General features: G+C 39.2%; 2 protein-coding genes across 3 annotated transcripts; both read right to left on the bottom strand.

The window, feature by feature from the left end:
• Window positions 1-7,784: 7,784 nt before the first annotated feature.
• Window positions 7,785-13,459, bottom strand: LOC145136769 (aconitate hydratase, cytoplasmic-like). The gene is made up of 19 exons (XM_079070883.1): window positions 13,070-13,459; window positions 12,308-12,412; window positions 11,968-12,128; window positions 11,790-11,882; window positions 11,518-11,703; window positions 11,272-11,433; window positions 11,042-11,186; window positions 10,813-10,955; window positions 10,686-10,742; window positions 10,517-10,596; window positions 10,356-10,431; window positions 10,087-10,272; window positions 9,928-9,995; window positions 9,727-9,845; window positions 9,353-9,474; window positions 9,180-9,278; window positions 8,614-9,093; window positions 8,117-8,458; window positions 7,785-8,029 (listed from the first exon to the last, which is right to left on the bottom strand). Exons 1-19 carry the CDS (start codon window positions 13,341-13,343, stop codon window positions 7,961-7,963), a joined length of 2,967 nt encoding a protein of 988 aa, XP_078927009.1. The 5' UTR covers window positions 13,344-13,459; the 3' UTR covers window positions 7,785-7,960.
• A 3,255-nt stretch (window positions 13,460-16,714) lies between these two features.
• On the bottom strand, window positions 16,715-19,153 carry LOC145136771 (NADH:ubiquinone oxidoreductase, 17.2kDa subunit). 2 transcript variants are annotated; one of them, XM_079070884.1, is made up of 8 exons: window positions 18,866-19,153; window positions 18,484-18,546; window positions 18,317-18,369; window positions 18,140-18,191; window positions 17,944-18,009; window positions 17,773-17,832; window positions 17,312-17,387; window positions 16,715-17,010 (listed from the first exon to the last, which is right to left on the bottom strand). In XM_079070884.1, the coding sequence occupies exons 1-8, from the start codon at window positions 18,975-18,977 to the stop codon at window positions 16,947-16,949; spliced, it is 546 nt and encodes a 181-aa protein (XP_078927010.1). In that variant the 5' UTR covers window positions 18,978-19,153; the 3' UTR covers window positions 16,715-16,946. The 2 variants fall into 2 exon arrangements, with proteins under 2 accessions (XP_078927010.1, XP_078927011.1); XM_079070885.1 differs by having other exon boundaries at window positions 18,862-18,986.
• Between the last annotated feature and the right edge of the window lie 52,936 nt (window positions 19,154-72,089).

The raw sequence follows: 72,089 nt of genomic DNA on the forward strand, positions 1-72,089 counted from the left end.
ATTTCAGCGCTACATTGAAGAAAATGGGTTATATTTTCAATATTCCCCCCCCCCCTGACTTTCAGCACTTCACAGATTTTACCCCATATCCGAAATTCTTTTCAAATTTCTCGGATTTTTACCATTTTTATCCATTCTTTCCAAAATATTTTAGTTTCTAATCTTTTCTTTGGTCTTATTCTTTTTAAACCCTTCTAAATAATTGCTTCTTATTCTATTCTTTTGTCTAAATTTAAAAATCGAAAAATACAAAATTATTTTTTGTTATTTTTCCGGTTTTAATTTTTGAAGATTGGGTTTATTCTAAAGGGATTTATTTCATCAAATCTGACGGGTTTTGATGATTGTTGGTGATTCTTCTTAACTTTCCGGATTCTCTCTATGGTATTTGTTGATTATTCAAGGGGGAGTTCGTATTTGGAAGATTATTTTTATTTCTCTCGCTTTGAAGACCTCATGTACTGATGAGTCTCACAATTTAGGGGGAGAAATGCCAAGAAGATCGGAAATCGTGATCTTCTTCAGTTTCAACATCTAGGGGAGATTGTTGAGTATTTGAGATATTGAAACTGATATGGCATATTTGGTTATTTAGGGAAGCCTTTTTAGGGTTAATCATTTTATGATTCCCTACGATGCCTTTACAGTAGAAGTTCTTAATCGAGCTCTTCTAAGGCATTGGTTTTATATTAGGCATAGATTTTATATTTATGGCATATACTTATTGTTCCCTATAAATAATCATTAGGTTTACTTTTGGTGTAAGCTTTTTACCAGATTAGGGTTTTCTCTGTACGTTCATCTCATAATCAATATACATGAAAAACCTTTATCAGATTACTTGCATATTATGGTGATTGATTCTGACTGTTCTTGATATTCCGCATTTGTCATCTCGGATTTATTCCCAACACCAGGCATGCCTACGACGGGTCCAGTCATCCTTAGGATGGAATACCCTTGGATCATGCACATGTTTGGCCCAATCAACCCTTGGGTTGGAATACCAAACACGTCAGGTCCAATCGATCATAGGGTTCGGTCATCCTCGGGATGGAATACCCTAGATTGGAATACCACTGTATACATAACCCGGGCCTAAACTCATAACTCGAGATCCAAGGACCTACCCTTGTATTTCGCCTAAAATCTTCTCATTCATCGAAACCGATTACGACTCGCTCGAACCCCAACAATGCATCCATTTCAAAAGTGCTCCAAACAGGAGAAATGAACCATTAAGATCACTAGGCCCATATCCTATGACTGGAATACCCTTACATGGTCCTCACCATAGGTTTGGATTGCCTCTGAGCCCACAACATGAGTCTGGTATGCCCTCCCTGGCCCTCAGCTCATGACTGGAATGCTCCCGATAACCAATCGACATTGTCGTCGTCACATCAGTTGCCCAACACTCCGGGCTTGAAGGTACTCACCTTCCTACATTGCCCAAAAAGGGCCTAATCAACGTCCCACATAACACCAACAAGCACCACAATGCTGAAACCCTACCACGCATGATTCACTTATAGAACAAGTTGTTACCCAAACAAAATCTTACGAAACCATGGTTGCACACGACCCGAGAATAGGATGACGGTCGAACTCTTGATCCAATTCGCAGACTATAACCCCGACCTAACCATGCACGTAAGTCGAACCAAACCCCAATGCTACCTTGAACACCCACAAATACACACGAAAAATTACCACCATGCACGTACTTAAGGAGCCCCTAACCTCATGTTTGATCGCCACGAAACCCCATACTTGATCGGGAATGAATAGATTCTACTAACACCAAAACTAGTTTGAGAAGACTTCGAAGGCTATCCGAAGGTTGCCAAAACCCGAGTCTGATACGAATCAGAATCCCACTCCACCATCGAGGGTAAACATACCTCAAGGAATGAGGAAACATAACACACTGCATAGGGGGATTGGCGACGCATTCCTAGCTTCTCAATTGTCGCCTCTTGTACCCTTCGGAGAATTCCCGCTGAAGGAGAATCAACGACCAATGGTCTAGGACACCCTGACACCTAAACTAGGGAACCACAAGTCCACCTGGAGTTGAACATTCCCGCTTCTGGAGAGTTTCACCGATCAACGCCTGCCTAACCACTCTGGAAACCGTAAACCGAACAGCAACAGACAAAACCTTCAATGGTTGACGCGCAATCTGAGAATTCCTAATTCTCCCCCACTTAGAACACTAACCACTACCCATTGGTGGCGAAACCAAAACATAACTTAACCGTCCCAACCAGGTATTACCATACTTAACCATGGAATGAACAACCTACGCAAAATAATCCTCCAGATACGGAGCAACCGAACTTCAAGAGGAATCTGAATCCCAGCTGAAGACTTCTGAATTTCCAAATTATAACTACTTACCCTGGACTGGCGATTCTTTACTCTAAGCTCTCATCCTCAAATGAATCTCTGAATTCTAACCATCTACAATCCCTTGATAATAAATTTCCCGAGCACCTCCTATGTCCTAACGACTCATGCGGAAGGCATATAAAAGCTCACAATACAATCACAAACAATAAGATAAGAGATAAATACATACCAGCTACAACATCCAGTGTTGTCCTGGCCTCCTCGGCTGTAAGCTGGAAGGCACGACCTTGAGCCCTCGGGGGCTCCGCCCTGCCCCGACTCCTGTCAGTATTCCTCAATGTAGTCGGCGCTGGATCCTGCGCCAGCCTGGAAGCGAGCAATGGACAGTTGGCCTTCACGTGGCCAACCTGATCGTAGTGGTAGCAAATCCTCATACTCTGAACCGGGGCTAACTGGCAGCAATCCCTCGCAAAGTGCCCCTCCTTGCCACATTTATGACACACACCACCAGATCGACAAGCTCCGGCATGAACCTTCCCGCACTTCCCACAAGTGAGGCCATGCTGACCTCCAGACCTAGAATCTGCGGCCTTGAACCGCTTCGGCGCCGGATGCGTCTGTGTCGGGGCCTGCCTCTGCTCCCTCAACTGAAGCTCTATCTCAAGCTCACGCCGCCTGGCGGCCTCCTATAACTCCAACAAAGTGTCACACCTCTGAGTAGAGACGAACTGTCTGATGTCCATCTTGAGCATGCTCAGATAACGGGTCATCTGAGCCTGCTCTGAAGCAAACTCAGGGCAAAACATCACCCTCTCGGTAAACATCCAGGTGATCTCCGTCACCGACTCCAATCCCTGTCTCAAATCCAAAAACTCCTAAGCCAATCTCTCTTGCTCAACCCGTGGAATGTAGCGAGTGCGAAACATCTCCCTGTAATAAGTCTCCACCAATCCTTGGCTCCGGACCTTAGTAGGTTTAGAGCACACATGACCTTCTTGTCAGCAGGGCATAAACAAGTAAAGGAGCATCCCTCCACATCAGATAGCCACCTCATGGCCACAATCGGATCCTGAACTCCATCAAAATTCGGGGGCTTCGTATTATCGAAGTCCCGATACTGAAAGGCCCGACTTGTCCCTGCACCTGCAGCCGCCACAGCTGCAGAGGCTGCAGCAGCAGCAGTCTCAGCAATGGTTGCGTATCTGACATCAAAATACTCCATCATCGCGGTCTTGATAGACCCAAAAATCTCCGGAATCTGACCCCAGACAATCTCAACCACCTCCTCACGGATGATCTCCCTGACGCGATCCTCTGTCAATGCTGGCCTATCCTGACTGCCAGCTCCTAATCCCGACCTGAATCCGGTCTCAAATCGTCTCGTAACCACCATAATGAAAATATACCAGGAAGATATCAGACATTCCACATCTCATAACGGGGAACCAACTCCCAACGAAGCCCTAGGGGTTTTGACTTCCTCGATACGCGTATGGGTCATGTGCTTTCAGTAGTACGGGCCCATACTACCTTCCACACCTACCCATATTTGTCTCAAGGTTCATCACAACGCCCTAACAATGCTCACAATCAAAACTGTACACTCAATCTCCACTTCCTAGATAAAGGCTAAATATCTCCCAACTGGTCGGCTGACCCCACACGACTCATCCTACCACTAACTGCCACACGACCCTCCATTGGTGCCAGATAACTATTGCATGAATACAATCACATGCCGCACAGCTTAAACAGTCTTAGACTAAAAGACTTAATCCCACAACGGTTAGACTCAGACGAGAGTTGCACAGCAGGACCAAATCCCTTATTCTAAGATCACTTAACCCATGTAGCATATGACTTAGCGTATTCACTCAATACTCAATTTACACATGAAAGAGTCATACAACAATCAATTAGGCGCTCTACAAGTGATAAGGCATCATATAATCAGCAAATTCTATCATGCAATTCATGAAGGTCTCTAGCCTATCACCAGCATATTGTTCTAACATATCACAATATCAAATATTAGTATGGTATTTTGGGGTCTACTTACTGGCTCCGGCTGATCGTACACATCGCATCCTCCTTTAGTATTTTGAAAACCTTTTGAAAATATTTTTCCCTTAGTTTGAGACTGGATTCACACGAGTGTTCCTCCAATTCACTCAAACCAAGGCTCTGATACCAACTTGTAACATCTACGAAATTTCAGAAAAATTTTAAACTTTTCAAACATTCCAAAACCATCCATTGTTTACAAATTGTTTTCAAAATAATTCAATATCAGAGTTTTCCCAGAAATCACAACATGAAAAACAAGGAGGTGCACGATCAAGCCTTCGCCTTCCCACGATCATCCGAAGTACCTGAAACAAAATCCAAAACTGTAAGCCCGAAGCTTAGTGAGTTCCCCCAAAATACCAACGCCATACAATAGAACAATATCATAAACAAACAATATGCATACAGAGTCTTCAGTATGACTAGACCGCCTCACCGGGCCTACAGCTATCTGGCCAACTCTCAAAACCTTCAGCATGTTTGGACCGCCTCACCGGGCCTTCAGCCTGTCTGGACCGTTCTTCGGGCCTTCGGCCTGACTGGTACGTCCCTTTTGGCCTTCAGTCTATCCGGGCCGCCCTGGGTCTGTTGGCCTTGAGCACAAAGCAGGACCGACTCAACCCACCCGCAATCACACAATCAACATGTAAATATCAAACGCTAGCTAGCATGTGCAGACATTCATACAGATCTAACATATCACTAATTTATAGCATCATCCTATCTACCAGGATACATATCTAAATGATCACTAGACACAGCACCATCCTATTTACCAGGATACAGATCTAACAGGTCACTAAGCATATTATCATACGGTAAGCCAGGATACAATCCAAAAAGGGCTGTCCTTGGTGCCTTCGACCCTGTCAGTATAGTGAGGAGAACTCACATCTCAAGTAGTGTTGAACCGGTAACAATCAAATCCCAGCCCACAGCTCCGAACTCAACTGCATACAACCACCATGTGACTAACTCCATGACAATCCCAAAATACCCTTAAGGTCAAGCTTGGTCAACCATGGTCAAAGTCAACAGTCCATGTTGACCCAACTCGTCGAGTGCAGCTATCAACTCGTCGAGTTCCTTCAGTGTTCAGAAAACCGGGAAAGTCCGAGCCAACTCGCCGAGTCAGCAGAACAACTCGTCGAGTTCCTACAGCATCCAGAAAGCGGGAAAACCCGATCCAACTCGTCGAGTTTTCCCAGTCTTAACATATTCAGCCCCTTCTAAGCGAATCTGAAGCCCCAAACTATAGATCTGGGCCCCAAGAATTGAAATACCACGTAAAGTTGCTAACTTTACGTCCATGCATGGTATCAAGAGGCTAAAACACTAAAACAAAGCGTGTTAAGGGACTTAGAGCATGAAGGAGGGCCAAGACTTGATAAAGTTGGCAACTTAAAGTCCACAAAGGCCATAAGATGTTCAGATCTGAAGTCATAGCTTCATAACATGCTCAAATCCAGGAATGGTCCCAAAATAAGCTAATAATGGCCATAAACTCTCAAGGGAAGAGATCTAGCAAAAGAATGGTCAATGTATCGACTTTATACCTTAATATAGCTGCCACAACAGAGAATTCCCTAGATCTAAAGCTTCTCCCTTCAATTATGCACCACTAACTTCAACTCCTTCTTCAAGAAAGCACCAAAGAACACAATCTTTTAACTCACACACAATCAAATATGGGATATGAGACACGATTTAGGGTTTCTCTGGTCAAGGAGGCGATAAGGGAGGCTAACAATGAGAGTTAAGGCCTTTAAATAGGGTGCAAACCCTAAAAATTATGGTTTTCATGTTCAGCCTTCAACTCGTCGAGTTGGGGCCTTCCAACTCGTCGAGTAGACCTTAAAAGTTACGCGGCCATTAAAAACTCTACACGACGAGTTGGCACCTTCCAACTCGTCGAGTTGTCCTGAAAATATACATATATAAGTCTTTATATTCTTGCCTGGAGTTTGGGATGTTACAGCATGTACACATACGGATTAATTTGTTTATTTCGTTGCGTTAATATAGTGTGAGATTTATAAAAACCCAACATGTACACATAGTGCTATTTTGATGTTTTCACTGCCTAACTAATGTGTATAGATTATGATGGTGTTTTTAGTTTAACGAAGATAATCGTGATAATTAGATACTTGGTATTGTAGAAGCACATGTTTGGAGATGTGGTGGTTAAATAAAAGGCTTCGACAATATAAAGTTTTTTTTGGCGGATATCATATATCAAAGTAATAGAGATAAAACATAATGAATAATATGGCCATATTTTATTGAATAATCTATTATTAAACTATTAGTCATTAACTTATTATTTATTTAATCTTTCTTAGCAATTTACTAAATTAGTGTACAAAATTAATAGAAAAATTAAATATTATACCATAGAGTTTAGGCTCCTAAGCCTAAATTAGCTTACTCACATAAGCTTAAGATCGAGCACATTTAATAAACGGACACCAAATGTAGCTCAAGCTCGGGTCGGGATTGTTTTGTTAGAAAAATGATACTTATTCATGTAAACCAAACTATGCAACCCAAAAACATGAAAATAATAATCGAACGATATGACACAAATCTGAATCACATGTTAACATGAACATGTAACACATGCACTTAAAACAGATTTCACCCACACTAGTAGAGGTTGGTCTCCCATTATACAACCATCAAAACTGCTCTTCTAAACCGTCAAGCATTATTAGACGTGTACTTTACCTCGGTGTAAAACCTTATCTCGTTTTCTTTAAGTTTGAGACTTTGCAGTATGCAACAACGGTATGGAGCATGGTGAACAAAATTAAATTTGGTTGTTTTTCTTTATATGTCCTTTGCGGCTATATTTATGTAGCAAAACCGTAACGGTTACTAGTGATAGATTAACTTGGTTTTTACATAGCTCACAAACCTTGTATACCCATCAAACTTAAGCGTAAAATGGTAAAAACAGTAAGAACTAAAAATGGTAAAATTTAAGCATAAATTGAATTTGTCAAACTATAAAACAAACCCACAAATTGGGATTTGCCAGTTGAGTCGGAATCTATCTTGACTGTCATGTACAATGCAAGGTAAAAGTTTTCGTATTATGTGCATTATATGTCAGTTAGAACTGATGGTGTGATATTTCAACAAATATATTTACAGTTATTAAATAATAGTTTAAAGTATGCTTTTAGCGATATATCAACATAATCATTACCAACAGAGAATAGAGAAGGAATTAGAACCTTTTCTTTCTGCGTACAAAGGAAAGATTCAAAAACCATAGAAATAGCGATAGGCTGAAAGCAACAACTCAACCATGACATACCGGAATCACACATGTTAACTCCAACTAAAACCCGAAATAAAAAAATAAAAATAAAAACTCATTATCGTAGGATGAAATGAAATCGCTATATTATCCACAAGAATAAGCAACCAAAAGCAAACAGAAGTTCCAACATTATTCAGAAAAGGAAAGGATGTAGAGAGAGATTATTGATGTAGGATTTCAGAAGTTTAGTTTAACAAGGCAAGCCTTTTATTCCTTAATCAAATTCCTGATGACATATTGAAGAATACCACCATGATCAAAATACGTCAATTCCACCTGCAAAGATAAACAGCCAAATAATTAAATAAAATAAACACTCAAACAATCATATGGAAACAGAAAATCAGAAAATAGAGATGATACCTGTGTATCAAATCGAGCTGTACACGTGAAAGATTTCCCATTATCAGTTGTAACAGTAACATCTTGGCCAGGCTTTATCTCACTAACTTTTGAGGGTAAGTCAATGGTGTAACGCTCGTGACCCGTCAAACCTAAAGTCTCCGCATCCTCACCTGCCTTGAAGCAGAGTGGAATAATCCCCATACCAACCAAATTACTCCTATGAATCCTCTCAAAACTTTTTGCTATCACCGCTTTCACCCCCTGTAACATTGGTCCCTTTGCAGCCCAGTCCCTTGAACTCCCACTTCCATATTCTGCGCCCGCCAAGACAATAGTATCCTGCCCCGCTTCTTTGTACCTCTGTTTGTAATAAACATTCACATCACAAATGGCTTCAAAACTTTGTCGGTTTTTAGTTATTAGAAAAACATTCTTTTTTAGGCTGTGCCTAGAAAAAGTGACAGACCAAAGGGACCATTCTTGAAATTTACGCAAATAAATAAAATGTGACATACCATTGCAACGTCAAACACGGAAAGCTTCTCTCCGCTAGGAATGTGGATAGTTTTGGGTCCCACTTCACCATTTAAAAGCTTGTTAACAATGCGAATATTTGCGAAAGTGCCCCTTGCCATAATTTCATCGTTGCCACGACGGCTGCCATAGGAGTTAAAGTCTCTACGGTCAACGCCACGGTCAAGGAGGAACTTTGCAGCAGGGCTGTCTTTATGGATGCTGCCAGCTGGCGAGATGTGATCGGTGGTGATGCTGTCGCCGAAATTTAGCAAACAGTAAGCGTCCTTGACCCCGTGAGGGCCCGGTGGATCCATGGTCATGTCTTTGAAATATGGTGGTTCGTGAATGTAGGTTGAGTTAGGGTCCCATGAATAGAGACTTGATGTTGGGACAGATAACTTGTTCCACATGGGGTTGCCCTGTGTGATTGCGTTGTATGTACTTTTAAACATATCAGGCAACACGCTTGATTGAACCACCTGCAGATTTACCATTTTGTCCCTTTGAGATTCCACTACATGTGGAAAACTAAAACAGTTTGTAAATTATAACATTATTTATCTACCTGAGCGATTTCTTCATTGCTTGGCCAAACGTCTCTAAAGTAGACATTCTTTCCGTCCTTTGTGGTCCCGATTGGCTCGTTTTCGAAGTCAATGTCCACCTAAATAACACAACATGCAAAACATAATGACTTTGTGTGTTCTTTGAGGGTTAGAAAAGTAATTTTACACATACCGTTCCGGCAAGTGCGTACGCCACGACTAAGGGAGGTGAAGCGAGGTAGTTGGCTCTTGTCAGTGGGTGAACACGCCCTTCAAAGTTTCGGTTTCCGGAAAGCACAGCTGCAGCAACAATATCTGCAACAAATATGTTCTCAAGAGTTAAATAAATTAGTTTATTACAAATATGGTCCCTGTGAATTCTGATTTTTACTTTGTTTCACTCCAAAATTGGAACTTGGAACTTTTTTTTCAATTTTGGTCCCTAGAACGTTGAAATAAGGACTAAAACTGAAAAAAGATTTTATGTTTGGACTAAACAAGGAAAAAAGCAGAAAGTACAGGGACCATTTTTGTAATTTACTATGTAGTAGTAAATTACAATTATACCATTATCAGTAATTGCTGATGCAACCGACTCATGAAGATCTCCTGAGTTTCCGATACATGTAGTGCAGCCATAGCCTACTATGCTGAATCCCTGCTGGTCCAAGTACTTTTGCAGACCACTGTATTGTATACATGAGGAAAGTTATAAAAATGGAAGGCAAAGAGATTAACAGATAATCAAGGACAAAATCGTAATTCTACCTCTGGAGCAAGTATTTTGTGACAACCCCGGAGCCAGGGGCAAGGCTGGTTTTTATCCATGGTTTGACCTAATACATGATAATAAAGACTTGTTTAACAAAAAGAATACATAGCATAATAAATATAGAATATTTTCAAATAAGTGTAAGCTAAACAAACCTCCAAACCAAGTTCACAAGCTTTTTTGGCAACAAGACCAGCTCCAAGCATGACACTAGGGTTTGATGTGTTTGTACAGCTTGTAATAGCTGCTATCACAACACTACCATGCTTCAGTTCAGCAGTTTGTCCATTAAATGGAAAGCTCACAACTTTCTCTTGTGCCTCTTTTGGAACTGCAAATCCCTGTTAATGAAAATATAAAAGTTTAAATAAAACTCTAACTAATCTTATGCTGTAATAATAATAAGTGAATAATCTTATCTCACCTTAAATCCAACTTTGTTATCAAGGCATGCATGCCAGTCAGCCTTCATGTCTTTTATGGGTACACGGTCATGTGGCCTGTTTGCAAGAAAGTAGCCATAAATTCACTATTTACATGACAGAAATTCAGAAAAAAAAAATACAAAACTGCAACATAACATACCGTTTTGGACCAGAAATACAGGGTTCAACATCATTTAGGTCCAACTGTAGATGAGCCGAGTAAACTTTCTCTTGTTGAGGCTGAGAGATATAACAACAATGTCAGATTTAAAGAAATAACAAAAAGCAGGAAACATGAAGGGGAATAACGTAACATAACATAACCTAACCTCACTATAATCAACAAACATATTGTTTGCTCGCAAGTATGCTTCAATCATAGCCACCTAAAACCAAATCAAGACAGAATTAGTTGAAGTTGAAAACTTTCTATTTTAATATTCAAAGACAACTTACAGTTTCATCACTTCTTCCTGTCAATTTAAGGTATTGAAGTGTGACACGATCTACAGGGAAAAAGCCCATGGTTGCACCATATTCGGGTGACATATTTGCAATAGTTGCTCTATCAGCCAAAGATAGCTCACTCATACCCTCACCTACACAAAGATACAAGGGAACAATGTGTCAAAAGTCAAAACCTCAAAAAGATTTAAAATATCTTATTAAATAACAGAGACATTACCAAAGAACTCAACAAATTTGCCAACAACACCATGCTTTCTCAACATTTGGGTCACAGTTAACACCAAATCAGTAGCTGTGACACCATTTTGCAACTTTCCAGACAACTTGAAGCCAACAACACCAGGCAAAACCATGCTCATGGGCTGTCATCAACAAATTAATATACTCACATAAGTTGGATGATAATTAAAATACTAAATGAGTTTGATAATTTATCAAGTGGTATACTTGTCCAAGCATAGTTGCTTCAGCTTCAATTCCACCTACTCCCCATCCAGCTACTCCCAATCCATCAATCATGGTTGTGTGGGAATCAGTTCCAACAACACTATCTGGATAGAGAACGCCATCAGTGTTGAACACAACTCTACCAAGATACTCCAAATTGACCTGAAAATATGAGAAAAACTTTTAAGAGGAGTGCTCAAATACTAATAATGAACCATGTGGTTTGAATGTGTGTATCTTTTTTACCTGGTGAACAATACCAGAACCAGGGGGGACAACAAGCATGTTGTCAAAAGCATGTGATCCCCATTTAAGGAAAGCAAATCGTTCATTGTTGCGTTGAAATTCAAGGTCCATGTTTGCTTGAACAGCATTTGCACTTCTTGCAACATCAACTTGAACTGAATGGTCAATCACAAGATCAACTGGCACCTGGGAAATATCAAGATTTGAAAGAATGAAAAAACTATTGAAGATTCAAAAAGATATCAGAAGTGAATAGTTACAATATTACTCACCAATGGGTTGATCTTCTTGGAGTCTCCACCGAGTCTGTTCATAGCATCTCGCATACAAGCAAGGTCAACTACAGCTGGAACTCCAGTAAAATCCTAATAAAATATTATGGATTATTAAAAATGAAAGAAGGGGTGCAAAGTTGTATGCTTGTATAATTGCAGATGTAAGGATATTCACCTGTAAGAGAACACGAGCAGGTTTAAATGGAATCTCCACTTGTTTTGGTGAAGTATTTTCCCAGTCGATGATCTTTTCAACATCATTCTTGGTAACTTGAAAGTCATCACAATTGCGTATGGCAGACTCTAAAAGGATTTTGATAGAATATGGGAGCTTGTCTGCATATATGTGAAGATGAGTGTGAAAAAAAAAATGAGTGTGATAACAAATGGAGGATCCTCCAATGTGAATAAGAATTAAGAAGCAGGGACCTTAAGAAAAGGTTATGTTGTATTCTAAAGGATCAGAAAGAGAAAAATGAAACTTTAAACAATTAGGAAAAGTTTCATGTCCCTACCAATCCTGGGATCATTTAGTGCAGGAAGACTGTAAAACTTTCCGAACTCTCCTCCTCCAGGCTTGGGGAGACTGGTGAATATGCCTTTGAAAGGGTTTTCAGAAGCTGCATAGTTTAGAAAAAGTTAGTGAAAGAGAAATGAAAAGGTGACAAAACAAATAGTGAAATTCCAGCACCAAGATGGAACAAATGCTTGTTCCCTTCATCTCATTAACACCCTCAACGAATCTAGACAACTAGTAGTACAAATAACTTTTTTCTGAAAGGAACAACAAAAGCAAATCTAATAAAGCTATAATCAGCAAGTCAGCACCATAAAGTCCATATTCCCCACGGATTCACAAAAGAAATATGCACACACTTTGAATCCACAAAGTAGCAAGTATAAGTAGAAAATCTAGGTGTCAAACTTGCGACAAATCTAAATCAACATTTAATTTGAATATATTACAGGTTTGATCTCAAAAATCAAAACGTAAGTTCTTGTTCTATCTGAACGAGCAAAATCAAAACTGTAAAACGAAACGACATGAAAAGTGCTATATAGGTCCAATCCAAGTAGCATAACTAGCTTTGCGTATGTTGTAGGCCATCGATTGACAATGATTAAATTAATGAAAATACAGTATTGACTGATTAAAGAAATGAAATCAAAATCCAGTGACGTAAAGTCAAAACCCCGTATACTCTTGATTTGACAAATCCTAAACAGAAAATTAATAAGAAATGGATATTCAGCAGTAGATAAACATAGATATATACCCATGGTAGCGATCTTTCGTTGGAATTGTTGAACGACAGGAGCAACTGCTCCGATCTGAGCCCTAGGAGTAACACTGGATCTCCAATCAACACCGTGACTCCACCGCGATACAGAACGGAACGCCGATGAAGTGCTGACCGATCTGAACGGCGAAGAAAGAAGTGAAGCTCTGACGAGACAAGGTTTGGGTTGAAGAGAAGTAGAGAAACGAACTTTAGAAGAAGCTCTAAGAATTACAGATGAAGATGATGAGTTGGTAATCGCTATATACATCACGATATACCAGAAGAAAAAGAAAAATTAAAAAACCCTAATAATTAAAAGTGGAGAGAGAGAGAGAGAGAGAGAGAGAGAGAGAGGTTGTTGAAGTCTTTCATGGCTGCCTAGTGCCGACTGTGAGTGGAGCGTGAGTTCTAGTGTGGGGTGGTGTAGGGTAAGGAGGATGATGATGAGCAGGTGAGGGACGATGGACGGTGAGATTTGTACGAGGACAAAGATCAACGGTATAATCGAGGCTTAAAGTATAGTTTGACCATGTGTGAAGGTCTGTAGTTGATAAGGATTTCAATTGAAGTCCGCTCGGCTCGGCTCGGCTCGGCTTGGTTTGACTTGAGTCGGCTTGAAACGGAACGAGTGTGTAATGCACACTCCAATTTACCCATTTGTTTTTTTTACTGTTGGATGCCTACATTCTATGAAACTATATTTTTTTATCATATTAAAAATAAAAAAATAAATATGGAACACTAAATTTGTTATCTAAACAATCTTTTACGCATATCAGAATTTAACCCATGAGAACGATGTTTAAATTTCTTAGCTAAACAATCAGTTAGTAAGTGATTTAAATATGAATAGATCAGATATTAAAATAAGTATTTTTTATATATTGTTAAAACTTTTGTATTTTGTTAAATATAAAAAAGATAATAATATCAAAATATATATCCATAAGAATTCTATCAACATATGGCTTTGGAAGACGTGACACAACCAAACGGATGAGGAAATGGATATTCCTTGTCCCAAGAAAAATGATGTACGCTTTGTCATTGTCAAATTGATAATAGTTGACAAAAGTAAATCAATCAAATTTGTCAAAAGACTCCAAAATATATCTAAGCTGTTGTAATATACTAATCTATAAGTTATTTTATTAAAAAAATATTAAAATAATTTACGATATAGTACTTAATTATGTAACAAAAATATAACTGTTTTACCAATTTATAAAACACACTAAACTTTTATTAATTATTAGATGTTGTATCAACATATGGTCACTTCCACCTCATCTTTGCCATTTCTTTGCCAAGCAACAAGTGTGGTGTAACCCTTGCCACTTTGTCATGAGAAAAGAAAATGAAAGAAAGTCACCGCAAGGAGAATAAAGAGAAAGGGCGAGCATTTGTCATTTTGTCTTGCCACTTTGTCATGTCATGTACTAGGCGTGATGTTTGTCATGCCAAATAGGCACTACGTATGATTCTTGTCGAGCCATAGCCACTGGCCTTAGTGATTTTCAAGTCATCAAACATTTTTGAATACTATGTGTTATAAATTATGCGCAACTATGGGTGAGTGAGGAGGTGTTGAATGCATTCTCATATACATGAGTTGACATTACAAATGGTGGGGCACCGCAAACCCCTTAAATTGCATCGGAGAACTAGGGGCGTGTGCCCAAAAGTTCGATTCAATCTAATCCCCCAAAAAAAAAACCCCTTCATCTGAATCGGATATGGGAAAATATAATATTCATATTAGTGTGTCTGGGTTTATTTGGTTTTGGTCTTAAAATAATGATTTCAATGTAAATTGGATTAGTATTGTATATGATTCAGATTTTCTAATGATCCGGTTTTTTTATATAATTTAAGAAAAATTAACTTCAACCAATTTTATATACTCGGTATAGAAATATTGGAAGAGTTCACATTTGTCAAATAAGATAAAGCCAATTGGGATTTTATAATACCCGATATTTGAAAATTTAGATTGGATAATTTTCAGATTTTTGAAAAATCCGATATGATTTATGCAGCTCTATCGAGGACTGCAAAGTGTGGGGCTTAGAGGAAGACACTGTATGAGTTGAAAGTCGAGTTTGAACATAAAAATATTGGTAAAGGTGGAAAAGAAGTAATTATTGATACATTGACACTTGTTACTATGGGTTTATGATTCAGTAGTTAACGTTGCACTACCACTACTACGTCTTTGATACTAAAATGATGAGATGGCAGCTATCAGTCGGTTGTTATCAAATCAATGGATACATATGTTACTACCGCAACATGCAGGTCTTGAAAATAATCATCTAAACTACTTTTAACCAATCATTTAACATTCATTCGTGTTATTTATCCATACCATAGAACTATTAGGCTATATAGAGAAATACAATTTTCGAATCTCGAATAGACCTTAATAAGGGGCGGAGCTTTCTTATGGCGAGGGGTTGTGCCCCCCCCCCCCCTCCGGATTTTTTGGTTAGAAGTAGCCACTATATTTTACTTTTATAGATATCAGGCCTAAAAATATAAAATTTTTGTTGTTGCCCCCCCTGCTCACCGATTTTTATACATATTATATTTTCGGCCCCCTAAATAAAATGTTGAAGCTCCGCCCCTGAACTTAATACGAATTTAGTCATAAGACATCTAGTTTTTGCCTAAGCTATCATTTATATGTTTGTGATGCTAAGTAATACTATGTCGAAATATTGCCTAAAGGGTGACTTATAATATTATATTGCTTAAAAAGGTAAATTATTATCACATTTAGAATTCAAAATGGCGAAATGCACCACCAACGCAAAAATTGATAAATTAATAATAATATAATAAATAATAATACATGACAATATAAATTGATAGAAGAAAATTCTGACTTGTTGTCAAAGAAAACCAAATCCATCTCACATGTTTAAAAAATTACTTATTTTGATCGATTACCTAATGTATTTAGCCTAAATATGGTCTCGTGTCTTTAGAAAATTTCCCCATTTGGGCTATTACCTAATCCTTTTCGACCAATCAGAGTATCAGTTTTTACAGCCTCTGTTATGTTTTGCTTGCAGTTTACCTATCTTTTTAAAAGGAATTAGAAAAGCTAAAAATGTGGCGATCATCCAATCCAACCACCAAAAAAGATTAAAGTTTATAAATTAATACCCATCTTAAATCTTTATGTGTCAGAAAATAATAATATTTTAATATATTTATTAAATATTTAATGAAAATAATAATATTTTAATACATTTATTTGACTTACCATTTAAAATGAATAGAAGGATATGTAAGAAGAAATATAGGAGGATATTAAATTTTTCATAAATTAATTATAACTACAAAGAATAGAATTTATACATTAATCTAAATAACATTATTACACGAGATATTACGAAAAACGTTAGAATTAGTTCAATATAACATATTGTATGCAAACTTTTAATTTGAAATTCTAATTCGTCGTTTTTTAATGTAACTTAAAATAATAACAAATTATATATCATAACCATTATGTTTCAGTAAAACAATATAACTATAAACTATTGAACATATATTTTCTAATATGATATGGTTTAAATAAAAATAAAAGTAGAAGCTACATAATCACCATCTTGGTGCCATTTAAACGTGTTAAAAGCAAATAACACCCAAATATTCATAAAATAATAAATCATATACCTCATAATACATATTCCATTAGCAAGTTATTGGGAAACGTGACCTACCCCACACTACTCATGGGTCATAATGGTAAATCAAAATTTACATGTCTACAAAACATGATCACGATCCAAGAGTTGACTAGCACATCAATCTCATCATAACTCATAAAATGTCCCAATTTTGAAACAAGTAACCATAATCATGTAGGAGGTTGCCACGTGCCTGGTCTAAAAGACGCACCTGACCCTGTTGGCTCCGCTGACCTGGAAAGTACATTAACAAACACAATATACTGTCAGTGTCAAGGGTTCAAGTCGCCAGTGTAAGAGTTTTGATTCCAATACAGATTAGGCTTCTTGTAGGGAAGACAATATAAGCGGGTCACTTTGTACTTGATTTTTAAATTCCAATGTATATTGGGGCTCCTTGTGACGGCCCTCCCTAGGTTTTTACGTCAGCTAACTAGTGAGCCACTGTGTACTTGATTTACATCTGACAGTAATGCTCTTGGGCAGGACAGTGTGGGCCAAAAATAAATAAATAAATAAAGAGTGGTGGACATACTCTCGTTCTTGTTTTGCTTGATCATGGATTTCCTTCTTTTGTTTCTTGGTACTCGTTTGTGTGGAAGATTTATCATCTTCAAGAGAAACATTCATAACGTACTTTTATTGATTTATTTATTACAACATTCAATTATATCAATGTCAAATCCAAATGCAAAAGCAACTTTCACTGCTATAATTAAGCAGATGTTTCAAACTTTTATTGTCCTTAAAAGAAAAAGGTAAAATGGTATAATAATAATAAAAAAAGAAAATACGTTGCTATTACTTGCATTAAACCCTTGTTTTTAAGTAATATAATCTCTTGGATAGATCCAACAAAATATTTGTCCCAAGTTGTGAACGACTTCTCGCTATCAACTCAAAAACTTTTTTTTTTCAAAAACTGATATAATTTAATATCAAACTTATAAATGATATACAGAAATATGAATTAAGATGTTTAGTTTAATAGTTTACCTTGTGAGTCAACTGGCAACTGCTGAATGAAACTTTTGAGGTCTGGGCCATCACCTTTACCTGTAGAAAAGTATATGATATGCATTAGAATATGTTTTGATCTATTTATTTTCCATTGAAGTAAAGTAAATATAATATTAATAAATATATATAAAAAAAGGTGTAGCTTACCCATGCTTGTTATTTTACGACCACTGCCTTCCCTAGCTTTCCTTTCTTCCTCTTCCTTCTTCAGCACTTTATCACATACAAGAAATTATTAATAGGATCAGAAAAACTTTCATTTTTATTACATATTCAAAAATCAATTTGGTAAATGCTAATTAGCATAAGAATGAAATATAAACAGAAAGCTAATGAAACTTACATGCAACATTTTCTTTAACACGTTGGCGCCTTGCCTCCAGCATAGCCATCTCCTAATAACAAAATAATGAGTTTATGTTCTTTCTTTGATGATATAATCCTTACATTACTTTTTTTAAACAGATAAAAAAGATCCATATAGTCAACCCAAATGTTTGGGTCAAAGATTGGAATTCACCTCTGGAGTTGGAGCTATCTTTCGTTGCCCATTCAGCCAACATATCCATTCAACTACAAATAAAATCATACAGCTCTTGAATACGAAAACACAAATCAAAATGAGATCATTTCAGAGAATCAGACATAACTCATGGTAAATAACTGATGTTTGTTGTATAGACTTACCTGGAATTGAAGTCGGATCATCATCCCCTTTGGCTTTGAATTCTACCCATCGTTTCTCCTTCACTGTTGCATCAAAAGGATAATTTTTGTAAGATGTATTTGTGTAAAATGTGTAAGATCTATAATCTATTTTTCTTTTTTTGAAAAGAAGGTTAGTGAGAATCAACTATACAAGGTACAATCAGCAAAAAAAACCAAGCTTGTTTTTTCGCAGAGTGTTACAGAGAATCAGAAGTACGGGTTATGTTGTGATTATCAAACTAAGCTTGAATTGATCGCAAATACAAATTGAATCGATCATGCTTCATTGAAACTAAAATAAACATGACTGATTTGAACTAAATAAAATTGATCAAGGGAGAAAGAAAGGGGACGCACTTACTGATACCGTCTATCTGTTCAGTACGAACATAGTATTGATTTCCGGCTTTATCGGCTCCTATAAACGTCCGATTTCTGACCATGGCTGTTAACTTCGACCAAATTCTCGACATTGCTCGCTGATGAGCGTCAATACTACCTTCTAATCCTTTCTATTTGTGAACAAAAGAATCAAACATGTAAGATGGGGATAAATGTAGGGGGAATCAATCAAAATAGGATCAACAACGATAGAAGGGGGGTTTTGTCGATCAAGGGTTTCGTTGCGTCAGTGCGGACTACCACAAGGTTAGCTCAAATTGTATAATGGGAAAATGACTTATATGTTATATGGGTAACTATGTTTCAAAATCGTTCAAAAAATATCATTAAGTTTGGTGTGTCCAAAAAACATTATTCAAGTAAAGCATTTGTACAAAAAAACACCAACGAAATACATTCTTTGTTCAAATTTGATCTGTGGTAACCGGCAATTACCGGTAAAAAATAAGTAAAGGAAAAAAAACAATAGGAAAATGACTCAAAGAGGTAACTATGTTTCAAAATCGTTCAAAAAACGTCATCCAAGTTTGGTATGCTCAAAAAACACCATCCAACTAAACTTTTTGTACAAAAAACACCAACAAACTATATGTTTTGTTCAAATATTACCCACCGGTAACTGGTTCTTATAGGTTAAATGATAATTTTGCTTAACTATTATGACATGGCATAATAATGATTGACAAAACAATAAATGATATATTCCTCCTTTAAAAACCGATTTAGGGTTTCTTCATGAACGAATGACTTATTCTTCTCCTATGATTGCTCGTCTTCTTCTAAAGTGATGATCTCGAACTCAAGTCCAAAACCCTAATTCTTAACTTAAGGCAAAAAGGGCTCATTTACCCCTGCCTCAATGGACCTCCCTCCCCCTAAGGCCCAAATCCATAAAAAGCCCAAAAAGGCATCCAAGCCCAACTACAAGGCATCTAAGGCCTAATATGGCCCAAGAACCCCCAACATGACCTTAGCCAAAAAATGACCTGCTACAATCAGGTGGCCCCGAGGCCTAACTTAAACAAGTCTGTGCATAGTCCCATCATATCCAGATGTCGAGCCAGTACGCCCGGCGTACTCCTAGCGTACGCCCAACGTACTCAGCTAGGGTCAAGAACCGCCAATCTTCCGAAGGCCATAACTTCTTCATTCTAAGTGTGATTTCGTCATTCTTTATATCTACGGGAGCTAATTTAGGCATCAGACAGCCATACCGAGGGTTATGGCCTTCGGAAGATTGGCGGTTCTTAAGCCTAGCCGAGTATGATGGGCGTACGTAGGAGTACGTCGGGCGTACTTGCATAAAATCTAGATCGCAGAGGCTTCAACATATGTTGGGCGTATGAATGGACTTGTTTAAGTTAGGCATCGGGCCCACCTGATTGTAGCAGGTCATTTTTTGGGCTTAAGGCCATGTTGGGGGTTCTTGGGCCATATTAGGCCTTAGATGCCTTGTAGTTGGGCTTGGATGCCTTTTTGGGCTTTTTATGGATTTGGGCCTTAGGGGGGGAGGCCCATTGAGGCAGGGGTAAAGGAGCCCTTTTTGCCTTAAGTTAAGAGTTAGGGTTTTGGACTTGAGTTCGAGATCATCACTTTAGAAGAAGAAGAGCAATCATAAGAGAAGAAGAAGTCATTTGTTCATGAAGAAACCCTAAATCGGTTTTTAAAGGAGGAATATATTATTTATTGTTTTGTCAATCATTATTATGCCATGTCATAATAGTTAGGCCAAGTTATCATTTAACCTGTAAGAACCAATTACCGGTGGGTAATATTTGAACAAAACATATAGTTTGTTGGTGTTTTTTGTACAAAAAATTTACTTGGATGGTGTTTTTTGAACATACCAAACTTGGATGGTGTTTTTTGAACGATTTTGAAACATAGTTACCTTTTTGAGTCATTTCCTATTGTTTTTTTTCCTTTACTTATTTTTTACCAGTAATTGCCGGTTACCAAAGGTCAAATTTGAACAAAGAATGTACTTCGTTGGTGTTTTTTATACAAATGTTTTACTTGGATGATGTTTTTTGAACACACCAAACTTGAATGGTATTTTTTGAACCATTTTGAAACATAGTTACCCATATAAGTCATTTTCCATTGTATAATCGACCCTTATGATTTGAGAAGCTACGTACAACCCCCAAATATTTTCAGTCAGCATGTCATCCACAACCATCAACTTCTTTTCGGGTTTTTTAAGGAAAATGTCAAAATGGGATAGCGTCAAACAAAATGTTATATGGCAGAGTTTTAGTCGATTAAAACTACAAAAAAAAAAAAAAAATCTGTGAAATCCCTAGGAAACATGCACAACAAAATGGATCTACATCTGCCAAATGGTGGGGGGCCTAACTGCCTAAGGCCTTAAGGTGCATAATTATAAGCCAACTACAAAATTACTGGGTCTACTAGTGAAATGGTTTGGCTAGCCAACTACAAAATTATGAGTCTACTACTGAATAGTGGGCTCAATGCTTAATTTATATTTGGGCCTATAAATATATAACTGATTCATTTATGACTCGAAAAAAAATTAAAACTCTCTTTAAATACCAGTGTTTTTTTTAAATACCAGTGTTTAGGGCCATTTATTTATACGGTTTCTTCATGTTTAATGTAGTTTATAATTTATTCCTCTTGAGTTGCCACCAAACTAAAAAAATGCCTCTTTTCGGTCAAGAAAAAGATCATGTGTAAGCGGCAGAGTTAAGATCAAAGGAAAAATATAGCACTTTTTTTTTATAATAATATACGATAAGAAAAATATAAAACCGCAAGCACAGGGCGGCGTCACAATCTTGTTGATCAAGGCGGCATCACAATCTTGTTGATCAGCCTTCTGTTTATATTTCATGTTTCCTTTTTTTTTATCAAATGGATACAACATTTTGACATTGGAGCTATTATATTTGGAATTTAAATATTTTTTATTTATAATATAGGGTAGCCCATATTTTTTACTGGGTAGCACCGTAGTATTAAAAAAAATTACGAAAAAATTTATGTTTCTAGACGAAATTTGAGGGGTACCACGGGCTACCCCACACATCTATATGAATCCACCCTTGATGTTTGTGTGTTGTAGGCCAATGATATGGTATGTGGTTGTGTTGCAAGCCAATGACCAGTGTAACACCCGGTTTTAGTGATGTTCTAATTTTGAGACGTCAGGCCGGAATTTGATCAAGTGATAGTATTGGGCTTCAAAAGAATAATATTTAGCCCCTTTTTGAATGTTGGCAATGTTGGATTAAGTGACTAAAGCCATTGATTTGTGCCTCGAAGCAAAGGGTAAAATTAGGAAGGTGGTATATTGGGCTTCTTGCATGAATTAATGATTTTAGTTCGATACATTTTTAGTCATAAGTAACTAGATAAGATTGTGGGGCTCGTCAACACCTTTCTGTGCATATATAAAGAACGCCGAAAATGGAGTTGAAACGAAGAAGATATGGTTGTTTGAAGTTGAATTGGAAGTTTGGGGTTTTGCCCTACACAAGACATAGCTTGCTGAATGTCGATCGCGTTTTTAATGGAAGTTTGGGGTTTTGCCCTTCAGTCAAATACCTCGGAGGGATGCTTGCATTAATTAGCTTCGATTCCACAGCCGTTGCAAAATAATTCCTAGAAAATGAGAGGAACTGGAAAGATACATTCAAATGGATGAAAATGGGATCCACTGAAGTCACAAAATTCGAACGTGTGACTTGGATTAGGATAGTTGGACTTCCTCTCCGACTATGGAATAATCCCAACTTCTCTGCTATCGTGGGAAAGATCAGGAGAATCGTGGTGCCTATAGACCATATCACAAATCGCGTTGACCTCTCTGTGGTGAAGCTAGCCATACTCACAGACAAATTAACAAAACTTAACGAGGAGATTTAGGTGGAAGCTGATGGCCGCTCTTTTCACGTTGGAATCGTTGAATACGAAAACGAACCATGGTTCCCATTCAAGTTTAACAATGAAGAACATCCATATTAAGATCAGGACCTGGATGATAAAACTGAAAATGAATCTATAGTAAGTGAGTTAGACAACTCGAACTCTACTGAAGAAGAAGAAGAAGGCGTGTCTGCAACATGGATTAATGAAATGGAGGAGGGGGAAATCGTTCAGGATGGTAACCTTAACTCTCCAATCTATCTGTTAGATGCATTTTATATGCATCTTTTAGCACAATTTCCTTGGTATTTCATTATAAAAAGCTAACTAACTCCTGATTATTCTTATGTATTTCGTGTTTCGTGATTATTTTGTAGAATGCCAGTACTGCTCACTTTTGTTATGACTTTTCAGGGCAATTTGGAGCACATGGATGATTACGCGAGTTCGGAACGCGTTAGTGGATGCTTTGGGGCGTATCTGGAGTCTAGACCAAGAAAGGATGCCGAGGAATGATCAAGAACAGCTTGGAAGGAGGAACGACGATCGAAAAGAGACAAAATTGAGGACTTGTGATCGCATACCCTATACTTGCGATCGCAGCTTTATCCATGCGATCACATGTTTGGTCACAGCTTCGCTTCGTAGTTTTTTCGTGCCAAAAATTCACCAGGATGAGAAAAAGTATCTTTATGCGATCGCAACCTATCTTTATGCGATCGCAACTTGGCTAAAATGCATCAAAATGGTAACGTACTTCATTTAAAAGGCATGGGATGCATTTTTGGTAATACATGCGATCGCAACTTGTGTACATGCGATCGCATGCACGACGTTTTTAACTCTGGACGTATAAATAGAGCCCCACACTTATCCAGTAACCCTAATTGGCGATTCCTAGCGATTTTCAGAGGGTTTCAAGTGAAGAACGCAGATCTAAAGGAGACGATTCAATTTCTTTTCATTGTTTAGTAAGATTTATCGTTTAGACTCTATTTTCTACTGTTTGTTAGCCATGTCAGGCTAAAAACTCAAATTTCAGTTTCGCAAGACATAACCTTTTCGTATGATTAATCATTAGACACTATGTTTGACTGTGAATACTGTTTAGTTTAATCAATTCTATGTTTAATTGAGTGTTTGATTTTGATTTCAATTTTTGTTGGCCACTTGAATTGTTTGTGAATCATTCTAGTTATCTAATTGTTTAGATCCGTAATTGTCTAGACTAATTGGTAAAAAGTAACATATATTAGATTAATTATGTGTTTAGGGTTAACTCTAATATGAATTGATCAAACAAGTTTTAACGCCTCCGAGCCTATGAGAGGTATTGGACTTTACTGGGAAATTACATTGTGTCTAATGCAACTTTTCTTTGTTAATCAAGAGCTTGTTTGGTTAAATTGGTAAAAAGTTAGATTTAGTTCAAAAAATAGAGGTAATTAGAGCTTGTTAATGAACTTTAGTACCAGTTTAAACAAGTGCATAGTCAAATATTGTGTTGAAGGTTAATTATATGATCAGAGGAGTCACCGCGAAACTGGAATTGCTTTCTCTTATTTGAATTTTCACAACTTTTAAATTCACTTAATCTTTTATCATTTTTTATTTTTATTAGTTTAAACTTTCAGAAATAACCCCCCCTCCCTTTATGTTTTATTCGTTTGTCAAGAATTAGTTCGTGCCTTACGCAAAGAGGCTAACACTTTAGGACGTGTCCCTGAGGATCCGACCCTGCTTACCCGTACTACCTGTTAGTGCATAAGAGCAGTCTATTTATACTTTTATTTTTTTAAATCGTGCACGACAGCGGTTTTAACAAATTGGCGTCGTTGTCGGGGACACGGTAAACACTAATAGTTTTATGCCAAGATCTTCACGTACATGTGATCTAATTTTTGATCCAGAGATTTAGAAGACTGCTAGGAAGCTAAAGATGTGAGAACAAGATCTATGCGCAGGGACAATGTTTGAAAACTCAAACCTTGAGTGAATGCTTGAGATCAATGTCTGCTTGCTAATGAACGTTCAAGTCTAAACTGGAAAGATCAGTCAAGTCTTAGATAATCAGTTCAACAAATGATCACGACATTAATTGAGAACAAGTAGTCAATGATCAAGGTAAAGTTAATAAATGAAGAACAAGAAGAGTGATTTAATATGATAAGAGTAAATGCCAAAAGTAAGTGAAAAGATCGGTAGTTGACTTGTATTGAAAACTCCTATTTATAGGAGAGAATGTTACAACGAATTAACCCAGATGTTTACATAGGACCGGACAAAAGACATAAGTCTGACATTCTGATTGTCCTAAAGCAACTTTAGACTAAGTCCTATGAAACGTTACATCACATACAAGACAAATGTAATAAATGCACAAAAGACAGAAAGACTTCATTCCGGACAAGTAATATTCCGGAGATGAAAGTTTGATCCGGATCAACATACATTCCGGACTTCAGGATTAGCTCCGGAATGTGTTCCTCTTCAAAATACTTCTCCTCTTATTTTCTCCAGCTCCGGACAGGTTCCGAATTACATTTTCTTTCGGAACCAACACACTTCGGAATATGTACTTAGGATTGCTAGAGGTTCACTTTCAGGTTCCAACAATCTCCCCTTAAGTGAACTTAGCAATCCAGCAGGCTTAGTTCATTTCTTCCTTGATGAAGGTGTATGCTCGGAACAACCATTCACGCACTGCAATGTACCAAGTCAGTTGACTTACAAACTTTGCCTTAACCTGTTCCGGAGCATCAGACTTGGACGCCTCGGATATGAACTTCTTCAGAGCTTTGGTAGGTACTAGGTGTTTGTTAAGGACTCGGAAGAAGTCCTTCTTGTTTGTTCTTCTGGTGGTGTAGACAAACCCTAGAACCGATTCTTCAATCGGACCATCTGCAAGAATTTCAGCTTCCGGAAGAACAAAGTCGATCTTTGCAACGAATTGTTCGGTTCCGTAGAGGTGAGCAAGTTCGTAATCACAGCGGCAGAACTCAGCAACATAATCTTTGAGAAAGCTGAGAATTGTGTGGTAAGCACCCATACTGATGTCATCCTTTTGATTTTCTCTGAAGTAAGCAGCTAGGGTAAGGATGTCGTTCGGATTCATTGAAGGAAAATCTGCATCAGTAACGGTCCGGGGAGTTGGCTTGTTCCGGAGGAGATGGAAACGAAAAAGAGGACAGTTCAGCTCAAATTTTACTAAAATTTTTCTTCCAAAGCCTTGAACATTGGTGATCCTCTTTCTTGTCCATACTTCCTTGAAGGGTTGGGCATTCTTTGCATAGAAGGTTTTGAGCCTTTCACGCTCTGTCCGGATGATCACTTCCGGATTATCGGTTGGGTGGAGCGGAGCAAACTTCGTGTAGAATTTGCTAACAGGAGAGAGAGGAAGATCCAGTTGATCAGTGTCATTTGTGGGAAGGTCATAGTAGAGAGTTGGGATGATTTCTTGTGCTTGAAGGATGCCTTCACGGCAAAGAGGAGAGATGTCACGCATCAGATCGGGATTGTCTTTTAAAGCTTGAATCTGGATGCTGTCCTCTAGTGCCTTATGAATTTCCTCCTCAGACCATCCATATTTTTGTTTGAGAGGAGGTCCGGAGTGGAAGGCTTGATGTTCGGAAGTCATCGGTTTCTTCCCTTTGTCTCTCTGAAGTGCATCAATGACCATCTTCATGTTCTCATCAATGATGAATTCCGGAGTGGGAGTTGGAAGCGGTTGTTCTGGAATTTCATCTGGGGTCCTGAGAGGAGAGCCTTGGTCGATTGGGGCTATTTTTGGTTCCGGAATGGGAGTGGGAGACAGCACAGAGGGAGTGGCTCGGAAGGCTTGAGCTGTAAGGAATGATTTTGCCTTAGCCATTTTGACGGCCATTTCAAAAGCGTCCGGAAGAGAGGATGGCCAAGAGACTGCAGACCAGATCCACTTTTGTTCCTCAGTTAATTCCTTCGGAGTGGTCAGCTTTGGAGCTTGAAGACCAAGAACTCCTTTCGGAGCTTCATCCGGAATATATACTTCATCACCTTCGCTTCCATCAGTGATTCCCAGGATTCCGGAGATGATTTGAACGCCTTCATCTTCAGACTCGAGGTCCTCATCCCTGAGTGTGAATTCCGAGGCTGGTTTCCATCTTCTGCTTGGGCCTTTTCCCCCTCTTGCATCGGTGAATCTTGAGACCGGTGCAAGCGTTAAGTCTTCCTTGATATCATCAAGTTTGGAGAAAACCTTCTGAAGACCGGTGGAGAGTTGAAGAGTGAGAGTGTCATAGGCTTCGGCAGTGGGAGCTTGTTCGGAGAGATGCTTGAATGTGCTGCTGAGGATGGCAATCATCTCATCAAACTTCTTGTTCGGAACATCAACAATGTTCCAAGTTGAGCGCAGGAGTTTGATGAGGACTTGTTGAATAATAAGGTTCATCTCGTCCTTCTTCCGGATCTCCTTCTCCAGTCGTTGAATTTGTTTCTCATGACGAACATGAGTCTGCTTGATTAGGTCGTTGGTGGCAGACACAAGATCGTCATGAACCTTAAGCATTGAGGAGATGGTGTTGAGATAATTTTCAACAAGAGCGTCATACTTGGAGTCAAGTTGCTCAACAGTGTGCTTCAGCCGGATGGAAATCAGCTGACCAAGGTGGGCTTCCCTTTCTGCCACTGATGGTCCGGACTGTTGGGAGAGGGACTGGAGAATGGCATCAAGTTTCGAATCAAGTCCAGAGACTTTTTGATCCAATTTGGAGTTTAGCTCTGTTACGGATGCCTCTACAGATGACACTTTATCCATAGTGTCCGAGACATTGTTGCGGATTTCCAGAAGGGCGAAAGGGTCAATGTGATCACCAGCTGAGGATTCTGTATCGGAATCAGAGTGATGCGGAGGAGGTTGGTGTGCGTTCAGATTTGAGGAGGGACCCGGTTTGGTTGCATCATCATCTTCTTGAAGGTTAGAGTTGGAACCGTCGTCCGGAGTGGTGGTGGAAGAGGATCCGAAGTCATAAGCAGACTTGGATACGGATGCTTTGGATTGGAAGTGAACGGAAGTCATGAGATGTGCATCCGGAATGGTTGTTGCCTCTTCTTCCAACATGAATTCTTCAGAGATTTCTTCTTCTGGATCAGTGGAGAAGATGCTTTGATGGGTGGTGAGTGGGGGTAGCTCCGAGGTGAGTTCATTGATGGCGTCATCGCCAGTGGGGGGAACATAGGGCAGATTGCTTTGGATGGCCCTGTTCCTCATGGAGATGAGAGTGGACTCCACTTGTGCTTGAGAGAGGTCCGGACATCGAGATGCGGCCCTGTTGACATAATCTTCCCAAAGAGGATCATTAGTGCCTGGTCGTCCTGTACGCCTTCCGGGTATCAGACCAGTTGTGGCATCGGAAGTTGGAGAGACTGCTCCTCCTTCAGGATGCTTTGGGTCCGGAACAATGGTTCCGGAGTGTGTGCGTGTGGAAGAGATAATGGGAATATCAAATTTGACGCGTGGGTATGTTCCAGGGGGCTGCAAGGAACTTTGTTCAACACCAGCATTACCCTTTTGGGAGGGTGAGGGTGGAATATGTGGAGACTCCCCGTGAGTGTGTGCTTGTGATGATGAAACATTGAGGGGTACCTCAGATGAGTGGGCAGGAGGGGTGTGCGGACAGCCAGAATCAGCCGGAATGTTATGGGTGCCCTCCTGTTGAGAGGGGGCACTGACTTTGGTTTTCTTTTTGGCCTTAGGTTTGGTAGGAGAAGCCTTTCGTTTGGCTGGTTTCTTGATTTTGGGTCCGGACATAGCAGGATCGGCCTCTTCTGGAGTAGGCTCAACAGAGACCGGGGCAGGTTTTGTTGGGTCGAATACAACCGAAGTCTCAAGATGTTGTTTTAAATAGGGAGAGTCGGAAGGAATGATGGCCAACATGTTGTTCGGAAGACGTCGGACCGGACCAAAAGAAGATTGATCCTGAATTCTATATGCCTTAACTATTTTAAAAGAGACACATACCTCCGGACGAATGGTGCTAACCGGAATTGGTACGTTGAGTTCTTTGAAGATTTGTTCAATCGTCAGAGCCCAAAATCTAGGGCTTGAAATTTCGTTCGGCTTCCTTTTGATGGCGAACTTGCAGAAGTCTTGCCACAAGACTTCAGGAAGATCTACAACATTGTTGCGTCCGGAGTAAATGCTGAAGACTACATTCAGCCAATCCTTGCTCAAGGTATCAGTACCTCCATGCTTGCGTTGGTTCAACAACTTTGAAACCAGTAGGATTTGGTGTGATACCAATCGCCTTGAGGAAGGTCGATTTGTAGACAGGAATGGTGCGATCATCAATAATAGTCGTTAACAGAACACCATCTTCGAGTTTGATGCTTTTAATGCGCGATGAAGATGAGAGAGTGGGAGTGGAGGATTAGGGGTTTTGGTAAGTGGAATGGAGAGAGGATGGTTTGCAATGAACTCAATCATTATTCTGATCGATTCATCGTAGTCTAGAGGATTTAGGGAGAACAGTTGAGTTGTATCCCTAAGAAAGGGTTCTTGATCAGCAGATGAAGATGAGCCCTTTGATCCTTTTGATGATTTCTTCCTGGCGATTGATTTCTTGGGAGTTGGTGCAGTTTGAGTTGGGTTCTTGGAAGACTCCATTGTTGAAGAATGAAGAAAGCTTGATGAACACGAAGAACAGTGAGAGATTTTTGGAGGTTTGAGAGTCGAGAGAGCGTAAAGCGGTAAGAGGGAATGTGAAAGAGTATTTATAGGTAGGGAAAGATGGGTCAGGTTAAAAAAATAATGATGAGGGTCCGATATCAATCGGGTCACATTTAATGTTTGGGAATGAGATTTGACAGGTGAGGTGAAAGGGCAAGGCAAATTGGGGCTAGAAAAGGAGAATGTAACCGTCAATTCGATTTCTAGTTTAATGGGCGTGCAATCGTGTCACGCAAATCGAGGAAGATCGGATAAGGATCTTCCTGAAAAGGAACGATTGAGAAAACCGTTTCGCCTTATTACCTTTTGGTATTCCGGAAGAGTTGTTACGGACAGTGTATGATCCGGAGGGTAAAAGTTGTGTTCCGGAACATATATGATAAAAAAGGTTTCCGGAGCAAATTTTGAGAATTCTGGAGCATTTTGATATTCCGGAGCACTTTGAAAATTCCGGAGCACTTTTTGAAAATTCCGGAGCACACTTGAAAATTCCGGAGCAAACTTGAAATTCCGGAGCAAATTTGAAAATTCCGGAGCACTTTTGAAAATTCCGAAGCAAATTTGAAAATTCCGGAGCAAATTTGAAAATTCCGGAGCACTTTTGAAAATTCCTGAGCAAATTTGAAAATTCCGGAGCACTTTTGAAAATTCCGGAGCACTTTTGAAATTCCGGAGCAAATTTGAAATTCCTGAGCAAATTTGAAAATTCCGGAGTATAGAGAAGATTGCCTTTCCGGAGTGGATTTCCAGAATTCCTTTATGGAGAGAGTTCCGAAATAAAGATCCGGATGATGGTTGATCTTGATGGTCGTGATGAATAGAATGAAGTGTACAGCTTAAAAAAAACTCAAGGGATAATCAGAAATAAAGACAAGTAAAATGATCCTATGTATTTAGAGAGAAAATAGTTCCGAAGCAAAAATAATTGAGTTCAGAGCAAATTTCTCTTTTGAATACTTCTATCAAAGAGAACATGTCTCATGAAAGAATTGAGGATCAGGCATCATCATACCCATTTTGTTCAGAAAACCATTAAATTTGGTTTCGTCTAATGCCTTAGTAAAGTCATCAGCAATCTCATCGTCAGATGGAACAAAAATAAGTTCAATGTTGCCATTTAGAACATGATCTTTAATAAAATGGTATCGGATGTCAATGTGCTTCGTCATGGAGTGCTAAATTGGATTGTGAGAGATTGCAATGGCACTTTGAGAGTCACAGTAGATAGGAATGCGTTGAAAACGGTAACCATAATCCAAGAGTTAAGATTTCATCCAAAGAACTTGAGAGGTACAACTGGCAGTAGCAATGTATTCAGCTTCGGCTGTAGAGAGAGCAATGCAGTTCTGTTTCTTGGATGACCAGCTGACTAATCGACCACCTAGGAATTGACATCCTCCTGATGTACTTTTTCTATCGAGTTGAAGACCACCATAATTTAAATCGGAGTAAGCTTGCAGAAGGAAACTTTCATTTGCTGGATACCAGATTCTGAGACTCTTTGTACCTTTGAGGTATCGGAATATTTGTTTCACAGCCAAAAGATGAGACATCTTCGGATTGACTTGAAATCTGGAACATAAACATGTTGAGAACATAATGTCCGGGCGACTTGCAGTGAGATAGAGTAAGGATCCAATCATTCCACGATACTTCTTTTCATCAACGGAAACACCCGAAGGGTCGGCAAAGATCTTGTGTCCAAAGCCCATAGGTACCTTGGCTGAGGCACATGTGTCCATTGAGTATTTCTTGAGAAGTTCAGAAATGTACTTCTCTTGGTGAATGAAAATACCTTTGTTAGTCTGTTTGACTTGAAGGCCAAGAAAGAAGCTTAATTCTCGATTCATGCTCATTTGGAATCGACTGATCATAAGTTTGGCAAAATCAGCAACCATAGATGAGTCCGTAGATCCAAAAATGATGTCGTCCACATAAATTTGTACCAGCATGAGATGTTTTCCATTTGATCTTCGGAATAGAGTGGGATCAAGTATTCCTCTTTGAAAACCTGAGCGTTTGAGAAAATCGGTGAGGGTCTCGTACCAGGCCCGAGGAGCTTGCTTGAGTCCGTAGACAGCTTTTCGGAGTTTATAACAGTAGTTTGGAAAGGAAAGATTAATAAATCCGGGGGGCTGTTGAAGGTATACTTCAGTGTTAAGTGCACCATTAAGAAAGGCACTCTTAACATCCATTTGGTAAACTTTGAAGCCTTTGTGAGCAGCATAAGCAAGAAAGATTCTAATAGCTTCAAGCCGTGCAACAGGAGCAAATGTCTCGTCGTAGTCAAGACCTTCAATTTGAGCAAAACCTTTAGTTACCAATCTTGCCTTATTTCGGATGATAACTCCTGCATCGTCTAGCTTGTTGCGAAATACCCATCTTGTACCGACAATGGGGTGATGATGAGGAGGAGGCACGAGAGTCCAGACTTCATTTCGGTCAAATTCTGCCAGTTCTTCTTGTATGGCTGTAATCCAATCAACATGCTCTAATGCTTCCTTGATGGATTTGGGTTCAACCATGGATATGAATGCTGAAAAATGAAATTCATTTTGGATGTTGGTAGCTGAGCGAGTTTGTACACCAACATTCGGATTGCCTATCACTTGGTTCGGAGGATGGTCCTTCGTCCAAACATGCAATCAAGGGAGTTCTTGTGCAGCCGAAGATCCTACATCAATAGTGGAATTGATTTGCTCCCCCTGAATGATTTGAATATTGGGATGATGCTCCCCATGAACTTCTGAACCGGAGAGGTTGACATCATCATCAGAAGGGAACTCAAAGAAAATTTCGTTTTCATCAATGTTGAGAGGATTAGAGTCATCAAAATCGGCAGCTGCATCTTGGAAGCCATCCACATTTGATTCAAGAGAGGGATTTGCATTACTTGCATTAATCTCCCCATCAACCTGAGAATGTTGAAATGGTTCGGAATCAAATGGAGGGAGGCTCGGAAGTGGACCGGAGAGGTTGTGAGAAAATGGGGCTTCCGAATGAGGAATTGGAATTAGAGATGGTCTTGATCGAGATTCGGAATCAAGAGCGGTTTCGGAAGGACCAAAGAGGGTTTCAAAGTCAACCTCAAGAATGGTTTGAGGGTTCGGACATCCTGGCGGAGGAGCATCAGACTCCATGATGTGAGTTGTGATGTGAGTGGGGCCAGAATTCCGAACGAAGTTGTCATCAAAGGTAATATCAAAACTTTCTTCCAGAACACGAGTTCTTCAGTTGAGAACTCTGTAAGCCTTTGATTTGGAAGAGTACCCAAGAAAGATGGCTTCATCAGCTTTAGGTTGGAACTTTGTAAGCCGATCACGGTTGTTTTTTATGAAGCATCTACATCCGAAGACATGCAAGAATGAGATTGTTGGCTTTCGACCATTCATTACTTCGTATGGTGTCATGTTGAGACGTCGATTGATGATACTTCGATTTTGAGTGAAGCAAGCAGTGGATACAGCTTCAGCCCAAAGATAGAGTGGTAAGTTTGCATAGTTCAACATTGATCGAGCGGCTTCAACAAGTGTTCTATTGCGTCTTTCAACTACACCGTTTTGTTGTGGAGTGTAGGGAGCTGAGAAGTTGTGATCGATTCCTTTTTCTGTAAGAAATTTCTCAATGGTGAAATTAACAAATTCCGAACCATTATCACTTCGGATTCTCTTGACTGGGAGTTTGATAAGAACTTCTATTCCTTTGATAAAATTGATGAGCTCAGATGCTGTTTCCGATTTCAGCCTTAGGAAGGAAACCCAGGTGAACCTTGTAAAGTCATCAACAATCACAAAAATGTATTTGGGGTTTTCTATAAGTACCCCCCTTCCTTTTCCAATTCCACCCCCCTTGATTTGATTTTTTGTCTTTTGTTGTTTTTTTTTTTTGTTTTTTTTCCTATTTTGTTTTTTTGTTGTTTTTAATTCTTTTTTAATTATTATTATTATTATTATTATTATTATTATTATTATTATTATTATATTTTGATTATTATTAATATTATTATTATTATTATTATTATTATTATAAATTTCGCACAAAATTTTAACATTCGGACGAGATTATAAATTCAAACGGCTATATAAAATCGGTTTTTAAATATTTTTTTATATTTTTTAATTACGGACAAAAAAATCGTTCGAATTTTATAATGTCGTGCGAATTTATAATGTTTACCGAATTTTAAAATGTCATCCGAAATTTAAAATGTTGTCCGAATTTTTTCTGATTATTGAAATTTATAATAATAATAATAATAATAATAATAATAATAATAATAATAATAATAATAATAAAATATAAAATAAAAGGAAAAAAAATCAAAAACAAAAAGGAAAAAAAAAAGAAAAAGAAAAGAAAAAGAAAAAAATAATGTCAAATCAAAAGTAAAAATTTGATTTGATTGATGTTAGGGGGGTAAAATTGGTTAAGGGGGGTACTTATAGCACAACCCATGTATTTCTTATGATGAAGACTTTCTACAGTGGATGGTCCACAAAGATCAATGTGTAGAAGTTCCAATGATTCCGAGATGGACTTTTCTATGATAACGGGATGACCCTTCTTTGACTGCTTACCACACTCACACGCAGCACATAAATGATCATTTTCGAACTTGAGAAGAGGTAAACCTCTTACCATTTCGCCTGATACAAGATCATTCATGTACCGAAAGTTCAGATGAGCGAGCCTTCGGTGCCATAACCAACTGACGTCAGGAACAGCTTTGGAGAGAAGGCAGAGTTGCGGTTTGCCAATAATCATGTTGATGCAAACGGGTACATGTTCTTGTTGCGAAGTGACTTTATCAAACATTCTTTTCGGTCTTCAGTCATCACATAGCTATACTTTTTGCAAAATTCCACACGTCGACTTGAGTCAGTGAGCTGAGCAACACTTATCAAATTATGTTTCAAATCAGCTAAATAAGCAACATGTGAAATAGAGAAGTTTCCATTGGTGAGAGTTCCATAACCACGAATTTGAGAATTGGAGTTGTTGCCATATGTCACGTAACCAACATTTGGAGAAAACTTTGAATCTCGCAGAAAATCCTTCTGCCCCGTCATGTGCATGGAGCAAGCACTATCAATATACCATATTGTTTTTTGCTCCGAAGCACAAAGTGCCTACAAAATTAGTGAGCAATGGAGTTTTTAGGCTCCGAGTTAGACTTTGGGATGTAGGCATGGGCTTTGGACTTTGATTGTGACTTGGGAACAACTTTTTGTTTCTGGGTGATATTACTGGAATTCTTTGGAAACAGACAGAATGCTAATGTCTTTTCATCTATCCACTAGTCATATTCAACTACTTGTGGGTTCGGAGCTGACTTCTTCGGACCTTTGGTATCCGAAGGATTGACAATTTTTGTTACCTCCAGGATTGTTGTTTTGTTGACAGATGTTTTGATTTTCCACACAAGATTTTTGTTTGAAGATTTTGAAACAGTGGTTTTTGTACTTGTGGATTTGTTTGATGACACATTGTTTCTTGAAATTCTCGGTTTAAAAATTGTGCCATCAAATTTTGCAATAAAGACAGATGAAACATTTCGAGGTGCCGATGAAGTATTTCAGATGGTTTTGACATTGACATTAACATGAGCTTGAGGTGAATTGGAGCTAAGGACTTCCTTATGTTCCGGACGAACAAGGGGTTCGGAAGGTCTTTTTAGGATTCTAGTAGGAGCAAAAGAATTTTGACTATGAGTGGAGACACGAGAATTCCGGGATGAATTTGGTTTAGAGTTAGCAAGGAACCTGGAATTTTGTCTAGTCTTAACTTCCTTTTTGTAAGCATTTCTAGCTTCCACCTTGGGATCTACAACATCTTTCCTATTCAACATTGGTTTTCTCTTAGGATGAGGAGAGGATCTAGAAGTTTGTCCTTTGGATGGATTTGTAAACTCAGGAGTAATGGGAACCAATTTGGTCTTTGAAAGCACTAAGAAGTCCGATTCACATGAATCAGAGGACACATGGCTTGAGACTTCAACTTTATCATCTAAAGATGCCCATACAAATTCCGAGGCATTGATTTCAGTTGTTTCCGGAATAATTTCCTCAATCACACAGTTGTTTACGTGATTACTTTTAGGAACATAGTCTACACAATTTGGAAGACTATAATGATATTCCGTGGTCCGATTCAGGTCCAGGTTTATCAGAGGCGGAAGAGGCGTGGAATTAGGACACTTGACAGCTATTGGTTGGAACTCAGGAATTAGGGACTCAAAAGGTCTTTTAGCCTCCGGAAGGGGTGACAAGGGAGAAACAGGGGTGTCTGAATGTTTGATGTTCGGAACTTCTCCCATGAATGTCAAATTTTGCAATTCCTTCAGGGGACTAACAATTGGTTTCGGAAACTCGCTTCCGAGACCAGGAGCTTTGGACCATGGATGACTAAAATTATGAGTCATCTGAATGTCAGCTTCAAGCATGTCTACAGAGTTATGCAAAGCATCTATTTTAGCATTGAGACGTTTGTTATCCGAAATCAAAATATTTCGTTCAGAATAAGTGATTTCACATTTATGTTTCAAAATGATACATTCATCTTTTGACATTACAAGTTCATGCTTTAGAGACTCGATTTTCAATTTCTTATCCTCAAAACGTAATCTAAGACGACTTAGTTCACAGTCCTTTTTCTCACTGGCTTCTATGGCAGACTCATAGGCTTTATAGATGGTGTTCATATCTGTTTGGATCTGGATCAGATAAGGTTCACATAAAGTCAAATCAAAATTATTATCAGAGATCATGGATTTTACCTGCTGAACGATGCTTCGACCTGGTGGATCGTTAGTGGCCATGTAGCAGTAGTGAGGTTCAGCAACATCATCTTCATCTTCGGACCCAGAAGACCAATAACCTTCATCACATTCAACCGTTTGTCTTGCCATCAAACACATGTTTCTTCCAGTCAACAAATCATCATCATCTCCTGATGACCAATATCCTTCGACATCTCTTGAAACCGTAGTAACAAATGCCTTCTCACTTTCAGCCATTTCTTGTGCTCTTCGGACATAATAAGCTGAGTCTTTGACTTTTGGTTTTTGTGGAGCATCAGCTAGACAATCTTTGGCAAAGTGGTTCGCATGACCACATTTATGACACAAGATCTTTGGTTTGTCTGATTTGGAATTTTGAGAAGATTCCGGAGCGGAGTTTGGTTTAGTGAGGTTAGGCTTGTATGCAGGAGGATTTTCGGAGGTTTGTTTTGGTTCTGGAGCAGAATATGGTTGAGGATGGGTTTGGTGAGGAGCACTGAATCTGTTTTAGTATGGTTTGTAAGAGGGATTGAAAGGTCGTTTGTATTTCATTGAGAGTAAAGAAAACTCTTGTTGGAAACGGAGTTCGTAATCCAAGGTTTCGAAATCATCGTCAGGATAGATGTGTGTGGGTAATGTGGTTAAGGATGACCGAGTTAATGGAGCAATGGGTTTGTAAGGTTCCGGAGTAGGTGAGTTCGGAATGGTTGATTCAAAAGAACTGACCAGAGCAAGTGGTCCTCCGGAAAATTCCCTTATGGTTTGAGCAACGTTTGATTCATGTCCTTGAAGCTCATCAAAAAGTTGATAGAGTTTCAATTTTTTTTACAGAACCATTGCTTTGAAGACAGGATATTACATTTCCCCATTCTTTACCAAGACTGTTTATGAACTTAAGATTGTACTCGAGAAGAGTTCGAACAATCCCATGAGCAATCATGTTATTGACAATGATTCGATATCGGTTGGAGGCTGAGGCTACAGATTCACCTGGAGTAGTGGTGAAGGTGTCAAAGTCATTGACAACCGAGGTGAGGCGCTTGTCCTTCATATTTTCGGAACCTTCAATCAGATCCTGAAGAGTGTCCCAAATCTCTTTGGCTGATTTGCATAGCTTGATATGCTCAAAGAGTGATGGAGGAACACCAAACACCATTTATGAGAAGGCAACTTGATCAGCATGCAGCTTTTCAATATCATCTGCAGTTAGAGGGGCTGGACGAGCTTCATCCTCTCGCATGAGCTGAGCAGCTGCATCTCTTATAACTGTTCTTACGGGAACATGAGGGCCTTCTTTGACGAAACTCCAAATTTGTTCACCCTTCTCTTTGGCAAGTAAAAACCTTTCCATTCTAACTTTCCAATGATCATATTCTTCCACAACTAGCAATGGGGCACGTGTAGGGCCACCCACGCTATTTGCGATTTGCATTGAAATCATTTGCTGAGGATTAGAAGCAGCCATTGAAGTCAAGATATCTTCAAGCTTAAGTTGTATATAGAAGAACTTTTATCCTTAACACAGAAATGGTTGAAATACCAAGGTAAATTCAATCCAACTATAATCTGATCTTATGGATTCAAAGGACAACCACTCGAGCTCTGATACCAATTGTGAGAACAAGATCTATGCGCAGGGACAAGGTTTGAAAACTCAAACCTTAAGTGAATGCTTGAGATCAATGTCTTCTTGCTAATGAACGTTCAAGTCTAAACTGGAAAGACCAGTCAAGTCTTAGATAATCAGTTCAACAAATGATCAAGACATTAATTGAGAATAAGTAGTCAATGATCAAGGTAAAGTTAATAAATGAAGAACAAGAAGAGTGATTTAATATGATAAGAGTAAATGCCAAAAGTAAGTGAAAAGATCCGTAGTTGACTTATATTGAAAGCTCCTATTTATAGGAGGGAATGTTACAACGAATTAACCCGGATGTTTACATAGGACCGGACAAAAGACATAAGTCTGACATTCTGATTGTCCTAAAGCAACTTTAGACTAAGTCCTATGAAACGTTACATCACATACAAGACAAATGTAATAAATGCACAAAAGATAGAAAGACTTCATTCCGGACAAGTAATATTTCGGAGATGAAAGTTTGATCCGGATCAACATACATTCCAGACTTCAGGATTAGCTCCAGAATGTGTTCCTCTTCAAAATACTTCTACTCTTATTTTCTCCAGCTCCGGACAGGTTCCGGATTACATTTTCCTTCGGAACCAACACACTTCGGAATATGTACTTAGGATTGCTAGAGGTTCACTTTCAGGTTCCAACAAAAGAAGGAGGCAAAACTTCGGAAACAACAAGCAGGAACCTCAGCCTCCTCCCCCCCCTTTATGTTTTATTTGTTTGTCAAGAATTAGTCTGTGCCTTACGCAAAGAGGCTAAGAGTTTAGGACGTGTCCCTGAGGATCCGACCCTGCTTACCCGTACTACCTGTTAGTGCAAAAGAACGGTTTTAACACTCTCCTATGAAAGAAACGACTAATGAAGGTGGTGATGACCCAACACCGCCATGCACGGCGGCCGGAGATGACATGTATCACCGCCAGAGAATTGAATCGTCGGTGAAGACCGACGATTCCGGTGACCCTGCGTTCATAAAACTGGAGGCCTTTAAATTTACCATGATTAATGGGTCATGGTGCACTGACCCGACGTTGATAGAACTGGAGGCCTTTAAATTTTTTGCCAATAAATTTAAAGAAAAATGGCCTTCTGGACCGAAAATAAGCAACAACTACTTTAAAAAGATTAACCCAGCCGATTTTCAGATGCTAGAAGCGCCAATCTCACTGGAGGAAATCAAGGTGGCGGTGTGGGCTTGCAGAAACGAGAGGGCCCCTAGACCCGATGGATATTCATTCAAATACATAAAAAAGTATTGGGATGTATTGCTGGGAGATATTGTTGCAGTGGTCAAACATTTCGAGCATTATGGGAAACTGGACAAATTGTGCAACTCTTCATTCATATCCCTTATTCCCAAAATCAAAGACCCCATCATGTTAAGTGATTTTAGACACATTATGTAACGCCCCGACTCTCAGGTATTAATTTTATGGATTTAATTTTCATAAATTGCAAGGTCTACTCGACGAGTTGGATGCCCTGACTCGTCGAGTAGGAGCGGGTTTGGCCACGTGTTTAAGTGACCGACTCGCCGAGTCCAAGATAGGACTCGACGAGTAGGAGCTAAAGGATGAAACCCTAATTTACGGGGTTTTGCACCCTATTTAAAGGGTCATTAGCCTCCCTTACAGCCTCTTGAGAGTCCAGCAAACCCTAATTCGTGTGTGTGCTCCATTCTTGTGTGTTTTAAGCTTTGGAAGGTGGATCTTAGTGAGAGGAGCTTGAAGATCAAGTAGCTAGCAGCAAGTAACGTGGGTGGATCTGAAGTCTACCTCAGTTTAACATCATTTAAAGGTATCAAGTCGTTACCTTGACCTTATTTCCTTCTAGATCTCATTTGGTTAAAGATTAGGGCTTTTCTAGCATGTTAGGAAGACATTCTTGGGTATGAGCTAAGATCTGAAGTTGCAACTTCAGATCTGAACTCTTATAGGTCTCTAAGTCCATAAAGTTTCTAGATTTAGCAAGTGTGAACCCTTCCTTATGTGTTAAACCCCATTTCAAGCTTGGAATTGATATTATAGGTCTTTGTAGCCTTACATGCACGTAAAGTTTGCAACTTTACATGATAAACATTCCTTGGTAAGCTTGATCTGCAATATGGAGCCTTAGAATGTCTTAAAAAGCATCTGAATAAAGAAAGGTCTGAAGGGACTCGACGAGTTGCATGGTCAACTCGGCGAGTCCGATGAAGATTGTCGTGCAAGGACTTCTGCATGGACTCGGCGAGTCAGTACGGTGACTCGGCGAGTCAACTAGGGTTTTCCCGACATTTGGACACACATGAACTCGGCGAGTTGCAGGAAAACTCGACGAGTCAATGAGGGATTTCACGACTACTCGAGTTCTGGAAGGACTCGACGAGTCAGTGAACTGTACTCGACGAGTCGGGTCAACATGGACTATTGACCTTGACCGTTGACTTTGAATTTGACCAAGGGTTGACTAGTTGACTTCTGGGCATTTTGGGAAAATTGGAAATTTATGAATATGGTTCTATGGTGAATATAGGTGGTGGATTTTGTGGCGGTGATCCGAGAGTTTGAGCCCATCATTCCATCCCTAGGATGATTGGACTTATAGTATGTGGGCATTCCAACCTGTTGGTTGTGGGCCTGAGGTATTCCATCGCGAGGATGATTGGACCCATAGTATGTTGGCATTCCAACCGGATGGTTGAGGGCCTGGGGTATTCCAACCTGATGGTTGACTGGACCCATAGTATGTTGTTTATGATTATATGTGTATTATTGTGGGTATGGGTATTTTGGGGGAACTTACTAAGCTCTCGGGCTTACAGTTTCAGTTTATTGTTTCAGGTACATCAGGGGCTCGCGGCAAGGCAAAGGCGTGATTGTACAACTCCTCACGTTTTATGACTTTATTTCTGGGATACTCTGATATGGAACTATTTTGAAAACAAATTGTAATAACTTAACGGTTTTAAATGTTTGTAAAAAAATTAAATTGGCTTAAATTTTATGGGTCTTACAAGTTGGTATCAGAGCCTTGGTTTGAGTGAATTGGAGGAACACTCGTGTGAATCCAGTCTCAAATCGAGGAAAGGATTTTCAAGATAATTTTAAAATGGTTTTCAAAATAAGTAAAAGAGGATGCAGGGTGTACGATCAGCCGGATCCAGTAAGTAAACCCCAAAATTGATGGGTCTTGAGCATTCTAACACTCCTATGGTGTACATGCAACCCTAGAAACCTTGGATCTATGTTTTCTCTATTATACATGCAAACTTTGATTTTTCCAAGGTTTCATCCTAACTAGCATATTATTGGGGTATATGTAATATAAAAACTAGTAGAATGACATACCTTTCTTGTAGCTTTGATTCCTTTAGACTTTGTGAGCCTAGCACCCCAAATGTGATGCCTCAAATGCTTCACACAACACCACCAACAACTTGGAATAACTTGAGAGAAGATTGATATGCACCAAAATCGGCTAGCCCTCACTAGTATCACATAAGTGCCGATTTTACAAGGATGAGGCTTCTTTATATAGTGTGCACATTAGGGTTACACCATGTAACTCATGCCTTTCCACATTCATCATGATCAATGGGTTTTAACCTCCATGGAGTATCCATGGGTAACCACATGGGTTTAGCCCAACATGAAGAACTATGGATCATAAGTCCACTATATAAGAATGAATGATTTACCAAATCAATCCCCATTTATTTAATTAGTCTCTTTTTATCACAAAGTTAATTCCAAACTAATTCTTGATCATACTAATTAAATAATTAATATATTAGAACTTATAATATATTAATGAGTAAATTACTGAAATCGTCCCTATGGTTTGGTCAAAATTTCACGTTTGGTCCCTAACTTTTCTTTTGCACTCGGATCGTCCCTATGGTTTGATTTTGTTGTATTTTTTGTCCCTTAAATACATAAAAAAGGGACCAAACATGCAATTTTGACCAAACCATAGGGACGAAAAACACAACGAAATCAAACCATAGGGACGATCCGAGTGCAAAAAAAAAGTTAGGGACCAAACGCGAATTTTTGACCAAACCATAGGGACGATTTCAGTAATTTACTCTATATTAATAAACCATAAATATCCTCTTCTCACTAAAGTCTATCCAAATTTTTCCGATGTCATGCAACCCAAATGGACCATGCCAAATCGGGTCAAGTATATACCAATTATAGTTATGGACTTAGACACCTTATCCAACAGTCTCCCACTTGGATAAGTCTAATAACTATAGCTACAAGTATGACTTCAGGATCCGACCAGCAATCGTAGCTCTTTCAAAGTCTCGCGGAACTAAGTTGTGCCATTTTAGATAAGTGATCATATAATCCTCTGTTCAAGATATCAGCCGGACAAATACATGGAACAACGTTGTACTTATTGTCCAGCAGTTTGTTTCCCGATTTCCAATTTGTTTGACATAGAACTTAATCGAACACATCAATTCAGTTCTGACCGGGCCCGGTACATAAGTCAAAACAAAATCATCGAGGGGCCCAAGATATCGCTTTTAATCCAACAAGGACTAAAAGGAACAGATAAACTTCGACTCATATGCTTGGACTAACTAATCATCAAATTGTACACAACAACACGTTTTATAACATCATGTTACTGATGCGTTTTCGTACTATCAATGTATAACCAACTCAAGGTCAACAACTCATATCTCTTGGTTTGAAGACTTATATGATATTACCGTCTCACGATCAGTCGAGATAAATTCCATGAAGTGATACAAGTGAGTGTGGGTTGAATCCAATACTCAGTACTTATGAGCACTCATGAATGTTGCAGCAACAATTGCTATGTCTAATACAATTCAGACAAATCTACAAACCCAATTCATGACAGTCTTATTTCAAATACCTACTTCCAAAGTATGATCGACTGTGGATAGTTTGAATATTATGATATACCATAACATAATTATTCTGGAAGTCAAAACATGCAAAATGAAACAATAGTAAATGATTGACACAAGACAGTACCATACTAGTAAATAAAAACACCTTTTATATAAACATCAAATGTCAATTACATTTCAACTATTACAAGTTTCGAAAGCTATCTAATTACTAAAACTAATATCATCCTTCAGCCCAATGCGCCTCGCATGCTGTAAATGCTTAACCCTACACAGTCCCTTCGTGAGGGGATCTGTTGGGTTCTCATCCGATGATACCCTCTTTGCCATGAGGAGTCCTTCTTCTATTCGATGTCTAATGAAGTGGTATTTTCTGTCAATGTGTCTGGATCTGCCGTGATCCCTTGGTTCCTTGGCTAAGGAAACTGCACTCTCGTTATCACAGAAAATCTCCATAGGCTCCTTTATAGCTGGTACAACTCCAAGGTCTCCAATGAAGTTCTTCAGCCATATTGCCTCCTTCGCCGCCTCGCTTGCTGCTATATACTCTGATTCGCAAGTTGAATCTGCTACTGTCTCCTGCTTGTAACTTTTCCAAGTAATTGCTCCTCCATTTAGGGTAAAGACCCAGCCCGACTGAGAGCAGAAATTATCAATGTCTGTCTGAAAGCTAGTGTTACTATACCCCACTACTCTCAAGTCATCACTCCCACCAAGGGTAAGGACCCAGTCCTTAGTCCTCCACAGGTACTTGAGAATGTTCTTCACCGCAGTCCAGAGAGCCTTGCCAGGATTCCCTTGATATCTGCTAACCATGCTCAAAGCAAAGGCCACATCAGGGCGAGTACAAGTCATAGCATACATGATCGAGCCTACAGCGGAAGCATATGGTACTCGACTCATCTCAACTATCTCAGCCTCTGTAATCGGGCTCTGAGTCTTACTCAGTTTTGCGTTACTCTGGATCGGTAAGTCACCTTTCTTGGAATCCTACATGTTGAATCTTTTCAGCACCTTATCCAAGTAGGTACTTTGACTAAGCCCAATTAGTCTCTTACTCTTGTCTCTCAATATCCTTATCCCTAGGATATAGGCAGCTTCTCCAAGGTCCTTCATAGCGAAACACTTCCCAAGCCAGGACTTAACCTCCTGCAAGGTTGAGATGTTATTTCCTATGAGTAGTATGTCATCCACATACAATACCAAAAAGCTAACTATACTCCCACTAGCCTTAACATATACACAGGACTCATCCTCGCTCCTCGAAAAGCTAAACTCTTTGACTTTCTCATCGAAATAAAGATTCCATCTACGAGATGCTTGTTTTAATCCATAAATGGATTTCTCAAGCTTACACACTCTATTAGGGTACTTTGCATCAACAAAACCCTCTGGCTGACTTATGTAAACATCCTTAGCCAACTTCCCATTGAGGAAAGCAGTTTTGACATCCATTTGCCATATTTCATAATCATGAAATGCGGCAATGGCTAGCATAACCCTAATAGACTTACTCTTCGCTACTGGTGAGAAGGTTTCATCATAATCAACTCCTGGAGTTTGAGTAAAACCCTTCGCAACCAGTCGCGCCTTATAAGTGTGTACATTCCCATCCATGTCGGTCTTCTTCTTGAAGATCTATTTGCACCCGACTGTCTTACGACCCGGTACATTGTCAACCAAGTTCCAAACTTGATTGTCATACATGAACAGAATCTCGATGTCCATAGCCTCTTTCCATTTGGCGGACTCAGGGCCTGCCATGGCTTCCTTAAAGTTGTTAGGTTCATCCAAATTTACAAGTGTACTATCACTGATTAATGCATCACCTTCTGTAGTAATATGGAAACCATAATAAAAATCAGGTGTGCTCCTAACTCTTGTGGAACGCCTCAGAGGTACCGACTCATCAATCGGCTCAACAGGAGTTTCCTCCTCAGGTTTATTGCTAGTGTTTGAGGTTCCTTCACCGCTTGACTATTGAAGTTCTTCAAGGTCAATTTGCCTCCCAATGTTTCCCTGGCTTATGAATTCTCTCTCACGAAAGACTCCTCTCCTCGCCACGAAGACAACACTGTCACTCGGTCTGTATAAGAGATAACCAAAAGATTTATGTGGGTAGCCGATGAAAATACACTGCTCACTTCGAGGTTCGAGCTTGTCGTGAGTATCGCGCCTCACGAAAGCCTCGCAACCCCAAATCTTGATGTGGTCTAAAGTGGGAACTTTCCCAGTCCACATCTCGTGAGGTGTTTTGGCAACCTTCTTGGTAGGGACTAGATTAAGGATATGGGCGGCAGACTCTAAGGCATACCCCCAGAATGAGATTGGTAACGAAGCTCGACTCATCATGGAACGAACCATGTCTAACAAGGTTCGATTGCGCCTCTCAGCCACACCATTCAGCTGTGGTGTCCTAGGAGGTGTCAATTGTGAAACAATTCCACATTCCTTAAGATAGTCAAGGAACTCGATACTAAGATACTCACCACCTTGATCAGATCGGAGCATCTTTATCTTCCTGCCCAACTGATTCTCCACTTCTTGTTTAAACTCTTTGAATTTCTCAAAGGTTTCTGACTTATGCTTGATTAAGTACACATAGCCATATCTACTGTAATCATCAGTAAAAGTCACATAGAAGCATTTAGCATCCCTTGTGGCGGTTCTGAAGGGCCCACACGCATCGGTGTGTATTAGATCCAACAAACCCTCACCCCTAGCACAAGTACCAGTGAAGGGTGACTTAGTCATTTTTCCACGTAAACAAGATTCGCAACTACCATCTGACTTTAAGTCAAATGAATCCAAGACTCCAGCCTTTTGGAGTTGGCTTATGCGCTTCTTGTTGACATGTCCAAGACAACAATTCCACAAGGATGCCTTATCCAAACTAGTGGAAGAATCAATATGCAAAACATTATTTCCTAAGTTTTCTACAACCGACACAGTTTCATATACACCATTACAAGGTAATGCTTTAAAATAAAGAACATCATTATAAAAATCATTAATAGCACCACATTCATTATCAAATGAAAAAGTAAATCCTTGTTTGTACAAACCATGAAAAGAAATAATATTTCTCACCATTTCAGACGAGTAACAACATTTATTCAAATCTAATGTTAACCCACTACTAAGCAATAAAGTATAAACTTCAATCCTGGTGACAGGTGAAACTTTCCTATTTCCCATGATCAAGTTTATCTTCCCGTGCTCCACATCCTCACTTCTTTTTAGGCCCTGGAAATCAGAACAAATGTGAATTCCACACCCTGTATCAAGGACCCAAGAATTAGTATGTGGTGAGTTATTAGACAATATAGTGTAAATACCTGCATGGGTGGGTTTTACTTTCCCATCCTTAAGATCCTGCAAGTACTTGGGGTAGCTTTGCTTCCAGTGCCCTTTTTCCTGACAGTAGAAGCATTGTGCATCCTTCGGGTTGGAAGAGGGAGTGGCAGAACCACCTTTGGTTCCACTCGAGGAGCCATCAATAGACTTTCCATTGGTACCCTTCGAAGGGGTCTTCCTCTTTTTCCCTTTACCTTGTCCGATTGCCAGAACAGGGGCGACGGTAGGAGTAGTAACAACATTCTTACCTTTGAGACTACTTTCAGTAGTCCTCAAAAGTCCTTGAAGTTTTCTAAGTGTGACCTCCTCCTTATTCATATGATAGGTTATGCGGAACTGATCATAACATGAGGGTAAGGAGTGTAGAATGATATCTATTGCTAACTCCTCATCAAAGTTCACATTTAACTTTAGCAAACGGTCCACGAATCTTTGCATTTTCTGCAGGTGGCCCGTGATAGACTTTCCATCCTTCATTTTTGTTGTTATCATGGAGGTGATGATTTCATACCTTTCCTGACGAGCACTCTGATGGTATCTTTCCATCAGGTCCTGGTGTATCTCATAAGGGTAGAAATCTTCATAGGATTTCTGGAGTTCTGCTGTCATGGTAGCCAACATGATACAAGACACCTTAGTGGCATCCTTCTCATGGTTAGTGTACTCAACAATCTACTCAGGAGTAGCAGAAGACTCATCGATGACCTTAAGCTCCTTGTCGAGGACATATTCCTTGTCCTCATAACGAGTGACCATCCTTATGTTCCTAATCCAATCATTGAAATTAGTTCCATCAAAGATGACTCTCCCACAAAGGTTCATGAGAGAGAAGGAGCCAGTAGGGTTTGAGCCAGAAGCATCATTGTTGGAAGACATCTGAAAAGGAAGAAAGACAAGTTTAGATTAGATATAGAATCCTTAATAAGACACCCAAATGAAATATTAAGGCTAGGACCCAACACAATATTTTACAACTTGGAAGAGGGATGCCGTAATCCAAGCTATAAAATATTTGAAGGTAGGTAAATGACGATTTACCAATTTCCACCATGAAAAACGAAATAGATTATTAGGTCCTAATTGGATTGAAACTCCTAGATCTTTTGAGATTCATTGAACAATTCAATGGTATGTTTAAATCTCGATTATGCCCTTCAAGTTTGTGACTGGGATACCGAGGATCACAAACAAGGTGTGAATAACCATGCAAATTAACTTGGTACTCTTAATTTTATCACCTAATCGATGTGCCGGTTAACGACACACGCTCCACCTATTTATGATAAACCTTAAGCCACCCTTTGCCACCCTTGTTAAGTCCAAGTTAGTGTGCCGATTAACCACACACGCTCCACTAACGACTTTAGCAAGGTACAAAGTGTAATTTCATGGGTTAGCATCAATTTCACATTTTCCTTAAGTAACTAAGATTGAGAATTTATAAAAGGTTTAGTTACTTTATATTTATCATTATACTTTTAATGAGAATTATAGTCTTTGTCCTACCCGTTCGGCTAACGACCCTCCACCAGTCAAGGAAGCAGTGGGTGAGAGTGGACACCCATTAAGCTGCCATTTTATAGGCAACAACCTTATACCCCCCTTATAGACCGACTTCGTGAATGAGGCCTACTAACGATAAGATTGCCTTGATCTTATACACACACACACACACACACACATATATATATATATATATATATATATATATATATATATTATTAACTTATAATATTATAAAGTATAAGGGTTGAATTTTAAACTTTTAAAATTCTAGGGTTTGGAATTAAAGTTTTCTAAAGTGACTTTACAAATTCCAAAACTTGAGGGCAAGTTTTGAAACTATTCAAAACCTTTCATTTCTATAAATTATAAGTTTTAATGATTTTAATGGAAAAAACTCTTGGAATTCCATAACTTGAGGACAAGTTATGGAGTCCATTAAAAAGCATTTAGATCAACAATTAAACTAACAACCATGTCAAATAATTTCTATGATCTAACAAAACTCATAAGCATGCATAATTCATATCAACAATTTTCAAGAATCATATGGACGTAATATAAAACTTGAAACTTTGATAATTATCTTTGAAATTGGATAAGCACAATCATTACCACATCAAAAACAGGTTTAACAATCTAAAAACAGTTTAGGGTAATGATCCTAGTCCAATTCCAGCAATAAAACTCGAAATTCTGCACTCTGGGCCTCCTACTCGTCGAGTGCAAGAACCTAATCGACGAGTAGGATGAGTTTTCACATGGACTCGTCGAGTCCCCCCATGGACTCGGCGAGTTCACTGAACAGTGAACAGAAAAATCGATTTTTTTAGCAATTTGCATCAAGTATAATTGAAAACAAGCCTAGGCTCTGATACCACTGATGGGTTTTGAACATTCTAACACTCCTATGCTGTGCATGCAACCCTAGAAACCTTGGATCTATGTTTTCTCTATTATACATGCAAACTTTGATTTTTCCAAGGTTTCATCCTAACTAGCATATTATTGGGGTATATGTAATATAAAAACTAGTAGAATGACATACCTTTCTTGTAGCTTTGATTTCTTAAGACTTTGTGAGCCTAGCACCCCAAATGTGATGCCTCAAATGCTTCACACAACACCACCAACAACTTGGAATAACTTGAGAGAAGATTGATATGCACCAAAATCGGCTAGCCCTCACTAGTATCACATAAGTGCCGATTTTACAAGGATGAGGCTTCTTTATATAGTGTGCACATTAGGGTTACACCATGTAACTCATGACTTTCCACATTCCTCATGATCCATGGGTTTTAACCTCTATGAAGTATCCATGGGTAATCACATGGGTTTAGCCCAACATGAAGAACTATGGATCATAAGCCCACTATATAATAATGAATGATTTACCAAATCAATCCCCATTTATTTAATTAGTCTCTTTTGATCACAAAATTAATTCCAAACTAATTCTTGATCAATACTAATTAAATATTGTAAAGTCCCAAATCCAGGAACCAAACCAGTGATCAAACAATGAACAATCAAACAATAACAAGAATGGAGTAGAATAAGGAATTACTCAAGCAATGCACACGTTTATAACCGCAAACGTCAGGTACACCTTGAAGAACACACACATACGTCTTAGCACAACGTCCCTGTACACTGACAGGACTGACCCTATTTATAGGACACGACCAACCGCAAACGGGTTCACGGCCGTGAACACTTGTTCAACCGTGAACACAAGACCGCAAACACCGAACACAACCAAACCCTAATCAAGACCTATACAAGATAAATGCCTAGATCAACCCACAAAATTGTGACCTAACAGTCTCCCCCTTGGTTTGAGCTAGCATGGACTCAGTTCTTCTTCGATCAGCAGCACGTCAGACTTATACAGATAGATGCCTAGCCCAAACCAACAAATTGTGACCTAACAGTCTCCCCCTTGGTTTGAGCTAGCATAGATGTAGTATTTCTCGATTACCAACACATCTGATCTCCCCATAGCACCCAGCCACATCTTCTTATCGATGATCTCCGCTATCATGCTAGTGAACTCCTTGGCAGAAACCTCCATGATCTCCTGATCGCATAAAATCTGACTGGAGGAGTGTCAACAGGCTGATCAGATTATGATGTATTGGTTGGGGTTGATTGAGAAGTCTGGGTTGCATTTGGATCTTCGACTGTGGTCTTGAATTTGTCACCAAATTCAGCAATAAGCTTATTCTTTAAGTCGAAGTATCCGGCCATCAAGGCTCCAAGGTTGACTTGAAGAGTAGAGATTTGTTTTGACTTTAATATGTTTTCTTCTTCAAGCTCGGAAACTTGAACGTCGAGTTTTCCAATCAAAATGTCCTTTTCAATGATTCTCTGGCTTAGGACTCCGATCTTCACTTTGAGCTCTGAGATGGATGGGTCTGCTCCCCCTGAACTTCCTTCACCTATTGATATTCCTTTGCCACGAGGTAAAGGATCTGAATCTTGTTGAGCAAGAAACCTGGCAAGCCTCACGGAGGCAACATCATGCACAGGTTGTGGAGGAGAAGAACCCCCAGGAGCAGAAGAACTCCCGGCTTCAAACAAAAATCTAACATTACTTGGTCCTTCTAGGGTCGGTTGAGTTGGTGTAGTAGCTGTGGAGGGTTGTTGGACTGGTGGTGCTTGTTCCTTGATAAGCACTCCCGGCCTGGGATCAGCTTTTCTCCGTTTAATTGGAGGCTGGGAGGCTTGTGTCAGATTCAGATCACTATCAAATGGAAATGAAGTTGGAATAGCAACTGGAAGGGGAGGAATCCTTGACGTTGTATCTGTTGGATAAGGTGTCTAAGTCCATAACTATTTCTGGTATGTACTTGACTCGGTTAGCATGGTCCATTTGGGTTGCATGGCATTGCAACACTTGGATTGACCAAAATGAGAGAAATGACACTTAAGGTTTATTAATATATTATAAGTTCTAATATATTAATAATATTATTTAATTGGTATTGATCAAAGAATTAATTTGGAATTAATTAAGTGATCAAAAAGAGAGTAATTAAATATATGGGGTTGATTGTGTAAATCATCTATTCTTGTATAGTGGGCTAATGATCCATGGTTTGAATGGATTGGGTTAAAACCCATAAGGTGCTCCATGGATAGTCCATGGAGGTTACAAACCTATGGATCATGGAATATGGAAAGCCATGACAATTAGGGTTTACATGGTGTAACCCTACTTGTGTCACAACTATATAAAGACCCCTAGTCTAGCAAAATCGACACTACTACTTGTACAAGATAGAGGGCAATCCGATTTTGAGGTTTAGTGAAACTTCTCTCAAGGTTATTCCAAGTGTTGTAGTGTTGTGTGAGACATTTGAGGCATCACACTTGAGGTGCTAGGCTCACAAGGTTCTCAAGGAATCCAAACTACAAAAGGTATGTTCTTATTCTAGCACTTATGTTTAAAAGTTCCCCATGCTATGCTAGATAGGTTAAGAAACTTGGAAAATCAATTTTGCATGTATCATAGTAAAACATAGATCCAAGGTTTCTAGGGTTGCATGTACACCTTAGGAGTGTTAGAATGCTCAAAACCCTTCAGTGGTATCAGAGCCTAGGCTTGTTTATTTGATACTTGATGCAAACTTGTTGAAATAACTCAGTTTTCTGCATTCTGCAGCATGAACTCGCCGAGTCCATGGGGGGAGTCGACGAGTCCATGAGTAAATTCATCCTACTCGTCGAGTAGGTTCGTGCACTCGACGAGTAGGAGCCCCTGAATGCAGATTTTCGAGTTTTGCTGCTGGAAATGGACTAGAAACATTACCCTAAACTGTTTTGGTGTTATAAAACTTGTTTTAGTTTGTGTAATGGTTATGCTAATCCATTTTCAATAGCTATTATCAAAATTTCAAGTTTTATATGGTTTATTTATGATTGTTGAAATTGTTGATATGAACATTCATGAACTTATGAGTTTAGAAGATCATAGGAATTATTTGTAACTTGCTTGTTAGTTTAATTCTTGATCATTATGTGTTTTAATGGAATCCATAATTTGTCCTCAAGTTATGGATTACCAAAAGTCACTCTTTTAAAGTCCATTATTAAACACATAGGTTACATAAAATGAAATGTCTCTCATTTTATTAATCCATTAACTCATAAGTTATGAAAGATGAAAAGTTTTGAAAGTTACAAAACTTGCCATCAAGTTTTGGAACATGTAAAGTCACTTTAAAACTTTAGTTCCAACCCCTAGAATTTTCAAAGTTAAAATTCAACCCTTATACTTTATAATATTATAAGTTAATAATATATATATATATATATATATATATATATATATATATATATATATATATATATATATATATATATGTATAAGAACAAGTCATTTTACTATTAGTAGGCCTCATTCACGAAGCCGGTCTATAAGGGGGGTATAAGGTTGTTGCCTATAAAATGGCAGCTTAATGGGTGTCCATTCTCACCCACCGCTTCCTTGACTGGTGGAGGGTCGTTAGCCAAACGGGTAGGACAAGGACTTTAATTCCTCATTAAAAGTATGATGAAAAATAAAGTAACTAAACGTTTTTATAAATTCCCAATCTTAGTTACTTTAGGAAAATGTGAATAAGGTGCTAACCCATGAAATTACACTTTGCACTTTGATTAAGTCGTTAGTGGAGCGTGTGTGGTTAACCGACACACTAACCTGGACTTAACAAGGTAGGCAAAGGGTAACTTAATGTTTATCATAGTATCGATGGAGCGTGTGTGGTTAACCGGCACATCGATTGAGGGGTAAACATTAAGGGTACCAAGTAATTTGCATGGTTACTTCACACCTTGTTTTGTGATCCTCGGCATCCCAGTCACAAAACCTGAAGGGCACACTCGAGATTGAAACATGCCATTGAAAAGTTCAATGAATCTCAAAGAATCTAGGAGTTTCAAAACCAATTAAAACCTAATAATTTATTTCATTTTTCATGGTGGAAATTGGTGAATCGTCATTCACCTACCTTCAAATATTTTATAGCTTGGATTATGGCATCCCTCTTCTAAGTTATAAAATATTGTGTTGGGTCCTAGCCTTAATATTACATTTAGGTGTTTTATTAAGGACTATCCTTATATCTAATCTAAACTTGTCTTTCTTCATTTCAGATGTCTTCCAACAATGTTGCTTCTGGCACAAACCCTATCGGCTCCTTCTCTCTCATGAACCTTTGTGGGAGAGTCATCTTTGGTGGATCCAACTTTATGGATTGGATCAGGAACATTAGGATGGTCACTCGGTATGAGGACAAGGAATATGTCCTCAACAAGGAGCTTAAGGAACTTGAGTCGTCTGCTACTCCTGAGGAGATCGCTGAATACCAGGCACATGAGAGAGATGCTACCAAAGTGGCATGTATCATGTTGGCCACAATGACAGTCGAGCTCCAAAAGTCCTATAAGGACTACTATCCTTTTGAGATGCACCAGGACTTGATGGACCGCTACCATCAGAGTGCTCGTCAAGAGAGATATGAAATCATCTCCTCTATGATAACAACCCGGATGAAGGATGGTGAACCCATCACGGGCCACATGCAGAAAATGCAAAGGTATGTGGACCGTTTGCTGAAACTGAATGTGAACTTCCCCGAGGAGTTGGCAATTGACATCATTTTTCACTCCTTACCTTCATGTTATGATCAATTCCGTATGACATACCACATGAACAAGGAGGAAGTTACACTTAGCAATCTTCAAGGACTCTTGAAGACCGCGAAAAGTGGTCTTAAGAGTAAATCGGTTGTTACCACTCCGACTCCTACCGCGGCCCCTGTCTTGGCAATCGGGCAAGGCAAAGGAAAGAAGAGGAAGAGCCCTTCGAAGGGTACCAAGGGAAAGTCTCTTGATGACTCCTCTTCAAGTGGAACCAAGAAAGGTTTCGTCACTCCTTCTGCTAACCCTAAAGAGGCTGAATGCTTCTATTGCCATGAAAAGTCGCACTGGAAGCGAAACTGCCCAAAGTACCAGCAAGATGTGAAGGATGGGAAAGTAAAACCCAACCATGCAGGTACATACACTATATTGTCTAATAATTCACCCCATTCTAATTCTTGGGTCCTTGATACAGGTTGTGGTATTCACATATGTACTGATTTGCAGGGACTAAGAAAAAGTGAGAATGTGGAGCATGGGAAGATAAACTTGATCATGGGGAATAGGAAAGCTTCACCTGTCACCAAGATTGGAGTTTATTCTTTGTTGCTAAGTAGTGGATTAGTGTTAGATTTGAATAAGTGTTGTTACTCGTCTGAAATGGCGAGAAATATTATTTCCTTTCATGGTTTGTACAAACAAGGTTTTACCTTTTCATTTGATAATGATAGTGGTGGTATTAATGCTTTCTTTAATAATGTTCTTTATTTTAAAGCATTACCTTGTGATGGTGTGTATGAAACTGTGTCGGTTGTAGATAACCTAGGAAATAATGTGTTGTGTATCGATTCTACCACTAGTTTGGATAAAGCATCATTATGACATTGTCGTCTTGGACATGTAAGCAAGAAACGCATAGGCCAACTCCAAAAGGATGGAGTCTTGGAGTCATTTGACCTAAAATCAGATGATAGTTGTGAATTTTGTTTGCTTGGGAAAATGACGAAGTCACCCTTCACTGGTACTTGTGCTAGGGGTGAGGGTTTGTTGGACCTCATACATAATGATATGTGTGGACCCTTCAGAACCGCCACAAGAGATGCTAATCGCTTCTATGTGACTTTTACTGATGATTTTAGTAGATATGGATATGTCTACTTAATCAAGCATAAGTCAGAGACCTTTGAAAGATTCAAAGAGTTCAAACAGGAAGTGGAGAATCAGTTGGGTAGGAACATTAAGATGCTTTGATCCGATCGAGGTGGTGAGTATCTTAGTACAGAGTTCCTTGACTATCTTAAGGAATGTGGGATTATCTCACAATTGACACCTCCCAGGACACCGCAGTTGAATGGTGTGGCTGAGAGGCGCAGTCGAACCTTGTTGGATATGGTTCGTTCCATGATGAGTCGAGCTTCACTAACAATCTCATTCTGGGGGTATGCCTTAGAGACTGCCGCTCATATCCTTAATCTAGTCCCTACAAAGAAGGTTGCCAAAACACCTCATGAGATGTGGACCAGAAAAGTTCCCAATCTGGACCACATCAAGATTTGGGGTTGCGAGGCTTTCGTGAGGCGCGAGTCTCACGATAAGCTCGAACCTCAAAGTGAGAGGTGTATTTTCATCGGCTACCCACAGAGATCCTTTGGTTACCTCTTCTACATACCCAGTGATAATGTGGTCTTTGTAGCAAGGAGAGGAGTCTTTCGCGAGAGAGAGTTCATGAACCAAGGAAACAGTGGGAGGCAAATTGACCTTGAAGAAATTCAAGAGTCAAGTGGTGAAGGAACCTCAAACCCTAGCAATCAACCTGAGGAGGAAACTCCTGTTGATCCGACAGAAGAGTCTGTACCTCTGAGGCGTTCCACGAGAGTTAGGAATGCACCTGAGCATTACTATGGTTTCCATATTACTGTAGAAGGTGATACACTTATCAGTGATCGCACACTGGTAAGTATGGATGAACCTAACAGCTACACGGAAGCCATGGCAGGCCCTGAGGCTGCTAAATGGAAAGAGGCTATGGACAGCGAGATACAATCCATGTATGACAATCAAGTTTGGAACTTGGTTGACAATGTACCAGGTCGCAAGGCAGTCGGGTGCAAATGGATCTTCAAGAAGAAGACTGACATGGATGGTAATGTACACACTTATAAGGCGCGACTGGTTGCAAAGGGTTTTTCTCAAACTCCGGGAGTTGATTATGATGAGACCTTTTCACCAGTAGCGAAAATTAAGTCTATTAGGGTTATGATAGCCATTGCTACATTTCATGACGATAAAATATGGCAAATGGATGTCAAAACCGCTTTCCTTAATGGAAAGTTGGCTGAGGATGTTTACATGAGTCAGCCAGAGGGTTTTGTCAGTGCAGAGTACCCTAATAGAGTGTGTAAGCTTGAGAAATCCATCTATGGATTAAAACAAGCACCTCGCAGATGGAATCTTTGTTTCGATGAGAAGGTCAAAGAGTTTGGCTTTTCGAGGAGTGAAGATGAGTCCTGTGTATATGTCAAGGCTAGTGGGAGTATAGTCAGCTTTTTGGTATTGTATGTGGATGACATACTACTTATAGGAAATGACATCCCAACTCTGATGGAAGTGAAGTCCTGGCTTGGGAAGTGTTTCGCTATGAAGGACCTTGGAGAAGCTGCCTATATCCCAGGGATAAGGATTTTGAGAGACAGGAATAAAAGACTAATTAGACTTAGTCAGAGTACCTACTTGGATAAGGTGTTGAATAGGTTCAGCATACAGAATTCCAAGAAAGGAGAGTTACCGATCCAGAGTAATGCCAGACTGAGTAAGACTCAAAGTCCGAGTACAGAGGATGAGATGGCAGAAATGAGTCGAGTACCGTATGCTTCCGCTGTAGGCTCAATCATGTATGTTATGACTTGTACTCGTCCTGATGTGGCCTTTGCATTGAGCATGGTCAGCAAATATCAGGGGAACCCTGGCAAGGCTCACTGGACTGCGGTAAAGAACCTTCTCAAGTACCTGCGGAGGACTAAGGACTGGGTCCTTACCCTCGGTGGGAGTGATGACTTGAGAGTATTAAGGTATAGTGATGCTAGCTTTCATACTGATAGGGATAATTTCCGCTCTTAGTCAGGCTGCGTCTTTACCTTAAACGGAGGAGCAATTTCTCGGAAAAGTTCCAAGCAGGAGACAGTGGCCGATTCAACTTGCGAATCAGAGTATATTGTGACATCCCGATTTTCACGGCCAGAAAAGACCGATTTTGTTTATTCTTGTTTGAAAAATCAGAGTAACATTTTAAATAAAAGTGTTGCGGAATTTGTCCCAAAACAAAATATGATAAAGATTTATCAAAAGCATTTCCAAATAAATGTATTTCATTAAAAGACTCGGGATGTCATGTTCGATACAGATCAAAAGCATAAACAGTACAACATAAGCCTTACTACATTATTTCGTATTTACAGGCCTATAATCCCTTATCTCTCATCCAAACATCTATGCTCATGCGCCACTACCTGTAATACAAGAAACTGAGTGGGTCAGGCTTGGGAGCCTGGTGAGCACATAGGGTTTTCAACCCACAATAAATAAGTTTATTAACTTTATCAAACCAAACAAACCCGATTACCCGTTCCCATTATCCTCACTACGTCCCTAAAACATCTAACACAAGGGACCTAGTCTAAGGACTTTCATCGGGGTGACAACACATGCTTCAGGGATTCCTCAACAATTCATGTCAAATAAGGCAACCATGTGGGGGATGGAGTACTGCTGGTAAACACACAGTTCAAATAAACACCTACAGGTTGCCAGCCTGCTAGAGTTCCACTTGACTGTCTAGAATAGTCTGTGGTCGTCATCTATACTCCGCTAGATGACTGGATCATCAATAACATCTATAACGAGGCCTCTCATTATTTTATTTTGTTACACAACAACTATTACATCTACCCATGTTTTACCCAACACATTTTGTAGATATAAAATACATATACAGTTTAAAACATGTATTAAATCGTTCATCCAGCATAGATAGCAAGTATACAGATAATATGCACACACAGTACGTAATTTATATAAAATACTTCATATCTATGTGTAAGCTGAAAGTAACTATGCACTCACCTGAAAGGTGGTGACTCTGCACTCGAACAACGCTTCGTTATCTCAAAATAATTTTCCCTTGACAAAACCTAGTATCAATACCACTAGGGTTTAGTCTAACGTTAATCGCGACTAATTAATAGTCTAGCTATTATTATTATTATATAAGCGTTAAGCAACACTCTATATAACTCATAATAATAGCCCAAATAATTATTTTAAGGTCCTAATAATGTTACTATAATTATTTAAAAGCTATATTAAAAATTTCATAGGCGTAGCTCACTTACAGCGGGTTTTAAAGGAAACCGGGCTTTGCTTGGAGCAGCGTTTCTAAACCGAAAGACCCTTTTTTTCTCGAGACTCCGGAAGCCTCGGGGCTTCCTTCGGGTGCTAGGGGTTCACCTAGGCTTTAGGGGGGATTAAAAACCCTAGAGAGAGAAAGTAGTGAGGGAAAGAATGAAGAAATGAGTGAGAAATATGGAACATTTCGCATGGTATTTATAGGGCTGGACTTCGGACCGTACGATGGGCGTACAACTCAACTACGTTGTGCGTAGTTTGGATAAGGGGGGCCAGCTCGCATCCAACTGTCTCGCACGTGGCTCGTATCGGAACCGGATAAGACCGGAGTACACGGGGCGTACTCGTTCTCGGACGCGGGGCGTAGCGAAGGGTGACGCGTCGTTCATCGGATGCGAGACCGTGGGGAGCAAGGGAAGGCTGGGATCATGCCACGTCATCTTATCTCGCAGATTCACATCCCGACTTCTAAAATTCATAACTTTCGCATACGAGCTCCGTTTTCGACGTTGTTTATATCCACGCGTAGGCAGGAACGTACTCTACAACTTTCGTTTAGACTCCGTCGGCTAATTTTAACTTTATTTTAAAAGTTATATTATTAACAGGCCGGGACAGGATTGGTCCGTTAAAATCTCATAACTTCTTCATCCGACGTCCGTTTTCGTCTGTCTTTTTATCGTTACGCTACTATTAACGAGATCTTCGATTCTCATTTAGGTTGTGTCGGCTAAAAACCGCTCGATCTAATATTCGAACTTCGGGCTGTACACCGCTAAGTCAAAACTTCAAAAAATCATAACTTCCTCATACGAAGTCAAATTTTGGGCGTTCTTTTTATGGACACTCTCGGTTTAACATATTCTACGACTTTCGTTTAGGTCGCTAAGGCTAAAACTTTCTCTATCGTAAATTCACTATTTACGCTTCCCGGTGTCGTGTCGATTCCGTCGCGAAACTTCGACGGGTCATAACTTCTTCGTTATAACTTGGATTTCGGCGTTCTTTATATCCCCGGAATCCTTGTTTCGACCACTACAACTTAATGTAAAGACATAGGGCTTATCTCACACTTTAATTTTGATGCTTATTTTTATCTTTTATTTATTATTCATTTATAAATAAGTAATAAGCACACAAATACACATAATTCACACAATATTCAAATATTTCATCTTTATTACTTTAATAAGAGTTACAATAGTTGACCTAGACTATTACATCATCGAAAATGCTTAGCCCTGAAACACGGGCGTTACATATATAGCGGCAAACGGGGCAGCAAAGGAGGCTATATGGCTAAAGAACTTCATTGGAGACCTTGGAGTTGTACCAGCTATAAAGGAGCCTATAGAGATTTTCTGTGATAATGAAAGTGCAGTTGCCTTAGCCAAGGAGCCAAGGGATCACGGGAGATCCAGACACATCGACAGAAAATACCATTTCATCAGACATCGAATAGAAGAAGGACTCCTCGTGGCAAAGAGGGTATCATCGGATGAGAACCCGACAGATCCCCTCACAAAGGGACTGGGCAGGGTTAAGCATCTCCAGCATGCGAGGCGTATAGGGCTGAAGGATGATATTAGTTTTAGTAGTTAGATAGCTTTGAAATGTGTAAAGTGTAATTGACATTTGATGATGAATAAAAGTTGTGTTTATTTATGAGTAAAGTGTTGTTATCTTTTGTCAATCGTTTACTATCATTTCAATTTGCATGTTTTGACTTCCAGAATAATTATGTTATGGTACATCATATTATTCAAATTCTCCACAGTCGTTCATATGTTGGAAGTAGATATGAATCAAGACTATCATGTAGTTGGTTGTAGATGTCTAAGATGTTGGACATTGCAAAGTGTTGCTAAAATACTCATGAGTGCTCATAAGTTCTGAGTATTGGATTCAACCCACGCTCACTTATATTACTTCATGGAATTTATCTCGAGTGATCATGAGACGGTAATATCATATAAGTCTTCAAACCTAGAGATATGACTTGTTGCCTATGAGTTGGTTATGCATTGATTGTACGAAAACGCATTGGTAACTCGATGTTATAAAACGTGCCTTTGTGTATAACTCAACAAGTAGTAGAACAAGCATATGAGTCAAAGTTTATCTGTTCCTTCTTGGATTAGAAGCGATATTTGGGCCCCTCGATGATTTTGTGTTGACCCATATACCGGGCCCGGTCAGAACTAAGTTGATGTGTTCAATTAAGTTCTATGTCAAACAAATCGGAAATTGGGAAACAAACTGCTGGACAATAAGTAAGACATTGTTCCATGTATTTTTCCGACTGATATCTAGAACAGAGGATTATATGATCACTTATCTTAAATGGTGTATCAGCATCATCTCAGTTCCGCGAGACCTTGAAAGGGCTACGATTGCTGATCGGTTCCTGAAGTCATACTTGCAGTTATAGTTATTAGACTGATCCAAGTGGGAGACTGTTGGATAAGGTGTCTAAGTCCATAACTATTTCTGATATGTACTTGACCCGGTTAGCATGGTCCATTTGGGTTGCATGGCATTGCAACACTTGGATTGACCAAAATGAGAGAAAGGACACTTAAGGTTTATTAATATATTATAAGTTCTAATATATTAATAATATTATTTAATTGGTATTGATCAAATAATTAATTTGGAATTAATTAAGTGATCAAAAAGAGAGTAATTAAATATATGGGGTTGATTGTGTAAATCATCTATTCTTGTATAGAGGGCTAATGATCCATGGTTTGTATGGATTGGGTTAAAACCCATAAGGTGCTCCATGGATAGTCCATGGAGGTTACAAACCCATGGATCATGGAATATGGAAAGCCATGACAATTAGGGTTTACATGGTGTAACCCTACTTGTGTCACAACTATATAAAGACCCATACTCTAGCAAAATCAGCACTACTACTTGTACAAGATAGAGGGCAATCCGATTTTGAGGTTTAGTGAAACTTCTCTCAAGGTTATTCCTGGTGTTGTAGTGTTGTGTGAGACATTTGAGGCATCACACTTGAGGTGCTAGGCTCACAAGGTTCTCAAGGAATCCAAACTACAAAAGGTATGTTCTTCTTCTAGCACTTATGTTTAAAAGTTCCCCATGCTATGCTAGATAGGTTAAGAACCTTGGAAATCAATTTTGCATGTATCATAGTAAAACATAGATCCAAGGTTTCTAGGGTTGCATGTACACCTTAGGAGTGTTAGAATGCTCAAAACCCTTCAGTATCCATATCGGTTGAAAGGTGTCGTCCATCTTATCAAAAGTTGGAGACGTCACTTTGAGAACACCACTAACTCCTTCTGTCTCCGTTTCAGGTTGCACAACATCATGGACAGTGTCAAAGAAAGCATCGAGGTCTTCACTGCTTAACCTTGTATCATTATCCTGCTCAAAACCCATGAGTTGCAAACCCAATACGTCCAAAATTTTTAAAAATAAAACTTTTTGAAGACTTAAAAAATAAAAATAAAATTAAAATAAAATCTAAAAAATTTAAACTAACATATATATATTTTTTTAATTTTTTAATTTTTAGAGAAATAAAAATAAAAATAAAAATAAAATAAAATAACACTTATTTCCTTTTTTCACCATGACTATTAATTTTGTGAGTTTGGGATCAAAGTTATTAGACAACCTTAATCCGTTTATCGGTACCTCCCCCTTCATGAATAGATCTGGTCAATCGCCGGTATTGTGGTCCACTTAAACACGAAGGATTGTGACAAATTTAGGACATACTACAAGTGACAAGACATTGTGACCCTATGTTCCTAGATAAAATTTCTAAGGACCATTCAGTTGACGACGACCAATGTTATTGTTGTCCACCTAAATTGAGCAGCGAGATCTACAGACAGCCTATTAATTGTTCAATTTTAAATGTATTAGAACATGTTTCCCGCTTCCTGATATACCCCAATAATCAGGGACTTCCAAAATACTCCTTACTTTAGGCGAGCAGACAATTATTATGGGAGAAGTCAGATTTAGAATGCATATGTTGTACACCCAGGTCAGATCTCTTCCAATCACGCAGAGGGTGAAACATATGACTGACTAGATTTGGAGGGATGGAGAAGTAGAATGGTGCATATGCTGTATACCAGGTCAGATAAGTTAATCACGCAAAGGAGACAGCATATGGTTAACAGACAGAAATAATTGCATAGAGAGGAGATGCAGAGAGATAGAATTGCATATGTTGCAGTCCAGGTCGGATCTTTCGATCACACAGAGGAGGCAACATATGACTGACAGAAAGAAAACAATAAAATAACCTTTTACATACCTAATTTATCGGAATTCCCTAGTCGCCCCATCAATACCGGAATTAAGAACAGAGTCCGCACATCGAGGAAAAGTTAAACCACGGTTCTAGATACAGATTATTTAGTGTAATCCACAGATTCCCATGTATATCTCCCTGCTCAACCTACCCGAGCGTCGTATTTTTAGGCTAAATGGATCTACCTAGATCAAGATTTGTCAAGTCATTTGATTCCTTAAGTTCTTATATGCCTAGTCAAGTCCATCTTAAATCTTTCGTGCCTACCAGCGCATTGAACACAGAGCCTAGACAATTCAACTTTGGTCCCTTACACAGATGAAAATTGCCTGTTATCACATGTTGATATCACTTCCCATCACATCACCTACAGACCAGTTATTTTTAGATTTTCTAATTTATCTGATTTTTATATTTTTGAATTTTCTGATTTTTGTTTTGTTTTTATTTCTCCCCCTAAACTTGTGAATAGGAGAGAATGGAAATTAAATGCGCAAATTGAAACTATCCTAAAACAAAAATCAGTCTTCAAAACGGATCATTTTCAAAAATCTCACAAGCACATCGAATCGAGCTTTGTTGAACGGTTTTGTGAACAAATCCGCCACATTGTTATTAGTGTGGATCTGTTCCAACCGAATGAGCGAACGCTCAAAACAATCTCTGATAAAATGCACTTTGATGTCGATGTGCTTGGTTTTGGAGTGTTGGACAGGATTTTTAACGATTTGAATTGCAACATCGTTATCACAGAAGATAGGAGTTTCAAGAAAATTCAACCGTAATCCATAAGAGGATCTGTGAGAGACTCAACAAGCTATACTTTAACTCGGGAGCGTAGATGACGTTCTCAAAACTTAGCACTCCATTTGTGACAGTTCTTCTATGTGTGATCTTCCCTCCATCTCCTCCTGCGAAGGAAACATAGCCCCCATTAAAATTCTGAATGTCGTGCAGGTGGGAGATGTCTCCGGTCGTGTGCCTGGAACAACCGCTGCCGACGTACCAAGGTCTGACGACATTCCCCCGCAGCCGCTCCTGTACAATACGCAAGATCAATTAGATTTAGGAACCCCGGTTATAACAACACTGGGTTTTCCTTTGATAGCAGTGGATTTTCCTTTTTCAATTTTTGATTTTAATTCACTATCATATGCACTTCCAGAAGACGAAGGTGATTGGACAATTAAAGATTTGGGCACCCATTGGTATTTAGGTTTTGAAATATTTACAGGTGATTTTGAAATATTTTTCTTTTGTTTTGAGCGTTTAAATTTTCGGCTAGGATTAGTCGAAGATCCGGACGTTGCCTTTGACGAAATCGATCGTGGCTTAGCCGCATTCGATCTTGTCAAAACACCTGTGGCTTTTTAATCAAAAACCTGTTTATTCTTTTTAAAATCAGCCCTTTTCTTGTCCTTATGAACATTCCAATCACCATTACGAAGACGAGATCTCGAGGACTTTCTCGTGAGAGACCTTCCTCGTGATTCATTTTCTCTTCTTGGTGCAGAAAAATAAACAAAATGCCCGATTAGAACAATTGCGAGCAATGTGGTCGGCAGTTCCACAGTTAAAACATATTTGCTTTTTATCATGAAAACCGGTACCGCCTTTTTCTGTTTTCGTGCTCTTATTGACTCTTCTAACTTTCCCACACGTGCAAGTGCATGATTCAGGTTGTGTGACAGGTGTAGATGGAGTGGATGTGCTAGTGTCAGATTCAGTAGTTTTAACAAAGGCAACATCACATTTATCAGAAACATTAGACTTAGACACCAAATCATCACAAATCAAAATATCAGTTTTAATGACAGACACAGAATCAACATTGTTCAAAATAGGAACACCAAATTTTGACACAGATTTATTTTCAGACTCAATCTTTCCATCCTCTTGATTTCCCTGACTTACTGACAAATCTGCAAAGGAAGTAGAAACGTTAGTATCTATTTCCCTAGCACTACTTTCAATCACGGGTACAGCAGGTTTGCCATACACCATAAATGGTTCTCGGTCAATCTCCTCCCGAGTCAAAGGTTTAGCAATATAGTTGTGATTGAATGGGGGAGGGACACTCTCATACCTATACCAACTTGTTTCTGGTCCTTCGACTTTATTTGCTTTTCAATTATTGTTGCCACTTTCTCACTTGACACATCGAATTTTTTAAAGTTAAAATCAACATTTTCAAAACGTGTCTTCAATGTGTCAAGTTCTTCAGTGACAGCAGCAAGTTGTTTCTTTATGTAATTATAATTCTCACACTTGTTGCTGTAATCTTCCTGCAACTTCCTAAAATCCCTAGTATTGGCCTCTAATTTCTCTTTTAATGGTCTCTGGTCTTTCTTAAGAGTATACTTCTCATATTTTAGGTCCTCATTCTCTCTCTTTATCAACTCGATTTGATCACGCAAAAATTTGACAGTTTTAATACAAGATTGAGAACAAGAGTTTTGTGAATCCATTTTGTTTTTGGTTTTTTGAATTGATTAAACAAACAAACTAACAAGGAAAGAGTTCAATGACCAAATGAGTTCACGGCCGTACACTTGATCACGGCCGTACACACAAGTTAATTCATGGTCCAAGAATTGAACACGATTAATGAATGGTTCACGGCCGAACACAATGGTCAATGAGTGGATCACGGTCACGTGATGAACACGGTCAAATGGGATGAATGGTTCACGGCCGTACTCCTAGTTCACCGCCGTAAAAGCTTGAACAGGATGAACCGTAAACACCAAAAACAACAGTTTTTCGAGCAAATTTTGATCCCTTAAGCCTTGAATTTACTCACAATCAGCAAAACCCCGCAACAAACACTTGAAAATCTCGAAAAGTGAGGATAAACACCCAGCCGTAAACACCAAAAACGAGTTTGACAGCGGATTGGCTCTGATACCAATTGTAAAGTTCCAAATCCAGGAACCAAACCAGTGATCAAATAATGAACAATCAAACAATAACAAGAATGGAGTAGAAGAAGGAATTACTCAAGCAATGCACACATTTATAACCGCAAACGTCAGGTACACCTTGAAGAACACACACATACGTCTTAGCACAACGTCCCTGTACACTGACAGGACTGACCCTATTTATAGGACACGACCAACCGCAAACGGATTCACGGTCGTGAACATGTTCACGGCCGTGAACACCTGTTCAACCGTGAACACAAGACTACAAACACCAAACACGACCAAAACCCTATACAGACCTATACATATTGATGCCTAGCTCAAACCACTAAATTATGACCTAACAGTCTCCCCCTTGGTTTGAGCTAGCATGGACTCAGCTCTTCTTCGATCAGCAGCACGTCAGACTTATACAGATAGATGTCTAGCCCAAACCAACAAATTGTGACCTAACAAATAATTAATATATTAGAACTTATAATATATTAATAAACCATAAATATCCAATTCTCACTAAAGTCTATCCAAATTGTTCCGATGCCATGCAACCTAAATGGACCATGCCAAATCGGGTCAAGTACATACCACTTATAGTTATGGACTTAGACACCTTATCCAACAAAAATACCATACACTTATTTGATATCGTGATATGTTAGAACAACATGCTAGTACTAGGCTAGGGATCTTCAGGAATCGCATGATAGAATTGCCTGATTACATGATGCCTGCTAGCCTAGGGGTTTCCTTATGTGAGATTGACATCATTACTGTAGTTACTTGTGTATGCATCACGGCTGTACATAATTATGATCTTATAGCCTGAGAATGTTTGGTTTGGCCTTATGTTTTGTTCTTGTTTGATTGGAGGCTTAGGGTAGGATCAGATATTCGAAAGTCTATAGGGTCCAGCGTTATGTATGGCTAGCATACACTAGCGCTGCAGGGTTGGTGGAAGTTTCATGGATGAGTGAGTTGTGTGAGGACGGCACATCAGTTGTGAGACAGTTAGCCTTCCTCTAGGAGTGAGGTTGAGTGACCACCATGTGTATGTATATTGTTAGGGTGTTGTGGTGATACTTGAGACAAATATGGGTAGGTGTGGAAGGTAGTATGGGCTCGTACTACTGAAAGCACAGGACCCATACGTGTAGCAAGGAAGTCGCAACCCCTAAGGTTTAGTCGGGAGTTGGTTCCCAGTTATTTATGTGGATTGTCTGATATCTTCCCGTTACATTTTTCAGTATGGTGGTTACGAGGTGTTTTGTGACTGGATCCGGATCGGGCTCAGGGCAGGGCGATCAGGAGGCCCCGACAGCGCCCGAGGTTTTTGGCTAGGAGGGGCCAGTTTTGACAGAGGATCGTGTCAGGGAGATCATCCGCGAGGAGGTGGTCGAGATTGTCCGGGGTTAGATTCTGGAGTTGTTTGGGACTATCAAGTCCGCTATGATGGAGTACTTCGATGACAAATACACAACCCTTGCTGAGACGGCTGCCGCAACAGCTATAATGACTGTAACAGCGGCAGGGGGAGGAGCTGGCCGAGTTTTTCAGTACCGAGACTTCGATAACACGAAGACCCCGACTTTCGAGGGTACTCAGGATCTTATCGTAGCCGTGAGGTGGCTGTCTGACGTGGAGGGATGCTTCTTCACGTGCTCATGTCCTACTGACAGAAGGTTAGGTGTGCCCTGAACTTGTTGAGGACTGGGGCAAAGGATTGGTGGAGATTGGTTATTGGGTCATATACGGATGACCAGAGAGCTTCTGTTACTTGGGAGCGGTTCAGGGATATGTTCCGCGCTCGCTACATTCCACGGGTCGAGCGCGAGCGGTTGTCACAGGAGTTTTTAGATTTGAAACAGGGTACTGAGTCGGTGACTGAGATCACCCGCATGTTTACTGAGAGGGCAATGTTTTGCCCGTAGTTTGCCTCGGAGCAGGCTCAGATGACATGTTATCCGAGCATGCTCAAGACTGACATCCGTCAGTTTGTTGCCACTCAGCGATGTGATACACTATTGGACTTACAGGAGGCCGCTAGGCGGCGCGAGTTGGAGATTGAGTTGCAGTTGAGGGAGCAGCGATAGGCCCCGACACAGTCACAGCCGGCACCGAAGCGGTCTAAGATCGCTGATACCAGGACTGGGGGACAGTCAGGCCGTACTTGTGGGAAGTGAGGAAAGGCTCATTCAGGGACGTGCCGATCAGGGAGTGGGTGACACCGATGTGGCAAGCAGGGCCATCTGGATAGGGATTGCAGGCAGCAGACTCTGACTCCCGGAGTCAGGCTTTGTTATCATTGTGAGCAGGTGGGCCATATGAAGGCCCAGTGTCCTCTACTAGCCGCCAAGCCGGCGCAAGCTCGATCGCCGAGTACATTGAGGATTACAGATGGGAGGCCACGTAGAGCGGAGCCTCCGAAGGCTCAGGGACGTGCCTTCCAGCTTACAGCCGAGGAGGCCAGGGCAGCACCGGATGTGGTTGTTGGTATGTTTCTATCCTTTATCTCATTGATTATATTTGCTTTATGCTTATCTGTTGTACCTGTGTTTAGGAACGTTTCTAGTGAACTCCTTGCCTGAAGTGGTTTTATTTGACTCGGGGGCGAGTCGGTCATTTGTATCACAGATATTTAGTAGGGAGTTCAGTATGCCAGTAGGCGAGATAGAGTGTCCGTTGCGAGGCTCTATCGCCAACGAACACGGGGTTTCTGCTTCTTCGTGTTGGATTAATGTCTAAGTCCATAACTATAATTGGTAAGACTTGACCCGACCCGGCATGGTCCATTTGGGTTGCATGGCATCATGCATTTGGATAGACTATAATGAGAGAAATAACACTTAAGGTTGGTTAATGTACTATAAGTTCTAATATATTAATAAGGTTATTTAATTAGTATTGATCAAGAATTAATTTGGAATTAATTAAGTGATCAAAAGGAGACTAATTAAATATATGGGTTGATTGTGTAAATCATTCATTCTTATATATGTGGGCTTGTGATCCAAGATTCCTTATGTTGGACTAAGTCCATGGGGTGATCCATGGATACTCCATGGAGGTTAAAATCCATGGAGCATAAGGAATGGGTAAAGTTATGAGTTACATGGTGTAACCCTAATAGCCACCATATAAAAGAATCCCATGGCTCAAGAAATCGTGCACTAATGTGTGAGTGTGAGGGCTAGACGATTTCAAGGAGTGTTCAAGTTTCTCTCAAGTTATTCCAAGTGTATTTGGTGTTGTGTGAACCATTTGAGGTGTCACACTTGGGGCACTAGGCACTCAAGCTTCATGAAGACATTCTACATCAAAGAGGTATGTATTCTATCTTGTTATATTTATTATTTTATATGCTAGATTAGGATAATACCTTGGATGTTCATAATTGTATGTATAATAGAGAAAACATAGATCCAAGGTATTTAGGGTTGCATGTACACTTAGGAGTGTTAGAATGCTCATAACCCAACAGTGGTATCAGAGCCTAGGCTTGTTTTCTTGTTATACTTGCAAAAGTAGCTGAAAAAATCGAGTTGGATGCATATATTCGATTGTTTTGGCTGGAATTGGACTAGGAACATTACCCTAAGATGTTTTTGGACTTATAAACTTGTTTTTGATGTGGTAATGTTCATGCTAATCCAATTTCTAAGATAATTGTCATAATTTCAAGATTTGTATTAGTTTGTATGTTCATGCTAATTTCTTGAAGATTGATGATTTGAATTATCTTGTTCTTATGAGGTTCTTAGATTAATAGAAAAGTTATGTGAAATAGTTGTTTTCAATCCATTTTAATCTAAGAGTTGATTCCAAAGTGTGTTTTTGTAACTTGTCCTCAAGTTATATGAAAAGTCACATTTAAGAATCATAAAACTCATAAAAGTTGGCAAAGGTTACAAAATGAAGAGTCTAGTTCTAATTAAATGGTTTTATGACTCCATAACTTGTCCTCAAGTTATGGAGGTTCAAGAGTCTCTTCATTAAATTAAAAAAAAAGTGTAACCTTAATTAGTTCCATAAGTTACAATAAAAAAAGTTATTTTTTTTTATTAATTAGTTTAAAGTCTTCCATAACTTGTCCTCAAGTTATGGAACTTGAAGAGTTTTTTTTTAATTAAAACTACTTTAAACTCATAAGTTATGGAATTAATTAGTTTTGAATAGTTTCAAAACTTTCCCTCAAGTTTTGGAATTTGAAAATTTTTCACTTATGAATACTTTAATTCCAAGTTAGCCCTTAGAATTTTAAAAGTTAAAATTCAACCCTTATACTTTATAATATTATAAGTTAATAATATTTATATATATGTATAAGAGTAAAGTCAGTCTTACCGTTAGTAGGCCTCATTCACGAAGCCGGTCTATAAGGGGGGTATAAGGTTACTGCCTATAAAATGGCAGTTTAATGGGTGTCCACTCTCACCCACCGCTTCCTTGACTGGTGGAGGGTCGTTAGCCGAACGGGTAGGACAAGGACTATAATTCTCCTTTCATTAAAAGTATTAATGATAAATACTAAGTAACTAAACTCTTATTAATACCCAATCTTAGTTACTTAGGAAAATGTGAATTTGGTGCTAACCCATGAAATTACACTTTGCACTTTGCTTAAGTCGTTAGTGGAGCGTGTGTGGTTAACCGGCACACTAACCTGGACTTAACAAGGTAGGCAAAGGGTAACTTAATATTTATCATAGTATCGGTGGAGCGTGTGTGGTTAACCGACACACTGATTAAGGGGTAAATATTAAGGGTACCAAGTATATTTGCATGGTTATTCACACCTTGTTTTGTGATCCTCGGCATCCCAGTCACAAAACCTGAAGGGCACACTCGAGATTGAAACATGCCTTTGAACAGTTCAATGAATCTCAAAGATCTAGGACTTTCAAATCCAATTAAAACCTAATAAATTATTTCGTTTTTCATGGTGGAAATTGGTGAATCGTCATTCACCTACCTTCAAATATTTTATAGCTTGGATTACGGCATCCCTCTTCTAAGTTATAAAATAGTTTGTTGGGTCCTAGCCTTAATATTTCATATTGGGTGTTATATTAAGGACTTTAAATCAACTATCTTGAATATCTCCCAAAAAGATGTCTGGTCTAGACATTTATGATCTTCCCAAATCTCTTGAAACAAGCTTTCCTAAATGAAGATGATGTCCCATGGATATCATACTTCTTTCACCTCCTCCAATTATTCTCCCTAACCCACAAGTTCCTAAAAAGTTTAAGGTCACTCAAGCCCTATTGGCAAGGCAAGGTCTAGGTGTGATCACATCTTGGAGATGTAGTCACATATTGACAAGCCGGGAGAGTTGGGTGTCAAAGTCTTGAGAAAGTTGGTGGCTCAACTACTTTCTAAGTCACATAGTGAGTTCTTTTGGGAATCCTATGAAACAGACTAAGACAAGACCCTTAATGATCTTATCTATTTGCTAAGATCAACTTCCTAAAACGCTATGGACATTGACAATGATGACATTGGATATCCAGTAAAGCTCTCTCTTCCCAATGGAAAGGGATCGGCCATAGTCAACTCGGTTGACCCAATGGTAAAGAGAGAGGCGAAGTCTGAGATAGTCCCATTATCAAGGGTCCATAGGTAACTATTGCCAAAGGAAGGGGCATTGGTTACAAAGCTGCCAAATTTACCTAAGGATGTTAAAGTCAATAAGTTTGGCTCTACTTCAGGTAAAGTCCATTGTCTAACTCTATTAAGTACATGCTGATTCTGATCGCGAAGATGGATTTCAATCGCATGGTTCGGTGATCAGAATTTTGGGCTATTACTTAAGAGTTATGATATTTATATTGCTTAGGAATAGATAACAACAAGGTTTTCATATGGATTGTAAGGATAAGTTTTTCCGCAAAGTTTTAAAATAAAAGAAAAAGGTTTTGATTTTATTTATTTTAAGTATCCTTACAATGGCATTTGTGAAAAGTTGTTGCTTATAAGATTCCATTGATAGCAATATTGGAAAAATGGATTTGATTCTTTCGGTTGTGGTAGTGTCTAATATTACCAAATAAGGAAAGATTCTCATCACCCAAGGTTCAATTGGACCGAAACTTGGAATCATGCAAGTTGTATAGTATGATGAATGAGAACTTTCAGCTTGGAAAATTAAGACTAATTCCTTATGTGAATAAGGAAAGGACTAAGGGATCGAGTACACATTCTTGTGCACTGGTCAAGTCCACCACAAAAGATCAAGAAGACTATTCGTCATGATTTACTTAAGTTCAGTAAATATGATTATACTTATAAGTTTAAGTATAAGTCTGTAGCATTGGAGAAGTTTCAATGTGAGACAGAACGAATAAGAAGAATCAAAGTATGGCAGAAAGATAAAAGTTTCTCAAATCTGAAAAGATGGGAGAGTACTTTAGTATCATGTTTATGATCATCTTAATGATTAAGATACCATATCACAATTGGTCCTCTAAAGTCATCTTAGTGCATTCTTATGACTAAGAAGAGGAGTCATGAATTGTTGAAATGGTTAAATCAAAAAGATGAGTCATACTTCGTTCCAAAACAATTCTTAGAGTCATACTCCAAGATTGTAACTTGAGTGACATATCTTAAAGAGGGTTTGTTAACACTAGTCAAATGTAAGAGTAAAAGGTTATCTACTCTTGTACATTTGAAATTGGTAAATTGTGATGTTTTGGATAAAACAGAGACCAACTTAGGCCAATTGTGTAAAGTGTTAGTCTTGATAAAGAATCTGCACTATCTCTTGAATATTTGACAAGGGAGTCTTATATGTCAAGAGGACAGTGGGAGTCTTAAAGCTCTTGAAAGTTTCAAGACTTAATCAAGAATAAAACCTAAAGTCCTTCACTAGCACACGACTTGAGGTTTATAACCTATCGTGTTGAAATTTTTGTGCCTATTCAAGTTGGCTTTGAATAGGAGTTCTGAGAGTTCTCAATTGGTTGCACAACTACTTGGAAGCAATGGCAGGCACCTGAGTTGCCAAATGGCAAGAATTTAAGATTGCACAAGTTTAATCAATATGAGTTTGGATTTGTCACTAACCTTGTCTTGTGATTATGGTTTTGACAAATCCACATGGATAAGAACACATACACTATTAAATCTAAGTGTCATAAGGTTTCTCTCC

This window comes from Lactuca virosa, chromosome 9, assembly GCF_052849685.1.
Source record: "Lactuca virosa cultivar CGN04683 chromosome 9, Lactuca_virosa_CGN04683_v6, whole genome shotgun sequence".
Lineage (NCBI taxonomy): Eukaryota > Viridiplantae > Streptophyta > Magnoliopsida > Asterales > Asteraceae > Lactuca > Lactuca virosa.

Bases quoted from the DNA above. Each gene is read 5' to 3' on its own strand.
- LOC145136769 (XM_079070883.1), bottom strand. From the start codon at position 13,343: ATGTATATAGCGATTACCAACTCATCATCTTCATCTGTAATTCTTAGA. The intron at 9,996-10,086 runs GTTTGTTTAGCT...ATCATGTATTAG, and splicing joins CTTGTGAACTTGGTTTGGAG to GTCAAACCATGGATAAAAAC. The intron at 9,475-9,726 runs GTATAATTGTAA...TATTTGTTGCAG, and splicing joins ATCAGCAATTACTGATAATG to ATATTGTTGCTGCAGCTGTG.
- LOC145136771 (XM_079070884.1), bottom strand. From the start codon at position 18,977: ATGTCGAGAATTTGGTCGAAGTTAACAGCCATGGTCAGAAATCGGACG. The intron at 18,370-18,483 runs GTAAGTCTATAC...TTTTATTTGTAG, and splicing joins TGATCCGACTTCAATTCCAG to TTGAATGGATATGTTGGCTG. The intron at 18,192-18,316 runs GTGAATTCCAAT...TTTTGTTATTAG, and splicing joins AGATAGCTCCAACTCCAGAG to GAGATGGCTATGCTGGAGGC.